Below are 72,089 nucleotides of genomic sequence, written 5' to 3'. Positions count from 1 at the left end.
CCAATCACAGGATAGTTTCCCATTGTTAGCAATCACAGGACGGGTCGCCAGTGTTACCAGTCACATTACTGTTCTCCAGCGTTACCAATGACAGGACTCATCTCCAGTGTTACCAATCACAGGTCGGTTCTCGATTGTTAACAATCACAGCAGTGTTCTCCAGTGTTACCAATCACATGTCGGTTTCCCAGTGTTACAAATCCCAGGACTGGTCGCCAGTGTTACCAGTCACAGGACTGTTCTCCAGCGTTACCAATCAAAGGACTGTTCTCCAGTGTTACCAATCACAGGACTGTTCTCCAGTGTTACCAATCATAGGACTTTTCTCCAGTGTTACCAATCATGGACGGTTTCCCAGTGTTACCAATCACAGGACGGGTCGCCAGTGTTACCAGTCACAGGACTGCTCTCCAGCGTTACCAATCACATGTCGGTTCTCCAGTGTTATCAATCACAGGACTGTTCTCCAGTGCTCGCAATCACAGGACGGATTCCCAGTGTTACCAATCACAGGACGGTTTCCCAGTGTTACCAATCACAGTCTGGTTTCCCAGTGTTACCAAGGACTGGATGGTTCTCCAGTGTTACCAATCTCAGAACGGTTCTCCATAGTTACCAATCACAGGACGGTTTCAAAGTGTTACCAATCACAGGTCTGTTCTCCAGCATTACCAATCACATGATGGTTTCCCAGTGTTACCAATCACGGGACAGTTCTCCAGTGTTACCAATCACAGGACTGTTCTCCAGTGTTTCCAATCACAGGTCGGTTCTCCAGTGTTACCAATCACAGGACTGTTCTCCAGTCTTACCAATCACAGGACTTTTCTCCAGTGTTACCAATCAGAGGACAGTTTCCCAGTGTTAGCAATCACAGGACGGGTCGCCAGTGTTACCAGTCACAGGACAGTTCTCCAGCGTTACCAATCACAGGAATCTTCTCCAGTGTTACCAATCACAGGTCGGTTCTCCAGTGTTACCAATCACAGCACTGTTCTCCAGTGTTACCAATCACATGTCGGTTCTCCAGTGTTACCAATCACAGGACAGTATCCCAGTGTTCCCAATGACTGGACGGTTCTGCAGTGTTACCAGTCAGAGGACTGGTCTCCAGTATTACCAATCACAGGACCGTTCTCCAGTGTTACCAATCACAGGTCGGTTATCCAGTTTTACCAATCACAGGGCTGTTCTACAGCATTACCAATCACAGGACGGTTTCCCAGTGTTACCAAGGACTGGACAGTTCTCCAGCGTTACCAATCACAGGACGGTTTCCAAGTGTTACCAATCGCAGGACTGTTCTCCAGCGTTACCAATCACAGGACGGTTTCGAAGTGTTACCAATCACAGGAATGTTCTCCAGCGTTACCAATCACAGGACTGTTCTGCAGTGTTACCAATCACAGTTCGGTTTTCCAGTGTTACCAATCACAGGACAGTTCTCCAGTGTTACCAATCACAGGACTGGTCCCCAGTGTTACCAATCACAGGACAGTTCTCCAGTGTTACCAATCACAGGACTGTTCTCCAATGTTACCAATCACAGGACTGTTCCCCAATGTTACCAATCACAGGACGGTTCTCCAAGGTTACCAATCACAGGACTGTTCTCCAGTGTTACCAATCACAGGACTGTTCTCCAGTCTTACCAATCCCTGGACTGTTCCCCAGTGTTACCAATCACAGGTTTGTTCTCCAATGTTACAAATCATAGGACGTTTCACCAGTGTTACCAATCATAGTACGGTTTCGCAATGCTAACAATCTCAGGACTGTTCCCCAGTGTTAACAATCACAGGACGGTCTCCCATTGTTACCAATCACCGGAGTACTCTCCAGTATTACCAATAACAGGATGGTTCTCCAGTGTTACGAATCACAGAAGTGTTCACCGTGTTACCAATAACAGCACAGTTCTCCAGTGTTACCAATCACAGGACTGTTCCCCAGTGCTACCAATCACAGGACGGTTCTCCAGTGTTACCATTCACAGGACGGTTTCGCAATGTTACCAATCACAGGACTGGTCCCCAGTATTGCCAATCACAGGACAGTTCTCCATTGTTACCAATCCCTGGAATGTTCCCCAGTGTTACCATTCACAAGTTTGTTCTCCAGTGTTACCAATCACAGGACGGTTCACCAGTGTTACCAATCACAGGAAGGTTTCGCAATGCTACCAATCACAGGACTGTTCCCCAGTGTTACCAATCACAGGACGGTTTCCCAGTGTTTCCAATAACCGGACAACTCTCCAGCATTTCCAATCACAGTACGGTTCTCCAGTGTTACCAATCACAGGTCGGTTCTTCAGTGTTACCAACCACAGGACTGTTCTCCATTGTTACCAATCACAGAAGTGTTCCCCAGTGTTGACAATCACAGGACGGTCTCCCATTGTTACCAATCACCAGACTACTCTCCAGTATTACCAAACACAGGACTGTTCCCCAGTGTTACCAATCACAGGACAGTTCTCCAGTGTTACCAATCACAGGACAGTTCTCCAGTATTACCAATCACAGGACAGATCAGCAGTGTTACCAATCACAGGTCGGTTCTCCATTGTTACCAATCACAGGACTGTTCTCCAGTCTTACCAATCACAGGACTTTTCTCTAGTGTTACCAATCACAGGACGGTTTCCAGTGTTTGCAATCACAGCACTGTTCTCCAGTGTTACCAATCACAGGACTGTTCTCCAGTCTTACCAATAACAGGACTTTTCTCCATTGTTACTAATCACAGAACGGTTTCCCAGTGTTACAAATCACAGGACGGGTCACCAGTGTTACCAGTCACAGGACTGTTCTCCAGCCTTACCAATCACAGGACTGTTCACCAGTGTAACCAATCTCAGGACTGTTATCCAGTGTTACCAATCACAGGACTTTTCTCCAGTGTTACCAATCACAGGATGGTTTCCCAGTGTTACCAATCACAGCACAGTTTCCCAGTGTTACCAATCACAGTCCGGTTTCCCAGTGTTACCAAGGACTGGATGGTTCTCCAGTGTTACCAATCTCAGAACGGTTCTCCATAGTTACCAATCACAGGACAGTTTCCCAGTGTTACCAATCACAGGACTGTCCTCCAGGGTTACCCATCACATGATGCTTTCCCAGTGTTACCAATCACAGGACTGTTCTCCAGTGTTACCAATCATAAGGAATGTTCTCCAGTTTTACCAGTCACAGGTCGGTATTCCAGTGTTACCAATCACCGGACAGTTCTTCAGTGTTACCAATCACTGGACTGTTCCCCAGCGTTACCAATCACGGGACAGTTCTCCAGTGTTACCAATCACAGGACTGTTCTCCAGTGTTACCAATCACAGTTCGGTTCTCCAGTGTTACCAATCACAGGACTGTTCTCCAGTCTTACCAATCACAGGACTTTTCTCCAGTGTTGCCAATCACAGGATAGTTTCCCATTGTTAGCAATCACAGGACGGGTCGCCAGTGTTACCAGTCACATTACTGTTCTCCAGCGTTACCAATGACAGGACTCATCTCCAGTGTTACCAATCACAGGTCGGTTCTCGATTGTTAACAATCACAGCAGTGTTCTCCAGTGTTACCAATCACATGTCGGTTTCCCAGTGTTACAAATCCCAGGACTGGTCGCCAGTGTTACCAGTCACAGGACTGTTCTCCAGCGTTACCAATCACAGGACTGTTCTCCAGTGTTACCAATCACAGGACTGTTCTCCAGTGTTACCAATCACAGGACTTTTCTCCAGTGTTACCAATCATGGACGGTTTCCCAGTGTTACCAATCACAGGACGGGTCGCCAGTGTTACCAGTCACAGGACTGCTCTCCAGCGTTACCAATCACATGTCGGTTCTCCAGTGTTATCAATCACAGGACTGTTCTCCAGTGTTCGCAATCACAGGACGGATTCCCAGTGTTACCAATCACAGGACGGTTTCCCAGTGTTACCAATCACAGTCTGGTTTCCCAGTGTTACCAAGGACTGGATGGTTCTCCAGTGTTACCAATCTCAGAACGGTTCTCCATAGTTACCAATCACAGGACGGTTTCAAAGTGTTACCAATCACAGGTCTGTTCTCCAGCATTACCAATCACATGATGGTTTCCCAGTGTTACCAATCACGGGACAGTTCTCCAGTGTTACCAATCACAGGACTGTTCTCCAGTGTTTCCAATCACAGGTCGGTTCTCCAGTGTTACCAATCACAGGACTGTTCTCCAGTCTTACCAATCACAGGACTTTTCTCCAGTGTTACCAATCAGAGGACACTTTCCCAGTGTTAGCAATCACAGGATGGGTCGCCAGTGTTACCAGTCACAGGACTGTTCTCCAGCGTTACCAATCACAGGAATCTTCTCCAGTGTTACCAATCACAGGTCGGTTCTCCAGTGTTACCAATCACAGCACTGTTCTCCAGTGTTACCAATCACATGTCGGTTCTCCAGTGTTACCAATCACAGGACAGTATCCCAGTGTTCCCAATGACTGGACGGTTCTGCAGTGTTACCAGTCAGAGGACTGGTCTCCAGTATTACCAATCACAGGACCGTTCTCCAGTGTTACCAATCACAGGTCGGTTATCCAGTTTTACCAATCACAGGGCTGTTCTACAGCATTACCAATCACAGGACGGTTTCCCAGTGTTACCAAGGACTGGACAGTTCTCCAGCGTTACCAATCACAGGACGGTTTCCAAGTGTTACCAATCGCAGGACTGTTCTCCAGCGTTACCAATCACAGGACGGTTTCGAAGTGTTACCAATCACAGGACTGTTCTCCAGCGTTACCAATCACAGGACTGTTCTGCAGTGTTACCAATCACAGGTCGGTTTTCCAGTGTTACAAATCACAGGACAGTTCTCCAGTGTTACCAATCACAGGACTGGTCCCCAGTGTTACCAATCACAGGACAGTCTCCAGTGTTACCAATCACAGGACTGTTCTCCAGTTTTACCAATCACAGGACTGTTCCCCAATGTTACCAATCACAGGACGGTTCTCCAAGGTTACCAATCACAGGACTGTTCTCCAGTGTTACCAATCACAGGACTGTTCTCCAGTGTTACCAATCCCTGGACTGTTCCCCAGTGTTACCAATCACAGGTTTGTTCTCCAATGTTCCAAATCACAGGACGTTTCACCAGTGTTACCAATCATAGTACGGTTTCGCAATGCTAACAATCTCAGGACTGTTCCCCAGTGTTAACAATCACAGGACGGTCTCCCATTGTTACCAATCACCGGAGTACTCTCCAGTATTACCAATAACAGGATGGTTCTCCAGTGTTACGAATCACAGGTCGGTTCTCCAGTGTTACCAATCACAGAAGTGTTCACCGTGTTACCAATAACAGCACAGTTCTCCAGTGTTACCAATCACAGGACTGTTCCCCAGTGCTACCAATCACAGGACGGTTCTCCAGTGTTACCATTCACAGGACGGTTTCGCAATGTTACCAATCACAGGACTGGTCCCCAGTATTGCCAATCACAGGACAGTTCTCCATTGTTACCAATCACAGGACTGTTCCCCAATGTTACCAATCACAGGACGGTTCTCCAAGGTTACCAATCACAGGACTGTTCTCCAAGGTTACCAATCACAGGACTGTTCTCCAGTGTTACCAATCCCTGGAGTGTTCCCCAGTGTTACCAATCACAGGTTTGTTCTCCAGTGTTACCAATCACAGGTCGGTTCTCCAGTGTTACCAATCACAGGACGGATCTCCAAGGTTACCAATCACAGGACTGTTCTCCAGCGTTACCAGTCACAGGACTGTTCTCCAGTGTTACCAATCCCTGGAATGTTCCCCAGTGTTACCATTCACAAGTTTGTTCTCCAGTGTTACCAATCACAGGACGGTTCACCAGTGTTACCAATCACAGGAAGGTTTCGCAATGCTACCAATCACAGGACTGTTCCCCAGTGTTACCAATCACAGGACGGTTTCCCAGTGTTTCCAATAACCGGACAACTCTCCAGCATTTCCAATCACAGTACGGTTCTCCAGTGTTACCAATCACAGGTCGGTTCTCCAGTGTTACCAACCACAGGACTGTTCTCCATTGTTACCAATCACAGAAGTGTTCCCCAGTGTTACCAATCACAGGACAGTTCTCCAGTGTTGCCAATCACAGGACTGTTCCCCAGTGTTACCAATCACAGGACGGTTCTCCATCGTTACCAATCACAGGACGGTTTCGCAATATTACCAATCACAGGACTGTTCCCCAGTGTTATCAATCACAGGACGGCTTATCATTGTTACCAATCACAGGACTGCTCTCCAGTATTACCAATCACAGGAGAGATCTCCAGTGTTACCAATCACAGGTCGGTACTCCATTGTTACCAATCACAGGACTGTTCTCCAGTCTTACCAATAACAGGACTTTTCTCCATTGTTACCAATCACAGAACGGTTTCCCAGTGTTACAAATCACAGGACGGGTCGCCAGTGATACCAGTCACAGGACTGTTCTCCAGCCTTACCAATCACAGGACTGTTCACCAGTGTAACCAATCTCAGTACTGTTATCCAGTGTTACCAATCACAGGACTTTTCTCCAGTGTTACCAATCACAGGATGGTTTCCCAGTGTTACCAATCACAGTCCGGTTTCCCAGTGTTACCAATCACAGTCCGGTTTTCCAGTGTTACCAAGGACTGGATGGTTCTCCAGTGTTACCAATCTCAGAACGGTTCTCCATAGTTACCAATCACAGGACAGTTTCCCAGTGTTACCAATCACAGGACTGTCCTCCAGGGTTACCCATCACATAATGGTTTCCCAGTGTTACCAATCACAGGACTGTTCTCCAGTGTTACCAATCATAAGGAATGTTCTCCAGTTTTACCAATCACAGGTCGGTATTCCAGTGTTACCAATCACCGGACAGTTCTTCAGTGTTACCAATCACTGGACTGTTCCCCAGCGTTACCAATCACGGGACAGTTCTCCAGTGTTACCAATCACAGGACTGTTCTCCAGTGTTACCAATCACAGGTCGGTTCTCCAGTGTTACCAATCACAGGACTGTTCTCCAGTCTTACCAATCACAGGACTTTTCTCCAGTGTTACCAATCACAGGATAGTTTCCCATTGTTAGCAATCACAGGACGGGTCGCCAGTGTTACCAGTCACATTACTGTTCTCCAGCGTTACCAATGACAGGACTCATCTCCAGTGTTACCAATCACAGGTCGGTTCTCGATTGTTAACAATCACAGCAGTGTTCTCCAGTGTTACCAATCACATGTCGGTTTCCCAGTGTTACAAATCCCAGGACTGGTCGCCAGTGTTACCAGTCACAGGACTGTTCTCCAGCGTTACCAATCACAGGACTGTTCTCCAGTGTTACCAATCACAGGACTTTTCTCCAGTGTTACCAATCATGGACGGTTTCCCAGTGTTACCAATCACAGGACGGGTCGCCAGTGTTACCAGTCACAGGACTGCTCTCCAGCGTTACCAATCACATGTCGGTTCTCCAGTGTTATCAATCACAGGACTGTTCTCCAGTGTTCGCAATCACAGGACGGATTCCCAGTGTTACCAATCACAGGACGGTTTCCCAGTGTTACCAATCACAGTCTGGTTTCCCAGTGTTACCAAGGACTGGATGGTTCTCCAGTGTTACCAATCTCAGAACGGTTCTCCATAGTTACCAATCACAGGACGGTTTCAAAGTGTTACCAATCACAGGTCTGTTCTCCAGCATTACCAATCACATGATGGTTTCCCAGTGTTACCAATCACGGGACAGTTCTCCAGTGTTACCAATCACAGGACTGTTCTCCAGTGTTTCCAATCACAGGTCGGTTCTCCAGTGTTACCAATCACAGGACTGTTCTCCAGTCTTACCAATCACAGGACTTTTCTCCAGTGTTACCAATCAGAGGACAGTTTCCCAGTGTTAGCAATCACAGGACGGGTCGCCAGTGTTACCAGTCACAGGACTGTTCTCCAGCGTTACCAATCACAGGAATCTTCTCCAGTGTTACCAATCACAGGTCGGTTCTCCAGTGTTACCAATCACAGCACTGTTCTCCAGTGTTACCAATCACATGTCGGTTCTCCAGTGTTACCAATCACAGGACAGTATCCCAGTGTTCCCAATGACTGGACGGTTCTGCAGTGTTACCAGTCAGAGGACTGGTCTCCAGTATTACCAATCACAGGACCGTTCTCCAGTGTTACCAATCACAGGTCGGTTATCCAGTTTTACCAATCACAGGGCTGTTCTACAGCATTACCAATCACAGGACGGTTTCCCAGTGTTACCAAGGACTGGACAGTTCTCCAGCGTTACCAATCACAGGACGGTTTCCAAGTGTTACCAATCGCAGGACTGTTCTCCAGCGTTACCAATCACAGGACGGTTTCGAAGTGTTACCAATCACAGGAATGTTCTCCAGCGTTACCAATCACAGGACTGTTCTGCAGTGTTACCAATCACAGGTCGGTTTTCCAGTGTTACCAATCACAGGACAGTTCTCCAGTGTTACCAATCACAGGACTGGTCCCCAGTGTTACCAATCACAGGACAGTTCTCCAGTGTTACCAATCACAGGACTGTTCTCCAATGTTACCAATCACAGGACTGTTCCCCAATGTTACCAATCACAGGACGGTTCTCCAAGGTTACCAATCACAGGACTGTTCTCCAGTGTTACCAATCACAGGACTGTTCTCCAGTGTTACCAATCCCTGGACTGTTCCCCAGTGTTACCAATCACAGGTTTGTTCTCCAATGTTACAAATCACAGGACGTTTCACCAGTGTTACCAATCATAGTACGGTTTCGCAATGCTAACAATCTCAGGACTGTTCCCCAGTGTTAACAATCACAGGACGGTCTCCCATTGTTACCAATCACCGGAGTACTCTCCAGTATTACCAATAACAGGATGGTTCTCCAGTGTTACGAATCACAGGTCGGTTCTCCAGTGTTACCAATCACAGAATTGTTCACCGTGTTACCAATAACAGCACAGTTCTCCAGTGTTACCAATCACAGGACTGTTCCCCAGTGCTACCAATCACAGGACGGTTCTCCAGTGTTACCATTCACAGGACGGTTTCGCAATGTTACCAATCACAGGACTGGTCCCCAGTATTGCCAATCACAGGACAGTTCTCCATTGTTACCAATCACAGGACTGTTCCCCAATGTTACCAATCACAGGACGGTTCTCCAAGGTTACCAATCACAGGACTGTTCTCCAAGGTTACCAATCACAGGACTGTTCTCCAGTGTTACCAATCCCTGGAGTGTTCCCCAGTGTTACCAATCACAGGTTTGTTCTCCAGTGTTACCAATCACAGGTCGGTTCTCCAGTGTTACCAATCACAGGACGGATCTCCAAGGTTACCAATCACAGGACTGTTCTCCAGCGTTACCAGTCACAGGACTGTTCTCCAGTGTTACCAATCCCTGGAATGTTCCCCAGTGTTACCATTCACTAGTTTGTTCTCCAGTGTTACCAATCACAGGACGGTTCACCAGTGTTACCAATCACAGGAAGGTTTCGCAATGCTACCAATCACAGGACTGTTCCCCAGTGTTACCAATCACAGGACGGTTTCCCAGTGTTTCCAATAAACGGACAACTCTCCAGCATTTCCAATCACAGTACGGTTCTCCAGTGTTACCAATCACAGGTCGGTTCTCCAGTGTTACCAACCACAGGACTGTTCTCCATTGTTACCAATCACAGAAGTGTTCCCCAGTGTTACCAATCACAGGACAGTTCTCCAGTGTTGCCAATCACAGGACTGTTCCCCAGTGTTACCAATCACAGGACGGTTCTCCATCGTTACCAATCACAGGACGGTTTCGCAATGTTACCAATCACAGGACTGTTCCCCAGTGTTATCAATCACAGGACGGCTTATCATTGTTACCAATCACAGGACTGCTCTCCAGTATTACCAATCACAGGAGAGATCTCCAGTGTTACCAATCACAGGTCGGTACTCCATTGTTACCAATCACAGGACTGTTCTCCAGTCTTACCAATAACAGGACTTTTCTCCATTGTTACCAATCACAGAACGGTTTCCCAGTGTTACAAATCACAGGACGGGTCGCCAGTGATACCAGTCACAGGACTGTTCTCCAGCCTTACCAATCACAGGACTGTTCACCAGTGTAACCAATCTCAGTACTGTTATCCAGTGTTACCAATCACAGGACTTTTCTCCAGTGTTACCAATCACAGGATGGTTTCCCAGTGTTACCAATCACAGCACGGTTTCCCAGTATTACCAATCACAGTCCGGTTTCCCAGTGTTACCAAGGACTGGATGGTTCTCCAGTGTTACCAATCTCAGAACGGTTCTCCATAGTTACCAATCACAGGACAGTTTCCCAGTGTTACCAATCACAGGACTGTCCTCCAGGGTTACCCATCACATGATGGTTTCCCAGTGTTACCAATCACAGGACTGTTCTCCAGTGTTACCAATCATAAGGAATGTTCTCCAGTTTTACCAATCACAGGTCGGTATTCCAGTGTTACCAATCACCGGACAGTTCTTCAGTGTTACCAATCACTGGACTGTTCCCCAGCGTTACCAATCACGGGACAGTTCTCCAGTGTTACCAATCACAGGACTGTTCTCCAGTGTTACCAATCACAGGTCGGTTCTCCAGTGTTACCAATCACAGGACTGTTCTCCAGTCTTACCAATCACAGGACTTTTCTCCAGTGTTACCAATCACAGGATAGTTTTCCATTGTTAGCAATCACAGGACGGTTCTCCAGTGTTACCAATCACAGGACAGTATCCCAGTGTTCCCAATGACTGGACGGTTCTGCAGTGTTACCAGTCAGAGGACTGGTCTCCAGTATTACCAATCACAGGACCGTTCTCCAGTGTTACCAATCACAGGTCGGTTATCCAGTTTTACCAATCACAGGGCTGTTCTACAGCATTACCAATCACAGGACGGTTTCCCAGTGTTACAAAGGACTGGACAGTTCTCCAGCGTTACCAATCACAGGACGGTTTCCAAGTGTTACCAATCGCAGGACTGTTCTCCAGCGTTACCAATCACAGGACGGTTTCGAAGTGTTACCAATCACAGGAATGTTCTCCAGCGTTACCAATCACAGGACTGTTCTGCAGTGTTACCAATCACAGGTCGGTTTTCCAGTGTTACCAATCACAGGACAGTTCTCCAGTGTTACCAATCACAGGACTGGTCCCCAGTGTTACCAATCACAGGACAGTTCTCCAGTGTTCCCAATCACAGGACTGTTCTCCAATGTTACCAATCACAGGACTGTTCCCCAATGTTACCAATCACAGAACGGTTCTCCAAGGTTACCAATCACAGGACTGTTCTCCAGTGTTACCAATCACAGGACTGTTCTCCAGTGTTACCAATCCCTGGACTGTTCCCCAGTGTTACCAATCACAGGTTTGTTCTCCAATGTTACAAATCACAGGACGTTTCACCAGTGTTACCAATCATAGTACGGTTTCGCAATGCTAACAATCTCAGGACTGTTCCCCAGTGTTAACAATCACAGGACGGTCTCCCATTGTTACCAATCACCGGAGTACTCTCCAGTATTACCAATAACAGGATGGTTCTCCAGTGTTACGAATCACAGGTCGGTTCTCCAGTGTTACCAATCACAGAAGTGTTCACCGTGTTACCAATAACAGCACAGTTCTCCAGTGTTACCAATCACAGGACTGTTCCCCAGTGCTACCAATCACAGGACGGTTCTCCAGTGTTACCATTCACAGGACGGTTTCGCAATGTTACCAATCACAGGACTGGTCCCCAGTATTGCCAATCACAGGACAGTTCTCCATTGTTACCAATCACAGGACTGTTCCCCAATGTTACCAATCACAGGACGGTTCTCCAAGGTTACCAATCACAGGACTGTTCTCCAAGGTTACCAATCACAGGACTGTTCTCCAGTGTTACCAATCCCTGGAGTGTTCCCCAGTGTTACCAATCACAGGTTTGTTCTCCAGTGTTACCAATCACAGGTCGGTTCTCCAGTGTTACCAATCACAGGACGGATCTCCAAGGTTACCAATCACAGGACTGTTCTCCAGCGTTACCAGTCACAGGACTGTTCTCCAGTGTTACCAATCCCCGGAATGTTCCCCAGTGTTACCATTCACAAGTTTGTTCTCCAGTGTTACCAATCACAGGACGGTTCACCAGTGTTACCAATCACAGGAAGGTTTCGCAATGCTACCAATCACAGGACTGTTCCCCAGTGTTACCAATCACAGGACGGTTTCCCAGTGTTTCCAATAACCGGACAACTCTCCAGCATTTCCAATCACAGTACGGTTCTCCAGTGTTACCAATCACAGGTCGGTTCTCCAGTGTTACCAACCACAGGACTGTTCTCCATTGTTACCAATCACAGAAGTGTTCCCCAGTGTTACCAATCACAGGACAGTTCTCCAGTGTTGCCAATCACAGGACTGTTCCCCAGTGTTACCAATCACAGGACGGTTCTCCATCGTTACCAATCACAGGACGGTTTCGCAATATTACCAATCACAGGACTGTTCCCCAGTGTTATCAATCACAGGACGGCTTATCATTGTTACCAATCACAGGACTGCTCTCCAGTATTACCAATCACAGGAGAGATCTCCAGTGTTACCAATCACAGGTCGGTACTCCATTGTTACCAATCACAGGACTGTTCTCCAGTCTTACCAATAACAGGACTTTTCTCCATTGTTACCAATCACAGAACGGTTTCCCAGTGTTACAAATCACAGGACGGGTCGCCAGTGATACCAGTCACAGGACTGTTCTCCAGCCTTACCAATCACAGGACTGTTCACCAGTGTAACCAATCTCAGTACTGTTATCCAGTGTTACCAATCACAGGACTTTTCTCCAGTGTTACCAATCACAGGATGGTTTCCCAGTGTTACCAATCACAGCACGGTTTCCCAGTATTACCAATCACAGTCCGGTTTCCCAGTGTTACCAAGGACTGGATGGTTCTCCAGTGTTACCAATCTCAGAACGGTTCTCCATAGTTACCAATCACAGGACAGTTTCCCAGTGTTACCAATCACAGGACTGTCCTCCAGGGTTACCCATCACATGATGGTTTCCCAGTGTTACCAATCACAGGACTGTTCTCCAGTGTTACCAATCATAAGGAATGTTCTCCAGTTTTACCAATCACAGGTCGGTATTCCAGTGTTACCAATCACCGGACAGTTCTTCAGTGTTACCAATCACTGGACTGTTCCCCAGCGTTACCAATCACGGGACAGTTCTCCAGTGTTACCAATCACAGGACTGTTCTCCAGTGTTACCAATCACAGGTCGGTTCTCCAGTGTTACCAATCACAGGACTGTTCTCCAGTCTTACCAATCACAGGACTTTTCTCCAGTGTTACCAATCACAGGATAGTTTTCCATTGTTAGCAATCACAGGACGGGTCGCCAGTGTTACCAGTCACATTACTGTTCTCCAGCGTTACCAATGACAGGACTCATCTCCAGTGTTACCAATCACAGGTCGGTTCTCGATTGTTAACAATCACAGCAGTGTTCTCCAGTGTTACCAATCACATGTCGGTTTCCCAGTGTTACAAATCCCAGGACTGGTCGCCAGTGTTACCAGTCACAGGACTGTTCTCCAGCGTTACCAATCACAGGACTGTTCTCCAGTGTTACCAATCACAGGACTGTTCTCCAGTGTTACCAATTACAGGACTTTTCTCCAGTGTTACCAATCATGGACGGTTTCCCAGTGTTACCAATCACAGGACGGGTCGCCAGTGTTACCAGTCACAGGACTGCTCTCCAGCGTTACCAATCACATGTCGGTTCTCCAGTGTTATCAATCACAGGACTGTTCTCCAGTGTTCGCAATCACAGGACGGATTCCCAGTGTTACCAATCACAGGACGGTTTCCCAGTGTTACCAATCACAGTCTGGTTTCCCAGTGTTACCAAGGACTGGATGGTTCTCCAGTGTTACCAATCTCAGAACGGTTCTCCATAGTTACCAATCACAGGACGGTTTCAAAGTGTTACCAATCACAGGTCTGTTCTCCAGCATTACCAATCACATGATGGTTTCCCAGTGTTACCAATCACGGGACAGTTCTCCAGTGTTACCAATCACAGGACTGTTCTCCAGTGTTTCCAATCACAGGTCGGTTCTCCAGTGTTACCAATCACAGGACTGTTCTCCAGTCTTACCAATCACAGGACTTTTCTCCAGTGTTACCAATCAGAGGACAGTTTCCCAGTGTTAGCAATCACAGGACGGGTCGTCAGTGTTACCAGTCACAGGACTGTTCTCCAGCGTTACCAATCACAGGAATCTTCTCCAGTGTTACCAATCACAGGTCGGTTCACCAGTGTTACCAATCACAGGACTGTTCTCCAGTGTTGCCAATCATAAGGAATGTTCTCCAGTTTTACCAATCACAGGTCGGTATTCCAGTGTTACCAATCACCGGACAGTTCTTCAGTGTTACCAATCACTGGACTATTCCCCAGCGTTACCAATCACGGGACAGTTCTCCATTGTTACCAATCACAGGACTGTTCTCCAGTGTTACCAATCACAGGACTGTTCTCCAGTCTTACCAATCACAGGACCTTTCTCCAGTGTTACCAATCAAAGGATAGTTTCCCATTGTTAGCAATCACAGGACGGGTCGCCAGTGTTACCAGTCACATTACTGTTCTCCAGCGTTACCAATGACAGGACTCATCTCCAGTGTTACCAATCACAGGTCGGTTCTCGATTGTTAACAATCACAGCAGTGTTCTCCAGTGTTACCAATCACATGTCGGTTCTCCAGTATTACCAATCACAGGACGGTTTCCCAGTGTTAGCAATCACAGTCCGTTTTCCCAATGTTACCAAGGAGGGATGGTTCTCCATTGTTACCAATCTCAGAACGGTTCTCCAGAGTTACCAATCACAGGACTATTCTCCAGCGTTACCAATCACAGTATGGTTTCCCAGTTTTACCAATCACAGGACTGGTCTCCACTGTTACCAATCCCAGGACTGTTCCCCAGCGTTACCAATCAAAGGACTGTTCTGAAGTGTTCCCAATCACTGTTCGTTTTTCCAGTGTTCCAATCAGATTACTGTTCTTCAGAGTTACCAATCACAGGATTGTTCTCCAGTGTTACCAATCACAGGACTCTTCTCCAGTGTTACCAATCTCAGGACTGTTCCCCAGTGTTATCAATCACAGGAATGTTCTCCAGTTTTACAAATGACAGGACAGTTTCCCAGTGTTACCAATCACAGGACAGTTTCCCAGTGTTCCCAATGACTGGACGGTTCTGCAGTGTTACCAGTCAGAGGACTGGTCTCCAGTATTAACAATCACAGGGCGGTTCTCCAGTGTTCCCAATCACATGTCGGTTATCCAGTGTTAACAATCACAGGGCTGTTCTACAGCATTACCAATCACAGGACGGTTTCCCAGTGTTACCAAGGACTGGACAGTTCTCCAGCGTTACCAATCACAGGATGGTTTCCAAGTGTTACCAATCGCAGGACTGTTCTCCAGCGTTACCAATCACAGGACGGTTTCGAAGTGTTACCAATCACAGGACTGTTCTCCAGCGTTACAAATCACAGGACTGTTCTGCAGTGTTACCAATCACAGGTCGGTTTTCCAGTGTTACCAATCACAGGACAGTTCTCCAGTGTTATCAATCACAGGACTGGTCCCCAGTGTTACCAATCACAGGACAGTTCTCCAGTGTTACCAATCACAGGACTGTTCTCCAGTGTTACCAATCACAGGACCGTTCCCCAATGTTACCAATCACAGGACGGTTCTCCAGTGTTACCAATCACAGGACTGTTCTCCAGTCTTACCAATCCCTGGACTGTTCCCCAGTGTTACCAATCACAGGTTTGTTCTCCAATGTTACAAATCACAGGACGTTTCACCAGTGTTACCAATCATAGTACGGTTTCGCAATGCTAACAATCACAGGACTGTTCCCCAGTGTTAACAATCCCAGGACGGTCTCCCATTGTTACCAATCACCGGACTACTCTCCAGGATGGTTCTCCAGTGTTACGAATCACAGGTCGGTTCTCCAGTGTTACCAATCACAGAAGTGTTCACCGTGTTACCAATAACAGCACAGTTCTCCAGTGTTACCAATCACAGGACTGTTCTCCAGTCTTACCAATCACAGGACTTTTCTCTATTGTTACCAATCACAGAACGGTTTCCCAGTGTTACAAATCACAGGACGGGTCGCCAGTGTTACCAGTCACAGGACTGTTCTCCAGCCTTACCAATCACAGGACTGTTCACCAGTGTAACCAATCACAGGACTGTTCTCCAGTGTTACCAATCACAGGACTTTTCTCCAGTGTTACCAATCACAGGATGGTTTCCCAGTATTACCAATCACAGGACGGGTCGCCAGTGTTACTTGTCACAGGAATGCTATCCAGCGTTACCAATCACATGTCGGTTGTCCAGTGTTATCAATCACAGGACTGTTCTCCAGTGTTCCCAATCACAGGACGGATTCCCAGTGTTACCAATCACAGCACGGTTTCCCAGTGTTACCAATCACAGTCCGGTTTCCCAGTGTTACCAAGGACTGGATGGTTCTCGAGTGTTACCAATCTCAGAACGGTTCTCCATAGTTACCAATCACAGGACAGTTTCCCAGTGTTACCAATCACAGGACTGTCCTCCAGGGTTACCCATCACATGATGGTTTCCCAGTGTTACCAATCACAGGACTGTTCTCCAGTGTTACCAATCATAAGGAATGTTCTCCAGTTTTACCAATCACAGGTCGGTATTCCAGTGTTACCAATCACCGGACAGTTCTTCAGTGTTACCAATCACTGGACTGTTCCCCAGCGTTACCAATCACGGGACAGTTCTCCAGTGTTACCAATCACAGGACTGTTCTCCAGTGTTACCAATCACAGGTCGGTTCTCCAGTGTTACCAATCACAGGACTGTTCTCCAGTCTTACCAATCACAGGACTTTTCTCCAGTGTTAACAATCACAGGATAGTTTCCCATTGTTAGCAATCACAGGATGGGTTGCCAGTGTTACCAGTCACGTTACTGTTCTCCAGCGTTACCAATGACAGGACTCATCTCCAGTGTTACCAATCACAGGTCGGTTCTCAAGTGTTACCAATCACAGCAGTGTTCTCCAGTGTTACCAATCACATGTCGGTTCTCCAGTATTACCAATCACAGGACTGTTCTCCAGTGTTACCAATCACAGGACGGTTTCCCTGTGTTACCAATCACAGGACGGTTTCCCAGTGTTACCAATCACAGGTCTGCTCTCCAGTATTACCAATCACAGGACAGATCACCAGTGTTACCAATCACAGGTCGGTTCTCCATTGTTACCAATCACAGGACTGTTCTCCAGTCTTACCAATCACAGGACTTTTCTCTAGTGTTACCAATCACAGGACGGTTTCCCAGTGTTACAAATCACAGGACTGGTCGCCAGTGTTACCAGTCACAGGACTGTTCTCCAGTGTTACCAATCACAGGACGGTTCTCCAGTGTTACCAATCACAGCACTGTTCTCCAGTGTTACCAATCACATGTCGGTTCTCCAGTGTTACCAATCACAGGACAGTATCCCAGTGTTCCCAATGACTGGACGGTTCTGCAGTGTTACCAATCAGAGGACTGGTCTCCAGTATTACCAATCACAGGACAGTTCTCCAGTGTTACCAATCACAGGTCGGTTATCCAGTGTTCCCAATCACAGGGCTGTTCTACAGCATTACCAATCACAGGACGGTTTCCCAGTGTTACCAAGGACTGGACAGTTCTCCAGCGTTACCAATCACAGGACGGTTTCCAAGTGTTACCAATCGCAGGACTGTTCTCCAGAGTTACCAATCACAGGACGGTTTTGAAGTGTTACCAATCACAGGACAGTTCTCCAGTGTTACCAATCACAGGACTGTTCTCCAGTGTTACCAATCACAGGACTGTTCCCCAATGTTACCAATCACAGGACGGTTCTCCAAGGTTACCAATCACAGGACTGTTCTCCAGTGTTACCAATCACAGGACTGTTCTCCAGTGTTACCAATCCCTGGACTGTTCCCCAGTGTTACCAATCACAGGTTTGTTCTCCAATGTTACAAATCACAGGACGTTTCACCAGTGTTACCAATCATAGTACGGTTTCGCAATGCTAACAATCTCAGGACTGTTCCCCAGTGTTAACAATCACAGGACGGTCTCCCATTGTTACCAATCACCGGAGTACTCTCCAGTATTACCAATAACAGGATGGTTCTCCAGTGTTAAGAATCACAGGTCGGTTCTCCAGTGTTACCAATCACAGAAGTGTTCACCGTGTTACCAATAACAGCACAGTTCTCCAGTGTTACCAATCACAGGACTGTTCCCCAGTGCTACCAATCACAGGACGGTTCTCCAGTGTTAACATTCACGGGACGATTTCGCAATGTTACCAATCACAGGACTGGTCCCCAGTATTGCCAATCACAGGACAGTTCTCCATTGTTACCAATCACAGGACTGTTCCCCAATGTTACCAATCACAGGACGGTTCTCCAAGGTTACCAATCACAGGACTGTTCTCCAAGGTTACCAATCACAGGACTGTTCTCCAGTGTTACCAATCCCTGGAGTGTTTCCCAGTGTTACCAATCACAGGTTTGTTCTCCAGTGTTACCAATCACAGGTCGGTTCTCCAGTGTTACCAATCACAGGACGGATCTCCAAGGTTACCAATCACAGGACTGTTCTCCAGCGTTACCAGTCACAGGACTGTTCTCCAGTGTTACCAATCCCTGGAATGTTCCCCAGTGTTACCATTCACAAGTTTGTTCTCCAGTGTTACCAATCACAGGACGGTTCACCAGTGTTACCAATCACAGAAGTGTTCACCGTGTTACCAATAAAAGCACAGTTCTCCAGTGTTACCAATCACAGGTCGGTTTTCCAGTGTTACCAATAACCGGACAGTTCTTCAGTGTTACCAATCACAGGACTGTTCCCCAGTGTTACCAATCACGGGACAGTTCTCCAGTGTTACCAATCACAGGACTGTTCTCCAGTCTTACCAATCACAGGACTTTTCTCCAGTGTTACCAATCACAGGTCTGTTTCCCAGTGTTAGAAATCACAGGATGGGTCGCCAGTGTTACCAGTCACAGGACTGTTCTCCAGCATTACCAATCACAGGACTCTTCTCCAGTGTTACCAATCACAGGTCGGTTCTCCAGTGTTACCAATCACAGCACTGTTCTCCAGTGTTACCAATCACATGTCGGTTCTCCAGTATTACCAATCACAGGACTGTTCTCCAGTGTTACCAATCACAGGACGCTTTCCCAGTGTTACCAATCACAGGATTGTTCACCAGCATTCCCATCACAGTATGGTTTCCCAGTTTAACCAATCACAGGACTCTTCTCCAGTGTTTTCCAGTCGGTTCTCCAGTCGGTTTTCCAGTGTTCCAATCACAATATTGTTCTTCAGTCTAACCAATCACAGGACTGTTCCCCAGTTTTACCAATCACCGGACTGTTCTCCAGTGTTCCCAATCACAGGACTGTTCTGCAGTGTTCCCAGTCTCAGGACTATTCCCCAGTGTTATCAATCACAGGATAGTTCTCCAGTGCTACCAATCACAGGACAGTTTCCCAGTGTTACCAATCACAGGACAGTATCCCAGTGTTCCCAAGGACTGGACGGTTCTCCTGTGTTACCAGTCAGAGGGCTGGTCTCCAGTGCTACCAATCACAGGACAGTTTCCCAGTGTTACCAATCACAGGACAGTATCCCAGTTTTCCCAAGGACTGGACGGTTCTCCTGTGTTACCTGTCAGAGGACTGGTCTCCAGTATTACCAATCACAGGACAGTTCTCCAGTGTTACCAATCACAGGTCGGTTCTCCAGTGTTACCAATCTCAGAACGGTTCTCCAGAGTTACCAATCACAGAACTATTTCCCAGTTTTACCAAGGACTGGATGGTTATCCAGCGTTACCAATCACAGGACGGTTTCCCAGTGTTACCAATCACAGGATTGTTCACCAGCATTCCCATCACAGTATGGTTTCCCAGTTTAACCAATCACAGGACTCTTCTCCAGTGTTTTCCAGTCGGTTCTCCAGTCGGTTTTCCAGTGTTCCAATCACAATATTGTTCTTCAGTCTAACCAATCACAGGACTGTTCCCCAGTTTTACCAATCACCGGACTGTTCTCCAGTGTTCCCAATCACAGGACTGTTCTGCAGTGTTCCCAGTCTCAGGACTATTCCCCAGTGTTATCAATCACAGGATAGTTCTCCAGTGCTACCAATCACAGGACAGTTTCCCAGTGTTACCAATCACAGGACAGTATCCCAGTGTTCCCAAGGACTGGACGGTTCTCCTGTGTTACCAGTCAGAGGGCTGGTCTCCAGTGCTACCAATCACAGGACAGTTTCCCAGTGTTACCAATCACAGGACAGTATCCCAGTTTTCCCAAGGACTGGACGGTTCTCCTGTGTTACCTGTCAGAGGACTGGTCTCCAGTATTACCAATCACAGGACAGTTCTCCAGTGTTACCAATCACAGGTCGGTTATCCAGTGTTAACAATCACAGGACTGTTCTACAGCGTTACCATTCACAGGACGGTTTCCCAGTGTTTACAAGGACTGGACGGTTCTCAAGCGTTACCAATCACAGGACGGTTTCCCAGTGTTACCATGGACTGGACGGTTCTCCAGCGTTACCAATCACATGACGGCTTCCCAGTGTTACCAATCGCTGGACTGTTCTCCAGCGTTACCAATCACAGGACAGTTTTGAAGTGTTACCAATCACAGGACTGTTCTCCAGCCTTACCAATCACAGGACTGTTCCCTAATGTTACCAATCACAGGACTGCTCTCCAGTGTTACCAATCACAGGACCTTTCTCCAGTGTTACCAATCTCAGGACAGTTCTCCAGTGTTACCAATCCCAGGACTGTTCCCCAGCATTACCAATCAAAGGACTGTTCTCCATTGTTCCCAATCACAGGTCAGTTTTCCAGTGTTCCAATCACAGGACTGTTCTTCAGTGTTACCAATCACAGGACTGTTCCCCAGTGTTATCAATCACAGGAATGTTCTCCAGTGTTACCAATCACAGGACAGTTTCCCAGTGTTACCAATCACAGGACAGAATCCCATGTTCCCAAGGACTGGACGGTTCTCCAGTGTTACCAGTCAGAGGACTGCTCTCCTGTATTACCATTCACAGGACGGTTCTCCAGTGTTACCAATCACAGGTCGGTTATCCAGTGTTGCCAATCACAGGACTGTTCTACAGCGTTACCAATCACAGGACGGTTTCCCAGTGTTACCAAGGATTAAATGGTTCTCAAGCGTTACCAATCACAGGACGGTTTCCCAGTGTAACCAAGGACTGGACGGTTCTCCAGCGCTATCAATCACAGGACGGTTTCGAAGTGTTACCAATCACAGGACTGTTCTCCAGCGTTACCAATCACAGGACAGTTCTCCAGTGTTACCAATCACAGGACGGTCTCCCATTGTTACCAATCACCGGAGTACTCTCCAGTATTACCAATAACAGGATGGTTCTCCAGTGTTACGAATCACAGGTCGGTTCTCCAGTGTTACCAATCACAGAAGTGTTCACCGTGTTACCAATAACAGCACAGTTCTCCAGTGTTACCAATCACAGTCCGGTTTCCCAGTGTTACCAAGGACTGGATGGTTCTCGAGTGTTACCAATCTCAGAACGGTTCTCCATAGTTACCAATCACAGGACAGTTTCCCAGTGTTACCAATCACAGGACTGTCCTCCAGGGTTACCCATCACATGATGGTTTCCCAGTGTTACCAATCACAGGACTGTTCTCCAGTGTTACCAATCATAAGGAATGTTCTCCAGTTTTACCAATCACAGGTCGGTATTCCAGTGTTACCAATCACCGGACAGTTCTTCAGTGTTACCAATCACTGGACTGTTCCCCAGCGTTACCAATCACGGGACAGTTCTCCAGTGTTACCAATCACAGGACTGTTCTCCAGTGTTACCAATCACAGGTCGGTTCTCCAGTGTTACCAATCACAGGACTGTTCTCCAGTCTTACCAATCACAGGACTTTTCTCCAGTGTTAACAATCACAGGATAGTTTCCCATTGTTAGCAATCACAGGATGGGTTGCCAGTGTTACCAGTCACGTTACTGTTCTCCAGCGTTACCAATGACAGGACTCATCTCCAGTGTTACCAATCACAGGTCGGTTCTCAAGTGTTACCAATCACAGCAGTGTTCTCCAGTGTTACCAATCACATGTCGGTTCTCCAGTATTACCAATCACAGGACTGTTCTCCAGTGTTACCAATCACAGGACGGTTTCCCTGTGTTACCAATCACAGGACGGTTTCCCAGTGTTACCAATCACAGGTCTGCTCTCCAGTATTACCAATCACAGGACAGATCACCAGTGTTACCAATCACAGGTCGGTTCTCCATTGTTACCAATCACAGGACTGTTCTCCAGTCTTACCAATCACAGGACTTTTCTCTAGTGTTACCAATCACAGGACGGTTTCCCAGTGTTACAAATCACAGGACTGGTCGCCAGTGTTACCAGTCACAGGACTGTTCTCCAGTGTTACCAATCACAGGACGGTTCTCCAGTGTTACCAATCACAGCACTGTTCTCCAGTGTTACCAATCACATGTCGGTTCTCCAGTGTTACCAATCACAGGACAGTATCCCAGTGTTCCCAATGACTGGACGGTTCTGCAGTGTTACCAATCAGAGGACTGGTCTCCAGTATTACCAATCACAGGACAGTTCTCCAGTGTTACCAATCACAGGTCGGTTATCCAGTGTTCCCAATCACAGGGCTGTTCTACAGCATTACCAATCACAGGACGGTTTCCCAGTGTTACCAAGGACTGGACAGTTCTCCAGCGTTACCAATCACAGGACGGTTTCCAAGTGTTACCAATCGCAGGACTGTTCTCCAGAGTTACCAATCACAGGACGGTTTTGAAGTGTTACCAATCACAGGACAGTTCTCCAGTGTTACCAATCACAGGACTGTTCTCCAGTGTTACCAATCACAGGACTGTTCCCCAATGTTACCAATCACAGGACGGTTCTCCAAGGTTACCAATCACAGGACTGTTCTCCAGTGTTACCAATCACAGGACTGTTCTCCAGTGTTACCAATCCCTGGACTGTTCCCCAGTGTTACCAATCACAGGTTTGTTCTCCAATGTTACAAATCACAGGACGTTTCACCAGTGTTACCAATCATAGTACGGTTTCGCAATGCTAACAATCTCAGGACTGTTCCCCAGTGTTAACAATCACAGGACGGTCTCCCATTGTTACCAATCACCGGAGTACTCTCCAGTATTACCAATAACAGGATGGTTCTCCAGTGTTACGAATCACAGGTCGGTTCTCCAGTGTTACCAATCACAGAAGTGTTCACCGTGTTACCAATAACAGCACAGTTCTCCAGTGTTACCAATCACAGGACTGTTCCCCAGTGCTACCAATCACAGGACGGTTCTCCAGTGTTAACATTCACGGGACGATTTCGCAATGTTACCAATCACAGGACTGGTCCCCAGTATTGCCAATCACAGGACAGTTCTCCATTGTTACCAATCACAGGACTGTTCCCCAATGTTACCAATCACAGGACGGTTCTCCAAGGTTACCAATCACAGGACTGTTCTCCAAGGTTACCAATCACAGGACTGTTCTCCAGTGTTACCAATCCCTGGAGTGTTTCCCAGTGTTACCAATCACAGGTTTGTTCTCCAGTGTTACCAATCACAGGTCGGTTCTCCAGTGTTACCAATCACAGGACGGATCTCCAAGGTTACCAATCACAGGACTGTTCTCCAGCGTTACCAGTCACAGGACTGTTCTCCAGTGTTACCAATCCCTGGAATGTTCCCCAGTGTTACCATTCACAAGTTTGTTCTCCAGTGTTACCAATCACAGGACGGTTCACCAGTGTTACCAATCACAGAAGTGTTCACCGTGTTACCAATAACAGCACAGTTCTCCAGTGTTACCAATCACAGGTCGGTTTTCCAGTGTTACCAATAACCGGACAGTTCTTCAGTGTTACCAATCACAGGACTGTTCCCCAGTGTTACCAATCACGGGACAGTTCTCCAGTGTTACCAATCTCAGGACTGTTCTCCAGTCTTACCAATCACAGGACTTTTCTCCAGTGTTACCAATCACAGGTCTGTTTCCCAGTGTTAGAAATCACAGGATGGGTCGCCAGTGTTACCAGTCACAGGACTGTTCTCCAGCATTACCAATCACAGGACTCTTCTCCAGTGTTACCAATCACAGGTCGGTTCTCCAGTGTTACCAATCACAGCACTGTTCTCCAGTGTTACCAATCACATGTCGGTTCTCCAGTATTACCAATCACAGGACTGTTCTCCAGTGTTACCAATCACAGGACGCTTTCCCAGTGTTACCAATCACAGGATTGTTCACCAGCATTCCCATCACAGTATGGTTTCCCAGTTTAACCAATCACAGGACTCTTCTCCAGTGTTTTCCAGTCGGTTCTCCAGTCGGTTTTCCAGTGTTCCAATCACAATATTGTTCTTCAGTCTAACCAATCACAGGACTGTTCCCCAGTTTTACCAATCACCGGACTGTTCTCCAGTGTTCCCAATCACAGGACTGTTCTGCAGTGTTCCCAGTCTCAGGACTATTCCCCAGTGTTATCAATCACAGGATAGTTCTCCAGTGCTACCAATCACAGGACAGTTTCCCAGTGTTACCAATCACAGGACAGTATCCCAGTGTTCCCAAGGACTGGACGGTTCTCCTGTGTTACCAGTCAGAGGGCTGGTCTCCAGTCTACCAATCACAGGACAGTTTCCCAGTGTTACCAATCACAGGACAGTATCCCAGTTTTCCCAAGGACTGGACGGTTCTCCTGTGTTACCTGTCAGAGGACTGGTCTCCAGTATTACCAATCACAGGACAGTTCTCCAGTGTTACCAATCACAGGTCGGTTATCCAGTGTTACCAATCACAGGACTGTTCTACAGCGTTACCATTCACAGGACGGTTTCCCAGTGTTACCAAGGACTGGACGGTTCTCAAGCGTTACCAATCACAGGACGGTTTCCCAGTGTTACCATGGACTGGACGGTTCTCCAGCGTTACCAATCACATGACGGCTTCCCAGTGTTACCAATCGCTGGACTGTTCTCCAGCGTTACCAATCACAGGACGGTTTTGAAGTGTTACCAATCACAGGACTGTTCTCCAGCCTTACCAATCACAGGACTGTTCCCTAATGTTACCAATCACAGGACTGCTCTCCAGTGTTACCAATCATAGGACCTTTCTCCAGTGTTACCAATCTCAGGACAGTTCTCCAGTGTTACCAATCCCAGGACTGTTCCCCAGCGTTACCAATCAAAGGACTGTTCTCCATTGTTCCCAATCACAGGTCAGTTTTCCAGTGTTCCAATCACAGGACTGTTCTTCAGTGTTACCAATCACAGGACTGTTCCCCAGTGTTATCAATCACAGGAATGTTCTCCAGTGTTACCAATCACAGGACAGTTTCCCAGTGTTACCAATCACAGGACAGTATCCCATGTTCCCAAGGACTGGACGGTTCTCCAGTGTTACCAGTCAGAGGACTGCTCTCCTGTATTACCATTCACAGGACGGTTCTCCAGTGTTACCAATCACAGGTCGGTTATCCAGTGTTGCCAATCACAGGACTGTTCTACAGCGTTACCAATCACAGGACGGTTTCCCAGTGTTACCAAGGATTAAATGGTTCTCAAGCGTTACCAATCACAGGACGGTTTCCCAGTGTAACCAAGGACTGGACGGTTCTCCAGCGCTATCAATCACAGGACGGTTTCGAAGTGTTACCAATCACAGGACTGTTCTCCAGCGTTACCAATCACAGGACAGTTCTCCAGTGTTACCAATCACAGGTCGGTTTTCCAGTGTTACCAATCACAGGACAGTTCTCCAGTGTTACCAATCAAAGGACTGCTCCCCAGTGTTACCAATCACAGGACAGTTCTCCAGTGTTACCAATCACAGGACTGTTCTCCAGTATAACCAATCACAGGACTGTTCCCCAATGTTACCAATCACAGGACTGCTCTCCAGTGTTACCAATCACAGGACTGTTCTCCATTGTTACCAATCACAGGACGGTTTCCCAGTGTTACCAATCACAGGACGGTTTCCCAGTGTTACCAATGACTGGACGGATCTCCTGTGTTATCAATCAAAGGACAGATCCCCAGTGTTACAAATCGCTGGACTGTTCTCCAGTGTTACCAATCACAGGACAGTTTCCCAGTATTACCAATAACAGGACAGTTTCCCAGTGTTACCAAGGACTGAACGGTTCTCCAGTGTTACCAGTCAGAGGACTGTTCTCCAGCGATACCAATCACAGGACAGTTCTCCAGTGTTACCAATCACAGGACTGTTCTCCAGTGTTACCAATCACAGGTCATTTCTCCAGTGTTATCAATCACAGGACTGTTCTCCAGTGTTACCAATCACAGGTCGGTTCTCCAGTGTTACCAATCACAGGACAGGTCTCCAGGGTTACCAATCACAGGTGTGCTCTCCAGTGTTACCAATCACAGGACTGTTCTCCAGTGTTACCAAGGACTCGACTGTTCTCCTGTGTAACCAATAACAGGACTGTTCTCCAGTGTTACCAAACACAAGACTGTTCTCCAGTGTTACCAATCACAGGACTGTTCTCCTTTTTTACCAATCACAGGACGGTTTCCCAGTGTAACCAATCACAGGATGGGTCACCAGTGTTACCACTCTCAGGACTGTTCTCCAGCGTTACCAATCACAGGACTGTTCTCCAGTGTTACCAATCACAGGACGTTTCCCCACTGTTACCAATCACAGGACTGTTCTCCAGTGTTACTAATCACAGGATTATTTCCCAGTGTTTTCAAGGACAGGACGGTTCTGCAGCGTTACCAATGACAGGATGGTTTCCCAGTGTTACCAATAAGATGACTGTTCACCAGCGTTAACAATCACAGGACGATTTCCCAGTGTTACCAATCACAGGATTGTTCTCCTGAGTTACCAATCACAGGACTTTTCTCCAGTGTTACCAATCACAGGTCGGTTTTCCCGTATAACAAATCACAGGACAGTTCTCCAGTGTTACCAATCACAGGACTGGTCCCCAGTGTTACCAATCACAGGACAGTTCTCCAGAGTTACTAAACACAGGACTGTTCTCCAGTGCAACCAATCACAGGACTGTTCCCCAGTGTTACCAATCACAGGACTGCTCTTCAGTGTTATCTTTCACAGGACTGTTCTCCAGTGTTACCAATCACAGGATGGTTTCCCAGTGTTGCCAATCACAGAACGGTTTCCCAGTGTTACCAATGACTGGAAGATTCTCCTGTGTTACCAATCAAAGGACTGTGCCCCAGTGTTACCAATCACAGGACTGTTCTGCAGTGTTCCCAATCACAGGACGGTTTCCCATTGTTACCAATCACAGGGCCGTATCCCAGTGTTACCATGGACTGGACGGTTCTCCAGTGCTACCAGTCGGAGGACTGTTCTCCAGCGTTACCAATCACAGGACTGTTCTCCAGTGTTACCAATCACAGGACTGTTCTCCAGTGTTATCAATCACAGGTCGGTTCTCCAGTGTTATCAATCACTGCACTGTTCTCCAGTGTTACCATTCACAGGTCGGTTCTCCAGTGTAACCAATCACAGGACAGGTCTCCAGGGTTACCAATCACTGGAATGTTCTCCAGTGTTACCAGTCAGTACGGTTTCACAATGCTATCAATCACAGGACTGTTCCCCAGTGTTACCAATCACAGGACAGTTTCCCAGTGTTACTAATCACAGGACTACTCTCCAGTATTACCAATCATAGGACTGTTCTCCAGTGTTACCAATCACAGGACTGTTCTCCAGTGATACCAATAACAGGACTCTTCCCCAAAGTTACCAATCAGAGGACTGCTCTCCAGTGTTACCCATCACAGGACTGTTCCCCAGTGTTACCAATCACAGGACAGTTCTCCAGTGTTACCAATCCCAGGATTGTTCCCCAGCGTTCCCTATCAAAGGACTGTTCTCCAGTGTTCCCAATCACAGGTCGGTTTTCCAGAGTTCCAATCACAGGACTGTTCTTCAGTGTTACAAATCACAGGACTGTTCCCCAGTTTTACCAATCACAGGACAGTTTTCCAGTGTGACCAATCACAGGAATGTTCTCCAGTGTTATCAATCTCAGGAATGTTCCCCAGTGTTATCAATCACAGTAATGTTCTCCAGTGTTACCAATCACAGGACAGTTTCCCAGTGTTACCAATCACAGGACAGTATCCCAGTGTTCCCAAGGACTGGACGGTTCTCCAGTGTTACCAGTCAGAGGACTGGTCTCCAGTATTACCAATCACAGGACGGTTCTCCAGTGTTACCAATCACAGGTCGGTTATCCAGAGTTAGCAATCACAGGACTGTTCTACAGCATTACCAATCACAGGACGGTTTCCCAGTGTTACCAAGGACTGGACGGTTCTCAAGCGTTACCAATCACAGGACGGTTTCCCAGTGTAACCAAGGACTGATGGTTCTCCAGCGTTACCAATCACAGGACGGTTTCGAAGTGTTACCAATCACAGGACTGTTCTCCAGCGTTACCAATCACAGGACTGTTCTCCAGTCTTACCAATCACAGGACTTTTCTCTAGTGTTACCAATCATGGACGGTTTCCCAGTGTTACCAATCACAAGACGGGTCGCCAGTGTTACCAGTCACAGGACTGCTCTCCAGCGTTACCAATCACATGTCGGTTCTCCAGTGTTATCAATCACAGGACTGTTCTCCAGTGTTCGCAATCACAGGACAGATTCCCAGTGTTACCAATCACAGCACGGTTTCCCAGTGTTACCAATCACAGTCCGGTTTCCCAGTGTTACCAAGGACTGGATGTTTCTCCAGTGTAACCAATCTCAGAACGGTTCTCCATAGTTACCAATCACAGGACGGTTTCAAAATGTTACCAATCAAAGGTCTGTTCTCCAGCGTTACCCATCACATGATGGTTTCCCAGTGTTACCAAACACAGGACTGTTCTCCAGTGTTACCAATCACAGGACTGTTCTCCAGTGTTACCAATCACAGGTCGGTTTTCCAGTGTTACCAATAACCGGACAGTTCTTCAGTGCTACCAATCACAGGACGGTTCTCCAGTGTTACCATTCACAGGACGGTTTCGCAATGTTACCAATCACAGGACTGGTCCCCAGTATTGCCAATCACAGGACAGTTCTCCATTGTTACCAATCACAGGACTGTTCTCCAGTGTTACCAATCACAGGACTGTTCCCCAATGTTACCAATCACAGGACGGTTCTCCAAGGTTACCAATCACAGGGCTGTTCTCCAGCGTTACCAATCACAGGACTGTTCTCCAGTGTTACCAATCCCTGGACTGTTCCCCAGTGTTACCAATCACAGGTTTGTTCTCCAGTGTTACCAATCACAGGACGGTTCACCAGTGTTACCAATCACAGTACCGTTTTGCAATGCTACCAATCACAGGACTGTTCCCCAGTGTTAACAATCACAGGACGGTCTCCCATTGTTACCAATCACCGGACTACTCTCCAGTATTACCAATCACAGGATGGTTCTCCAGTGTTACCAATCACAGGTCGGTTCTCCAGTGTTACCAATCAAAGGACTGTTCTCCAGTGTTACCAATCACAGAAGTGTTCCCCAGTGTTACCAATCACAGGACAGTTCTCCAGTGTTACCAATCACAGGACTGTTCCCCAGTGTTACCAATCACAGGACGGTTTACCATTGTTACCAATCACAGGTCTACTCTCCAGTATTACCAATCACAGGACAGATCACCAGTGTTACCAATCACAGGTCGGTTCTCCATTGTTACCAATCACAGGACTGTTCTCCAGTCTTACCAATCACAGGACTTTTCTCTAGTGTTACCAATCACAGGACGGTTTCCCAGTGTTACCAATCACAAGACGGGTCACCAGTGTTACCAGTCACAGGACTGCTCTCCAGCGTTACCAATCACATGTCGGTTCTCCAGTGTTATCAATCACAGGACTGTTCTCCAGTGTTCGCAATCACAGGACGGATTCCCAGTGTTACCAATCACAGATCGGTTCTCCGGTGTTACCAATCACAGGACTGTTCTCCAGTGTTACCAATCACAGGTCGGTTTTCCAGTGTTACCAATAACCGGACAGTTCTTCAGTGCTACCAATCACAGGACGGTTCTCCAGTGTTACCATTCACAGGACGGTTTCGCAATGTTACCAATCACAGGACTGGTCCCCAGTATTGCCAATCACAGGACAGTTCTCCATTGTTACCAATCACAGGACTGTTCTCCAGTGTTACCAATCACAGGACTGTTCCCCAATGTTACCAATCACAGGACGGTTCTCCAAGGTTACCAATCACAGGGCTGTTCTCCAGCGTTACCAATCACAGGACTGTTCTCCAGTGTTACCAATCCCTGGACTGTTCCCCAGTGTTACCAATCACAGGTTTGTTCTCCAGTGTTACCAATCACAGGACGGTTCACCAGTGTTACCAATCACAGTACCGTTTTGCAATGCTACCAATCACAGGACTGTTCCCCAGTGTTAACAATCACAGGACGGTCTCCCATTGTTACCAATCACCGGACTACTCTCCAGTATTACCAATCACAGGATGGTTCTCCAGTGTTACCAATCACAGGTCGGTTCTCCAGTGTTACCAATCAAAGGACTGTTCTCCAGTGTTACCAATCACAGAAGTGTTCCCCAGTGTTACCAATCACAGGACAGTTCTCCAGTGTTACCAATCACAGGACTGTTCCCCAGGGTTACCAATCACAGGACGGTTTACCATTGTTACCAATCACAGGTCTACTCTCCAGTATTACCAATCACAGGACAGATCACCAGTGTTACCAATCACAGGTCGGTTCTCCATTGTTACCAATCACAGGACTGTTCTCCAGTCTTACCAATCACAGGACTTTTCTCTAGTGTTACCAATCACAGGACGGTTTCCCAGTGTTACCAATCACAAGACGGGTCACCAGTGTTACCAGTCACAGGACTGCTCTCCAGCGTTACCAATCACATGTCGGTTCTCCAGTGTTATCAATCACAGGACTGTTCTCCAGTGTTCGTAATCACAGGACAGATTCCCAGTGTTACCAATCACAGCACGGTTTCCCAGTGTTACCAATCACAGTCCGGTTTCCCAGTGTTACCAAGGACTGGATGTTTCTCCAGTGTAACCAATCTCAGAACGGTTCTCCATAGTTACCAATCACAGGACGGTTTCAAAATGTTACCAATCACAGGTCTGTTCTCCAGCGTTACCCATCACATGATGGTTTCCCAGTGTTACCAAACACAGGACTGTTCTCCAGTGTTACCAATCACAGGACTGTTCTCCAGTGTTACCAATCACAGGTCGGTTTTCCAGTGTTACCAATAACCGGACAGTTCTTCAGTGTTACCAATCACAGGACTGTTCCCCAGTGTTACCAATCACGGGACAGTTCTCCAGTGTTACCAATCACAGGACTGTTCTCCAGTCTTACCAATCACAGGACTTTTCTCCAGTGTTACCAATCACAGGACTGTTTCCCAGTGTTAGAAATCACAGGATGGGTCGCCAGTGTTACCAGTCACAGGACTGTTCTCCAGCGTTACCAATCACAGGACTGTTCTCCAGTGTTACCAATCACAGGTCGGTTTTCCAGTGTTACCAATAACCGGACAGTTCTCCAGTGTTACCAATCACAGGACTGTTCTCCAGTCTTACCAATCACAGGACTTTTCTCCAGTGTTACCAATCACAGGACTGTTTCCCAGTGTTAGAAATCACAGGATGGGTCGCCAGTGTTACCAGTCACAGGACTGTTCTCCAGCGTTACCAATCACAGGAATCTTCTCCAGTGTTACCAATCACAGGTCGGTTCTACAGTTTTACCAATCACAGCACTGTTCTCCAGTGTTACCAATCACATGTCGGTTCTCCAGTATTACCAATCACAGGACTGTTCTCCAGTGTTACCAATCACAGGACGGTTTCCCCGTGTTACCAATCACTGTCCGGTTTCCCAATATTACCAAGGAATGGATGGTTCTCCAGTGTTACCAATCTCAGAACGGTTCTCCAGAATTACCAATCACAGGACTATTTCCCAGTTTTACCAAGGACTGGACGGTTATCCAGCGTTACCAATCACAGGACGGTTTCCCAGTGTTACCAATCACAGGATTGTTCACCAGCATTCCCATCACAGTATGGTTTCCCAGTTTAACCAATCACAGGACTCTTCTCCAGTGTTTTCCAGTCGGTTCTCCAGTCGGTTTTCCAGTGTTCCAATCACAATATTGTTCTTCAGTCTAACCAATCACAGGACTGTTCCCCAGTTTTACCAATCACCGGACTGTTCTCCAGTGTTCCCAATCACAGGACTGTTCTGCAGTGTTCCCAGTCTCAGGACTATTCCCCAGTGTTATCAATCACAGGATAGTTCTCCAGTGCTACCAATCACAGGACAGTTTCCCAGTGTTACCAATCACAGGACAGTATCCCAGTGTTCCCAAGGACTGGACGGTTCTCCTGTGTTACCAGTCAGAGGGCTGGTCTCCAGTGCTACCAATCACAGGACAGTTTCCCAGTGTTACCAATCACAGGACAGTATCCCAGTTTTCCCAAGGACTGGACGGTTCTCCTGTGTTACCTGTCAGAGGACTGGTCTCCAGTATTACCAATCACAGGACAGTTCTCCAGTGTTACCAATCACAGGTCGGTTATCCAGTGTTACCAATCACAGGACTGTTCTACAGCGTTACCATTCACAGGACGGTTTCCCAGTGTTACCATGGACTGGACGGTTCTCCAGCGTTACCAATCACATGACGGCTTCCCAGTGTTACCAATCGCTGGACTGTTCTCCAGCATTACCAATCACAGGACGGTTTTGAAGTGTTACCAATCACAGGACTGTTCTCCAGCCTTACCAATCACAGGACTGTTCCCTAATGTTACCAATCACAGGACTGCTCTCCAGAGTTACCAATCATAGGACCTTTCTCCAGTGTTACCGATCTCAGGACAGTTCTCCAGTGTTACCAATCCCAGGACTGTTCCCCAGCGTTACCAATCAAAGGACTGTTCTCCATTGTTCCCAATCACAGGTCAGTTTTCCAGTGTTCCAATCACAGGACTGTTCTTCAGTGTTACCAATCACAGGACTGTTCCCCAGTGTTATCAATCACAGGAATGTTCTCCAGTGTTACCAATCACAGGACAGTTTCCCAGTGTTACCAATCACAGGACAGTATCCCATGTTCCCAAGGACTGGACGGTTCTCCAGTGTTACTAGTCAGAGGACTGCTCTCCTGTATTACCATTCACAGGACGGTTCTCCAGTGTTACCAATCACATGTCGTTTATCCAGTGTTGCCAATCACAGGACTGTTCTACAGCGTTACCAATCACAGGACGGTTTCCCAGTGTTACCAAGGATTAAATGGTTCTCAAGCGTTACCAATCACAGGACGGTTTCCCAGTGTAACCAAGGACTGGACGGTTCTCCAGCGCTATCAATCACAGGACGGTTTCGAAGTGTTACCAATCACAGGACTGTTCTCCAGCGTTACCAATCACAGGAAAGTTCTCCAGTGTTACCAATCACAGGTCGGTTTTCCAGTGTTACCAATCACAGGACAGTTCTCCAGTGTTACCAATCAAAGGACTGTTCTCCATTGTTACCAATCACAGGACGGTTTCCCAGTGTTACCAATCACAGGACGGTTTCCCAGTGTTACCAATGACTGGACGGATCTCCTGTGTTATCAATCAAAGGACAGATCCCCAGTGTTACAAATCGCTGGACTGTTCTCCAGTGTTACCAATCACAGGACAGTTTCCCAGTATTACCAATAACAGGACAGTTTCCCAGTGTTACCAAGGACTGAACGGTTCTCCAGTGTTACCAGTCAGAGGACTGTTCTCCAGCGATACCAATCACAGGACAGTTCTCCAGTGTTACCAATCACAGGACTGTTCTCCAGTTTTACCAATCACAGGTCATTTCTCCAGTGTTATCAATCACAGGACTGTTCTCCAGTGTTACCAATCACAGGTCGGTTCTCCAGTGTTACCAATCACAGGACAGGTCTCCAGGGTTACCAATCACAGGTGTGCTCTCCAGTGTTACCAATCACAGGACTGTTCTCCAGTGTTACCAAGGACTCGACTGTTCTCCTGTGTAACCAATAACAGGACTGTTCTCCAGTGTTACCAAACACAAGACTGTTCTCCAGTGTTACCACTCACAGGACTGTTCTCCTTTTTTACCAATCACAGGACGGTTTCCCAGTGTAACCAATCACAGGATGGGTCACCAGTGTTACCACTCTCAGGACTGTTCTCCAGCGTTACCAATCACAGGACTGTTCTCCAGTGTTACCAATCACAGGATTATTTCCCAGTGTTTTCAAGGACAGGACGGTTCTGCAGCGTTACCAATGACAGGATGGTTTCCCAGTGTTACCAATAAGATGACTGTTCACCAGCGTTAACAATCACAGGACGATTTTCCAGTGTTACCAATCACAGGATTGTTCTCCTGAGTTACCAATCACAGGACTTTTCTCCAGTGTTACCAATCACAGGTCGGTTTTCCCGCATAACAAATCACAGGACAGTTCTCCAGTGTTACCAATCACAGGACTGGTCCCCAGTGTTACCAATCACAGGACAGTTCTCCAGAGTTACTAAACACAGGACTGTTCTCCAGTGCAACCAATCACAGGACTGTTCCCCAGTGTTACCAATCACAGGACTGCTCTTCAGTGTTATCTTTCACAGGACTGTTCTCCAGTGTTACCAATCACAGGATGGTTTCCCAGTGTTGCCAATCACAGAACGGTTTCCCAGTGTTACCAATGACTGGAAGATTCTCCTGTGTTACCAATCAAAGGACTGTGCCCCAGTGTTACCAATCACAGGACTGTTCTGCAGTGTTCCCAATCACAGGACGGTTTCCCATTGTTACCAATCACAGGGCCGTATCCCAGTGTTACCATGGACTGGACGGTTCTCCAGTGCTACCAGTCGGAGGACTGTTCTCCAGCGTTACCAATCACAGGACTGTTCTCCAGTGTTACCAATCACAGGACTGTTCTCCAGTGTTATCAATCACAGGTCGGTTCTCCAGTGTTATCAATCACTGCACTGTTCTCCAGTGTTACCATTCACAGGTCGGTTCTCCAGTGTAACCAATCACAGGACAGGTCTCCAGGGTTACCAATCACTGGACTGTTCTCCTGTGTTACCAGTCAGTACGGTTTCACAATGCTATCAATCACAGGACTGTTCCCCAGTGTTACCAATCACAGGACAGTTTCCCAGTGTTACTAATCACAGGACTACTCTCCAGTATTACCAATCATAGGACTGTTCTCCAGTGTTACCAATCACAGGACAGTTCTCCAGTGTTACCAATCACAGAACAGTTCTCCAGTGTTACCAATCACAGGACTGTTCTCCAGTGATACCAATAACAGGACTGTTCCCCAAAGTTACCAATCAGAGGACTGTTGTCGAGTGTTACCAAACACAAGACTGTTCTCCAGTGTTACCAATCACAGGACTGTTGTCCAGTGTTACCAAACACAAGACTGTTCTCCAGTGTTACCAATCACAGGACTGTTCTCCAGTTTTACGAATCACTGGTCGATTTCCCATTGTAACCAATCACAGGACGGTTCGCCAGTGTTACCACTCTCAGGACTGTTCTCCAGCGTTGCCAATCACAGGACTGTTCTCCAGTGTTACCAATCACAGGTCAGTTCCCCACTGTTACCAATCACGGGACTGTTCTCCAGTGTTACTAATCACAGGAATATTTCGCAGTGTTTTCAAGGACAGGACGGTTCTGCAGCGTTACCAATCACAGGATGGTTTCCCAGTGTTACCAATCACAGGACTGTTCTCCTGAGTTACCAATCACAGGACTTTTCTCCAGTGTTACCAATCACAGGTCGGTTTTCCAGTGTTACAAGTCACAGGACAGTTCTCCAGTGTTACCAATCACAGGACTGGTCCCCAGTGTTACCAATCACAGGACAGTACTCCAGGGTTACCAAACACAGGACTGTTCTCCAGTGCAACCAATCACAGGACAGTTCCCCAGTGTTACCAATCACAGGACTGCTCTCCAGTGTTATCAATCACAGGACTGTTCTCCAGTGTTACCAATCACAGGATGGTTTCCCTGTGTTACCAATCACAGAACGGTTTCCCAGTGTTACCACTGACTGGAATATTTTCCTGTGTTACCAATCAAAGGACTGTTCCCCAGTGTTACCAATCACAGGAGTGTTCTGCAGTGTTCCCAATCATAGGACGGTTTCCCATTGTTACCAATCACAGGGCGGTATCCCAGTGTTACCATGGACTGGACGGTTCTCCAGTGCTACCAGTCAGAGGACTGTTCTCCAGCGTTACCAATCACAGGACTGTTCTCCAGTGTTACCAATCACAGGACTGTTCTCCATTGTTATCAATCACAGGTCGGTTCTCCAGTGTTATCAATCACAGGACTGTTCTCCAGTGTTACCATTCACAGGTCGGATCTCCAGTAGAACCAATCACAGGACAGGTCTCCAGGGTTACCAATCACAGGACTGTTCTCCAGGGTTACCAATCACAGGACTGTTCTCCAGTGTTACCAATCACAGGACGGTTCTCCAGTGTTACCAGTCAGTACGGTTTCGCAATGCTACCAATCACAGGCCTGTTCCCCAGTGTTACCAATCACAGGACGGTTTCCCAGTGTTACCAATCACAGGACTACTCTCCAGTATTACCAATCATAGGACATTTCTCCAGTGTTACCAATCACAGGTCGGTTCTCAAGTGTTACCCATCACTGGACTGTTCTCCAGTGTTATTAATAACAGGACTGTTCGCCAGTGTTACCAATCACAGGACAGTTTCGCAGTCTTACCATTCACAAGACGGGTCGCCAGAGTTTCCAATCACAGGTCTGTTCTCCATCGTTACCAATCACAGGACTGTGCTCCAGTGTTACCAATCACAGGTCGGTTCTCCAGTGTTACCAATCACATGACTGTTCTCCAGTGTTACCAATCACAGGACAATTCTCCAGTGTTACCAACCCCACGACTGTTCCCCAGTGTTACCAATCACAGGACTGTTCTCCAGCGTTGCCAATCACAGGACTGTTCTCCAGTGTTACCAATCACAGGACTGTTCTCCAATGTTACCAATCACAGGACGGTTTCCCAGTGTTACAAATCACAGGATGGATTCCCAGTTTTACCAATGACTGGACGGATCTCCTGTGTTATCAATCAAAGGACAGTTCCCCAGTGTTACAAATCACAGGACTGTTCTCCAGTGTTACCAATCACAGGACAGTTTCCCAGTGTTACCAATAACAGGACGGTATCAAAGTGTTACCAAGGACTGAACGGTTCTCCAGTGTTACCTGTCAGAGGACTGTTCTCCAGCGTTACCAATCACAGGACAGTTCTCCAGTGTTACCAATCACAGGACTGTTCTCCATTGTTACCAATCACAGGTCGGTTCTCCAGTGTAATCAATCACAGGACTGTTCCCCAGTGTTACCAATCACAGGTCGGTTCTCCAGTGTTACTAATCACAGGACAGGTCTCCAGGGTTACCAATCACAGGTGTGCTCTCCAGTGTTACCAATCACAGGACTGTTCTCCAGTGTTACCAAACACAAGACTGTTCTCCAGTGTTACCAATCACAGGTCGATTTCCCATTGTAACCAATCACAGGACGGTTCGCCAGTGTTACCACTCACAGGACTGTTCTCCAGCGTTGCCAATCACAGGACTGTTCTCCAGTGTAACCAATCACAGGACGGTTCGCCAGTGTTACCACTCACAGGACTGTTCTCCAGCGTTGCCAATCACAGGACTGTTCTCCAGTTTTACCAATCACAGGTCGATTTCCCATTGTAACCAATCACAGGACGGTTCGCCAGTGTTACCACTCTCAGGACTGTTCTCCAGCGTTGCCAATCACAGGACTGTTCTCCAGTGTTACCAATCACAGGTCGGTTCCCCACTGTTACCAATCATGGGACTGTTCTCCAGTGTTGCTAATCACAGGATTATTTTGCAGTGTTTTCAAGGACAGGACGGTTCTGCAGCGTTACCAATCACAGGATGGTTTCCCAGTGTTACCAATGAGATGACTGTTCTCCAGCGTTACCAATCACAGGACGATTTCCCAGTGTTACCAATCACAGGACTGTTCTCCTGAGTTACCAATCACAGGACTTTTCTCCAGTGTTACCAATCACAGGTCGGTTTTCCAGTGTTACAAGTCACAGGACAGTTCTCCATTGTTACCAATCACAGGACTGGTCCCCAGTGTTACCAATCACAGGACAGTACTCCAGAGTTACCAAACACAGGACTGTTCTCCAGTGCAACCAATCACAGGACAGTTCCCCAGTGTTACCAATCACAGGACTGCTGTCCAGTGTTATCAATCACAGGACTGTTCTCCAGTGTTACCAATCACAGGATGGTTTCCCTGTGTTACCAATCACAGAACGGTTTCCCAGTGTTACCACTGACTGGAAGATTCTCCTGTGTTACCAATCAAAGGACTGTTCCCCAGTGTTACCAATCACAGGACTGTTCTGCAGTGTTCACAATCACTGGACGGTTTCCCATTGTTACCAATCACAGGGCGGTATCCCAGTGTTACCATGGACTGGACGGTTCTCCAGTGCTACCAGTCAGAGGACTGTTCTCCAGTGTTACCAATCACAGGACTGTTCTCCATTGTTAGCAATCACAGGTCGGTTCTCCAGTGTTATCAATCACAGGACTGTTCTCCAGTGTTACCATTCACAGGTCGGATCTCCAGTAGAACCAATCACAGGACAGGTCTCCAGGATTACCAATCACAGGACTGTTCTCCAGGGTTACCAATCACAGGACTGTTCTCCAGTGTTACCAATCACAGGACGGTTCTCCAGTGTTACCAGTCAGTACGGTTTCACAATGCTACCAATCACAGGCCTGTTCCCCAGTGTTACCAATCACAGGACGGTTTCCCAGTGTTACCAATCACAGGACTACTCTCCAGTATTACCAATCATAGGACATTTCTCCAGTGTTACCAATCACAGGTCGGTTGTCAAGTGTTACCCATCACTGGACTGTTCTCCAGTGTTATTAATAACAGGACTGTTCGCCAGTGTTACCAATCACAGGACTGTGCTCCAGTATTACCAATCACAGGACGGTTCGCCAGTGTTACCAGTCACAGGACTGTTCTCCAGTGTTACCAATCACAGGTTGTTCTCCAGTGTTACCTCTAACAGGACTGTTCTCAAGTGTTACCAATCACAGGTCGGTTCTCCAGTGTTACCAATCACATGACTGTTCCCCAGGGTTACCAATCACAGGACGGTTGCCCAGTTTTACCAATCACAGGAAGGTTTCGCAATGTTACCAATCACAGGACAGTTCTCCAGTGTTACCAATCACAGGACTTTTCTTCAGTGTTACCAATCACAGGTCGGTTCTCCAGTGTTATCAATCACAGGACTGTTCTCCAGTGTTACCAATCACAGGTCGGTTCTCCAGTGTTTCCAATCACAGGACAGGTCTCCAGGGTTACCAATCACAGGACTGTTCCCCAGTGTTAACAATCACAGGACAGTTTTCCAATGTTACCAATCCCAGGAATGTTACGCAGGGTTACCAATCACAGGACTGTTCTCCAGTGTTACCAATCACAGGATGGTTTCCCAGTGTTACCAATCACAGGTCGGTTCTCCAGTTTTATCCATCACAGGACTGTTCTCCAGTGTTACCAATCACAGGACAGTTTCCCAGTCTTAACATTCACAGGACGGGTCGCCAGTGTTACCAATCACAGGTCTGTTCTCCAGCGTTACCCATCACAGGACTGTTCTACAGCATTACCATTCACAGGACGGTTTCCCAGTGTTACCAAGGACTGGACGGTTCTCAAGCGTTACCAATCACAGGACGGTTTCCCAGTGTTACCAAGGACTGGACGGTTCTCCAGCGTTACCAATCACAGGACGGTTTCCCAGTGTTACCAATCGCAGGACTGTTCTCCAGCATTACCAATCACAGGACGGTTTTGAAGTGTTGCCAATCACAGGACTGTTCTCCAGCGTTACCAATCACAGGACTGTTCTCCAGTGTTACCAATCACAGGTCGGTTTTCCAGTGTTACCAATCACAGGACAGTTCTCCAGCGTTACCAATCTCAGGACGATTTCCCAGTGTTACCAATCACAGGACTGTTCTCCTGAGTTACCAATCACAGGTCGGTTTTCCAGTGTTACCAATCACAGGTCGGTTTTCCAGTGTTACAAGTCACAGGACAGTTCTCCAGTGTTACCAATCACAGGACTGGTCCCCAGTGTTACCAATCACAGGACAGTACTCCAGAGTTACCAAACACAGGACTGTTCTCCAGTGCAACCAATCACAGGACAGTTCCCCAGTGTTACCAATCACAGGACTGCTCTCCAGTGTTATCAATCACAGGAATGTTCTCCAGTGTTACCAATCACAGGATGGTTTCCCTGTGTTACCAATCACAGAACGGTTTCCCAGTGTTACCACTGACTGGAAGATTCTCCTGTGTTACCAATCAAAGGACTGTTCCCCAGTGTTACCAATCACAGGACTGTTCTGCAGTGTTCCCAATCACTGGACGGTTTCCCATTGTTACCAATCACAGGGCGGTATCCCAGTGTTACCATGGACTGGACGGTTCTCCAGTGCTACCAGTCAGAGGACTGTTCTCCAGCGTTACCAATCACAGGACTGTTCTCCAGTGTTACCAATCACAGGACTGTTCTCCATTGTTATCAATCACAGGTCGGTTCTCCAGTGTTATCAATCACAGGACTGTTCTCCAGTGTTACCATTCACAGGTCGGATCTCCAGTAGAACCAATCACAGGACAGGTCTCCAGGGTTACCAATCACAGGACTGTTCTCCAGGGTTACCAATCACAGGACTGTTCTCCAGTGTTACCAATCACAGGACGGTTCTCCAGTGTTACCAGTCAGTACGGTTTCGCAATGCTACCAATCACAGGACTGTTCCCCAGTGTTACCAATCACAGGACGGTTTCCCAGTGTTACCAATCACAGGACTACTCTCCAGTATTACCAATCATAGGACATTTCTCCTGTGTTACCAATCACAGGTCGGTTCTCAAGTGTTACCCATCACTGGACTGTTCGCCAGTGTTACCAATCACAGGACAGTTTCGCAGTCTTACCATTCACAAGACGGGTCGCCAGTGTTTCCAATCACAGGTCTGTTCTCCAGGGTTACCAATCACAGGACTGTGCTCCAGTGTTACCAATCACAGGTCGGTTCTCCAGTGTTACCAATCACATGACTGTTCTCCAGTGTTACCAATCACAGGACAATTCTCCAGTGTTACCAACCCCACGACTGTTCCCCAGTGTTACCAATCACAGGACTGTTCTCCAGCGTTGCCAATCACAGGACTGTTCTCCAGTGTTACCAATCAAAGGTCGGTTCTCCACTGTTACCAAACACAGGACTGTTCTCCAGTGTTAACAATCACAGGACTGTTCCCCAGAGTTACCAATCACACGACAGTTTCAAAGTGTTATCAATCACAGGACGGGCCGCCAGCTTTACCAGTCACAGGACTGTTATCCAGCGTGACCAATCACCGGACTGTTCTCAAGTGTTGCAATCACAGGTCGGTTCCCCAGTGTTACCAATCACAGGACTGTTCTACAGTGTTAACAATCACAGGACAGTTCTCCGGTGTTACCAATCCCAGGACTGTTCCCCAGTGTTACCAATCAGAGGACGGTTTCACTTTGTTACCAATCACAGGGCTACACTCCAGTATTACCAATCACAGGACGGTTCTCCAGTGTTACCAATCACAGGTCGGTTCTCCAGTGTTACCAATCACAGGACCCCTCTCCAGTGTTACCAATCACAGGACTGTTATCCAGTTTTACAAATCACAGGACGGTTTCCCAGTATTACCAATAACAGGACGGTTCGCCAGTGTTACCAGTCACAGGACTGTTCTCCAGTGTTACCAATCACAGGTTGTTCTCCAGTGTTACCTCTAACAGGACTGTTCTCAAGTGTTACCAATCACAGGTCAGTTCTCCAGTGTTACCAATCACAGGACTGTTATCCAGTTTTACAAATCACAGGACGGTTTCCCAGTATTACCAATCACAGGATGGTTCGCCAGTGTTACCAGTCACAGGACTGTTCTCCAGTGTTAGCAATCACAGGTTGTTCTCCAGTGTTACCTCTAAAAGGACTGTTCTCAAGTGTTACCAATCACAGGTCGGTTCTCCAGTGTTACCAATCACATGACTGTTCCCCAGGGTTACCAATCACAGGACGGTTGCCCAGTTTTACCAATCACAGGAAGGTTTCGCAATGTTACCAATCACAGGACAGTTCTCCAGTGTTACCAATCACAGGACTGTTCTTCAGTGTTACCAATCACAGGTCGGTTCTCCAGTGTTATCAATCACAGGAATGTTCTCCAGTGTTAACAATCACAGGTCGGTTCTCCAGTGTTTCCAATCACAGGACAGGTCTACAGGTTTACCAATCACAGGACTGTTCCCCAGTGTTAACAATCACAGGACAGTTCTCCAATGTTACCAATCCCAGGACTGTTACCCAGGGTTACCAATCAAAGTACTGTTCTCCAGTGTTACCAATCACAGGATGGTTTCCCAGTGTTACCAATCACAGGTCGGTTCTCCAGTTTTATCCATCACAGGACTGTTCTCCAGTGTTACCAATCACAGGACAGTTTCCCAGTCTTAACATTCACAGGACGGGTCGCCAGTGTTACCAATCACAGGTCTGTTCCCCAGCGTTACCCATCACAGGACTGTTCTACAGCGTTACCATTCACAGGACGGTTTCCCAGTGTTACCAAGGACTGGACGGTTCTCAAGCGTTACCAATCACAGGACTGTTTCCCAGTGTTACCAAGGACTGGACGGTTCTCCAGTGTTACCAATCACAGGACGGTTTCCCAGTGTTACCAATCGCACGACTGTTCTCCAGCATTACCAATCACAGGACGGTTTTGAAGTGTTACCAATCACAGGACTGTTCTCCAGCGTTACCAATCACAGGACTGTTCTCCAGTGTTACCAATCACAGGTCGGTTTTCCAGTGTTACCAATCACAGGACAGTTCTCCAGTGTTACCAATCACAGGACAGTTCTCCAGTGTTACCAATCACAGGACAGTTCTCCAGTGTTACCAATCACAGGACTGTTCCCCAATGTTACCAATCACAGGACTGCTCTCCAGTGTTACCAATCACAGGTCGGTTTTCCAGTGTTACCAATCACAGGACAGTTCTCCAGTGTTACCAATCACAGGACAGTTCTCCAGTGTTACCAATCACAGGACTGTTCCCCAGGGTTACCAATCACAGGACGGTTTACCATTGTTACCAATCACAGGTCTACTCTCCAGTATTACCAATCACAGGACAGATCACCAGTGTTACCAATCACAGGTCGGTTCTCCATTGTTACCAATCACAGGACTGTTCTCCAGTCTTACCAATCACAGGACTTTTCTCTAGTGTTACCAATCACAGGACGGTTTCCCAGTGTTACCAATCACAAGACGGGTCACCAGTGTTACCAGTCACAGGACTGCTCTCCAGCGTTACCAATCACATGTCGGTTCTCCAGTGTTATCAATCACAGGACTGTTCTCCAGTGTTCGTAATCACAGGACAGATTCCCAGTGTTACCAATCACAGCACGGTTTCCCAGTGTTACCAATCACAGTCCGGTTTCCCAGTGTTACCAAGGACTGGATGTTTCTCCAGTGTAACCAATCTCAGAACGGTTCTCCATAGTTACCAATCACAGGACGGTTTCAAAATGTTACCAATCACAGGTCTGTTCTCCAGCGTTACCCATCACATGATGGTTTCCCAGTGTTACCAAACACAGGACTGTTCTCCAGTGTTACCAATCACAGGACTGTTCTCCAGTGTTACCAATCACAGGTCGGTTTTCCAGTGTTACCAATAACCGGACAGTTCTTCAGTGTTACCAATCACAGGACTGTTCCCCAGTGTTACCAATCACGGGACAGTTCTCCAGTGTTACCAATCACAGGACTGTTCTCCAGTCTTACCAATCACAGGACTTTTCTCCAGTGTTACCAATCACAGGACTGTTTCCCAGTGTTAGAAATCACAGGATGGGTCGCCAGTGTTACCAGTCACAGGACTGTTCTCCAGCGTTACCAATCACAGGACTGTTCTCCAGTGTTACCAATCACAGGTCGGTTTTCCAGTGTTACCAATAACCGGACAGTTCTCCAGTGTTACCAATCACAGGACTGTTCTCCAGTCTTACCAATCACAGGACTTTTCTCCAGTGTTACCAATCACAGGACTGTTTCCCAGTGTTAGAAATCACAGGATGGGTCGCCAGTGTTACCAGTCACAGGACTGTTCTCCAGCGTTACCAATCACAGGAATCTTCTCCAGTGTTACCAATCACAGGTCGGTTCTACAGTTTTACCAATCACAGCACTGTTCTCCAGTGTTACCAATCACATGTCGGTTCTCCAGTATTACCAATCACAGGACTGTTCTCCAGTGTTACCAATCACAGGACGGTTTCCCCGTGTTACCAATCACTGTCCGGTTTCCCAATATTACCAAGGAATGGATGGTTCTCCAGTGTTACCAATCTCAGAACGGTTCTCCAGAATTACCAATCACAGGACTATTTCCCAGTTTTACCAAGGACTGGACGGTTATCCAGCGTTACCAATCACAGGACGGTTTCCCAGTGTTACCAATCACAGGATTGTTCACCAGCATTCCCATCACAGTATGGTTTCCCAGTTTAACCAATCACAGGACTCTTCTCCAGTGTTTTCCAGTCGGTTCTCCAGTCGGTTTTCCAGTGTTCCAATCACAATATTGTTCTTCAGTCTAACCAATCACAGGACTGTTCCCCAGTTTTACCAATCACCGGACTGTTCTCCAGTGTTCCCAATCACAGGACTGTTCTGCAGTGTTCCCAGTCTCAGGACTATTCCCCAGTGTTATCAATCACAGGATAGTTCTCCAGTGCTACCAATCACAGGACAGTTTCCCAGTGTTACCAATCACAGGACAGTATCCCAGTGTTCCCAAGGACTGGACGGTTCTCCTGTGTTACCAGTCAGAGGGCTGGTCTCCAGTGCTACCAATCACAGGACAGTTTCCCAGTGTTACCAATCACAGGACAGTATCCCAGTTTTCCCAAGGACTGGACGGTTCTCCTGTGTTACCTGTCAGAGGACTGGTCTCCAGTATTACCAATCACAGGACAGTTCTCCAGTGTTACCAATCACAGGTCGGTTATCCAGTGTTACCAATCACAGGACTGTTCTACAGCGTTACCATTCACAGGACGGTTTCCCAGTGTTACCATGGACTGGACGGTTCTCCAGCGTTACCAATCACATGACGGCTTCCCAGTGTTACCAATCGCTGGACTGTTCTCCAGCATTACCAATCACAGGACGGTTTTGAAGTGTTACCAATCACAGGACTGTTCTCCAGCCTTACCAATCACAGGACTGTTCCCTAATGTTACCAATCACAGGACTGCTCTCCAGAGTTACCAATCATAGGACCTTTCTCCAGTGTTACCGATCTCAGGACAGTTCTCCAGTGTTACCAATCCCAGGACTGTTCCCCAGCGTTACCAATCAAAGGACTGTTCTCCATTGTTCCCAATCACAGGTCAGTTTTCCAGTGTTCCAATCACAGGACTGTTCTTCAGTGTTACCAATCACAGGACTGTTCCCCAGTGTTATCAATCACAGGAATGTTCTCCAGTGTTACCAATCACAGGACAGTTTCCCAGTGTTACCAATCACAGGACAGTATCCCATGTTCCCAAGGACTGGACGGTTCTCCAGTGTTACTAGTCAGAGGACTGCTCTCCTGTATTACCATTCACAGGACGGTTCTCCAGTGTTACCAATCACATGTCGTTTATCCAGTGTTGCCAATCACAGGACTGTTCTACAGCGTTACCAATCACAGGACGGTTTCCCAGTGTTACCAAGGATTAAATGGTTCTCAAGCGTTACCAATCACAGGACGGTTTCCCAGTGTAACCAAGGACTGGACGGTTCTCCAGCGCTATCAATCACAGGACGGTTTCGAAGTGTTACCAATCACAGGACTGTTCTCCAGCGTTACCAATCACAGGAAAGTTCTCCAGTGTTACCAATCACAGGTCGGTTTTCCAGTGTTACCAATCACAGGACAGTTCTCCAGTGTTACCAATCAAAGGACTGTTCTCCATTGTTACCAATCACAGGACGGTTTCCCAGTGTTACCAATCACAGGACGGTTTCCCAGTGTTACCAATGACTGGACGGATCTCCTGTGTTATCAATCAAAGGACAGATCCCCAGTGTTACAAATCGCTGGACTGTTCTCCAGTGTTACCAATCACAGGACAGTTTCCCAGTATTACCAATAACAGGACAGTTTCCCAGTGTTACCAAGGACTGAACGGTTCTCCAGTGTTACCAGTCAGAGGACTGTTCTCCAGCGATACCAATCACAGGACAGTTCTCCAGTGTTACCAATCACAGGACTGTTCTCCAGTTTTACCAATCACAGGTCATTTCTCCAGTGTTATCAATCACAGGACTGTTCTCCAGTGTTACCAATCACAGGTCGGTTCTCCAGTGTTACCAATCACAGGACAGGTCTCCAGGGTTACCAATCACAGGTGTGCTCTCCAGTGTTACCAATCACAGGACTGTTCTCCAGTGTTACCAAGGACTCGACTGTTCTCCTGTGTAACCAATAACAGGACTGTTCTCCAGTGTTACCAAACACAAGACTGTTCTCCAGTGTTACCACTCACAGGACTGTTCTCCTTTTTTACCAATCACAGGACGGTTTCCCAGTGTAACCAATCACAGGATGGGTCACCAGTGTTACCACTCTCAGGACTGTTCTCCAGCGTTACCAATCACAGGACTGTTCTCCAGTGTTACCAATCACAGGATTATTTCCCAGTGTTTTCAAGGACAGGACGGTTCTGCAGCGTTACCAATGACAGGATGGTTTCCCAGTGTTACCAATAAGATGACTGTTCACCAGCGTTAACAATCACAGGACGATTTTCCAGTGTTACCAATCACAGGATTGTTCTCCTGAGTTACCAATCACAGGACTTTTCTCCAGTGTTACCAATCACAGGTCGGTTTTCCCGCATAACAAATCACAGGACAGTTCTCCAGTGTTACCAATCACAGGACTGGTCCCCAGTGTTACCAATCACAGGACAGTTCTCCAGAGTTACTAAACACAGGACTGTTCTCCAGTGCAACCAATCACAGGACTGTTCCCCAGTGTTACCAATCACAGGACTGCTCTTCAGTGTTATCTTTCACAGGACTGTTCTCCAGTGTTACCAATCACAGGATGGTTTCCCAGTGTTGCCAATCACAGAACGGTTTCCCAGTGTTACCAATGACTGGAAGATTCTCCTGTGTTACCAATCAAAGGACTGTGCCCCAGTGTTACCAATCACAGGACTGTTCTGCAGTGTTCCCAATCACAGGACGGTTTCCCATTGTTACCAATCACAGGGCCGTATCCCAGTGTTACCATGGACTGGACGGTTCTCCAGTGCTACCAGTCGGAGGACTGTTCTCCAGCGTTACCAATCACAGGACTGTTCTCCAGTGTTACCAATCACAGGACTGTTCTCCAGTGTTATCAATCACAGGTCGGTTCTCCAGTGTTATCAATCACTGCACTGTTCTCCAGTGTTACCATTCACAGGTCGGTTCTCCAGTGTAACCAATCACAGGACAGGTCTCCAGGGTTACCAATCACTGGACTGTTCTCCTGTGTTACCAGTCAGTACGGTTTCACAATGCTATCAATCACAGGACTGTTCCCCAGTGTTACCAATCACAGGACAGTTTCCCAGTGTTACTAATCACAGGACTACTCTCCAGTATTACCAATCATAGGACTGTTCTCCAGTGTTACCAATCACAGGACAGTTCTCCAGTGTTACCAATCACAGAACAGTTCTCCAGTGTTACCAATCACAGGACTGTTCTCCAGTGATACCAATAACAGGACTGTTCCCCAAAGTTACCAATCAGAGGACTGTTGTCGAGTGTTACCAAACACAAGACTGTTCTCCAGTGTTACCAATCACAGGACTGTTGTCCAGTGTTACCAAACACAAGACTGTTCTCCAGTGTTACCAATCACAGGACTGTTCTCCAGTTTTACGAATCACTGGTCGATTTCCCATTGTAACCAATCACAGGACGGTTCGCCAGTGTTACCACTCTCAGGACTGTTCTCCAGCGTTGCCAATCACAGGACTGTTCTCCAGTGTTACCAATCACAGGTCAGTTCCCCACTGTTACCAATCACGGGACTGTTCTCCAGTGTTACTAATCACAGGAATATTTCGCAGTGTTTTCAAGGACAGGACGGTTCTGCAGCGTTACCAATCACAGGATGGTTTCCCAGTGTTACCAATCACAGGACTGTTCTCCTGAGTTACCAATCACAGGACTTTTCTCCAGTGTTACCAATCACAGGTCGGTTTTCCAGTGTTACAAGTCACAGGACAGTTCTCCAGTGTTACCAATCACAGGACTGGTCCCCAGTGTTACCAATCACAGGACAGTACTCCAGGGTTACCAAACACAGGACTGTTCTCCAGTGCAACCAATCACAGGACAGTTCCCCAGTGTTACCAATCACAGGACTGCTCTCCAGTGTTATCAATCACAGGACTGTTCTCCAGTGTTACCAATCACAGGATGGTTTCCCTGTGTTACCAATCACAGAACGGTTTCCCAGTGTTACCACTGACTGGAATATTTTCCTGTGTTACCAATCAAAGGACTGTTCCCCAGTGTTACCAATCACAGGAGTGTTCTGCAGTGTTCCCAATCATAGGACGGTTTCCCATTGTTACCAATCACAGGGCGGTATCCCAGTGTTACCATGGACTGGACGGTTCTCCAGTGCTACCAGTCAGAGGACTGTTCTCCAGCGTTACCAATCACAGGACTGTTCTCCAGTGTTACCAATCACAGGACTGTTCTCCATTGTTATCAATCACAGGTCGGTTCTCCAGTGTTATCAATCACAGGACTGTTCTCCAGTGTTACCATTCACAGGTCGGATCTCCAGTAGAACCAATCACAGGACAGGTCTCCAGGGTTACCAATCACAGGACTGTTCTCCAGGGTTACCAATCACAGGACTGTTCTCCAGTGTTACCAATCACAGGACGGTTCTCCAGTGTTACCAGTCAGTACGGTTTCGCAATGCTACCAATCACAGGCCTGTTCCCCAGTGTTACCAATCACAGGACGGTTTCCCAGTGTTACCAATCACAGGACTACTCTCCAGTATTACCAATCATAGGACATTTCTCCAGTGTTACCAATCACAGGTCGGTTCTCAAGTGTTACCCATCACTGGACTGTTCTCCAGTGTTATTAATAACAGGACTGTTCGCCAGTGTTACCAATCACAGGACAGTTTCGCAGTCTTACCATTCACAAGACGGGTCGCCAGAGTTTCCAATCACAGGTCTGTTCTCCATCGTTACCAATCACAGGACTGTGCTCCAGTGTTACCAATCACAGGTCGGTTCTCCAGTGTTACCAATCACATGACTGTTCTCCAGTGTTACCAATCACAGGACAATTCTCCAGTGTTACCAACCCCACGACTGTTCCCCAGTGTTACCAATCACAGGACTGTTCTCCAGCGTTGCCAATCACAGGACTGTTCTCCAGTGTTACCAATCACAGGACTGTTCTCCAATGTTACCAATCACAGGACGGTTTCCCAGTGTTACAAATCACAGGATGGATTCCCAGTTTTACCAATGACTGGACGGATCTCCTGTGTTATCAATCAAAGGACAGTTCCCCAGTGTTACAAATCACAGGACTGTTCTCCAGTGTTACCAATCACAGGACAGTTTCCCAGTGTTACCAATAACAGGACGGTATCCCAGTGTTACCAAGGACTGAACGGTTCTCCAGTGTTACCTGTCAGAGGACTGTTCTCCAGCGTTACCAATCACAGGACAGTTCTCCAGTGTTACCAATCACAGGACTGTTCTCCATTGTTACCAATCACAGGTCGGTTCTCCAGTGTAATCAATCACAGGACTGTTCCCCAGTGTTACCAATCACAGGTCGGTTCTCCAGTGTTACTAATCACAGGACAGGTCTCCAGGGTTACCAATCACAGGTGTGCTCTCCAGTGTTACCAATCACAGGACTGTTCTCCAGTGTTACCAAACACAAGACTGTTCTCCAGTGTTACCAATCACAGGTCGATTTCCCATTGTAACCAATCACAGGACGGTTCGCCAGTGTTACCACTCACAGGACTGTTCTCCAGCGTTGCCAATCACAGGACTGTTCTCCAGTGTAACCAATCACAGGACGGTTCGCCAGTGTTACCACTCACAGGACTGTTCTCCAGCGTTGCCAATCACAGGACTGTTCTCCAGTTTTACCAATCACAGGTCGATTTCCCATTGTAACCAATCACAGGACGGTTCGCCAGTGTTACCACTCTCAGGACTGTTCTCCAGCGTTGCCAATCACAGGACTGTTCTCCAGTGTTACCAATCACAGGTCGGTTCCCCACTGTTACCAATCATGGGACTGTTCTCCAGTGTTGCTAATCACAGGATTATTTTGCAGTGTTTTCAAGGACAGGACGGTTCTGCAGCGTTACCAATCACAGGATGGTTTCCCAGTGTTACCAATGAGATGACTGTTCTCCAGCGTTACCAATCACAGGACGATTTCCCAGTGTTACCAATCACAGGACTGTTCTCCTGAGTTACCAATCACAGGACTTTTCTCCAGTGTTACCAATCACAGGTCGGTTTTCCAGTGTTACAAGTCACAGGACAGTTCTCCATTGTTACCAATCACAGGACTGGTCCCCAGTGTTACCAATCACAGGACAGTACTCCAGAGTTACCAAACACAGGACTGTTCTCCAGTGCAACCAATCACAGGACAGTTCCCCAGTGTTACCAATCACAGGACTGCTGTCCAGTGTTATCAATCACAGGACTGTTCTCCAGTGTTACCAATCACAGGATGGTTTCCCTGTGTTACCAATCACAGAACGGTTTCCCAGTGTTACCACTGACTGGAAGATTCTCCTGTGTTACCAATCAAAGGACTGTTCCCCAGTGTTACCAATCACAGGACTGTTCTGCAGTGTTCACAATCACTGGACGGTTTCCCATTGTTACCAATCACAGGGCGGTATCCCAGTGTTACCATGGACTGGACGGTTCTCCAGTGCTACCAGTCAGAGGACTGTTCTCCAGTGTTACCAATCACAGGACTGTTCTCCATTGTTAGCAATCACAGGTCGGTTCTCCAGTGTTATCAATCACAGGACTGTTCTCCAGTGTTACCATTCACAGGTCGGATCTCCAGTAGAACCAATCACAGGACAGGTCTCCAGGATTACCAATCACAGGACTGTTCTCCAGGGTTACCAATCACAGGACTGTTCTCCAGTGTTACCAATCACAGGACGGTTCTCCAGTGTTACCAGTCAGTACGGTTTCACAATGCTACCAATCACAGGCCTGTTCCCCAGTGTTACCAATCACAGGACGGTTTCCCAGTGTTACCAATCACAGGACTACTCTCCAGTATTACCAATCATAGGACATTTCTCCAGTGTTACCAATCACAGGTCGGTTGTCAAGTGTTACCCATCACTGGACTGTTCTCCAGTGTTATTAATAACAGGACTGTTCGCCAGTGTTACCAATCACAGGACTGTGCTCCAGTATTACCAATCACAGGACGGTTCGCCAGTGTTACCAGTCACAGGACTGTTCTCCAGTGTTACCAATCACAGGTTGTTCTCCAGTGTTACCTCTAACAGGACTGTTCTCAAGTGTTACCAATCACAGGTCGGTTCTCCAGTGTTACCAATCACATGACTGTTCCCCAGGGTTACCAATCACAGGACGGTTGCCCAGTTTTACCAATCACAGGAAGGTTTCGCAATGTTACCAATCACAGGACAGTTCTCCAGTGTTACCAATCACAGGACTTTTCTTCAGTGTTACCAATCACAGGTCGGTTCTCCAGTGTTATCAATCACAGGACTGTTCTCCAGTGTTACCAATCACAGGTCGGTTCTCCAGTGTTTCCAATCACAGGACAGGTCTCCAGGGTTACCAATCACAGGACTGTTCCCCAGTGTTAACAATCACAGGACAGTTTTCCAATGTTACCAATCCCAGGAATGTTACGCAGGGTTACCAATCACAGGACTGTTCTCCAGTGTTACCAATCACAGGATGGTTTCCCAGTGTTACCAATCACAGGTCGGTTCTCCAGTTTTATCCATCACAGGACTGTTCTCCAGTGTTACCAATCACAGGACAGTTTCCCAGTCTTAACATTCACAGGACGGGTCGCCAGTGTTACCAATCACAGGTCTGTTCTCCAGCGTTACCCATCACAGGACTGTTCTACAGCATTACCATTCACAGGACGGTTTCCCAGTGTTACCAAGGACTGGACGGTTCTCAAGCGTTACCAATCACAGGACGGTTTCCCAGTGTTACCAAGGACTGGACGGTTCTCCAGCGTTACCAATCACAGGACGGTTTCCCAGTGTTACCAATCGCAGGACTGTTCTCCAGCATTACCAATCACAGGACGGTTTTGAAGTGTTGCCAATCACAGGACTGTTCTCCAGCGTTACCAATCACAGGACTGTTCTCCAGTGTTACCAATCACAGGTCGGTTTTCCAGTGTTACCAATCACAGGACAGTTCTCCAGCGTTACCAATCTCAGGACGATTTCCCAGTGTTACCAATCACAGGACTGTTCTCCTGAGTTACCAATCACAGGTCGGTTTTCCAGTGTTACCAATCACAGGTCGGTTTTCCAGTGTTACAAGTCACAGGACAGTTCTCCAGTGTTACCAATCACAGGACTGGTCCCCAGTGTTACCAATCACAGGACAGTACTCCAGAGTTACCAAACACAGGACTGTTCTCCAGTGCAACCAATCACAGGACAGTTCCCCAGTGTTACCAATCACAGGACTGCTCTCCAGTGTTATCAATCACAGGAATGTTCTCCAGTGTTACCAATCACAGGATGGTTTCCCTGTGTTACCAATCACAGAACGGTTTCCCAGTGTTACCACTGACTGGAAGATTCTCCTGTGTTACCAATCAAAGGACTGTTCCCCAGTGTTACCAATCACAGGACTGTTCTGCAGTGTTCCCAATCACTGGACGGTTTCCCATTGTTACCAATCACAGGGCGGTATCCCAGTGTTACCATGGACTGGACGGTTCTCCAGTGCTACCAGTCAGAGGACTGTTCTCCAGCGTTACCAATCACAGGACTGTTCTCCAGTGTTACCAATCACAGGACTGTTCTCCATTGTTATCAATCACAGGTCGGTTCTCCAGTGTTATCAATCACAGGACTGTTCTCCAGTGTTACCATTCACAGGTCGGATCTCCAGTAGAACCAATCACAGGACAGGTCTCCAGGGTTACCAATCACAGGACTGTTCTCCAGGGTTACCAATCACAGGACTGTTCTCCAGTGTTACCAATCACAGGACGGTTCTCCAGTGTTACCAGTCAGTACGGTTTCGCAATGCTACCAATCACAGGACTGTTCCCCAGTGTTACCAATCACAGGACGGTTTCCCAGTGTTACCAATCACAGGACTACTCTCCAGTATTACCAATCATAGGACATTTCTCCTGTGTTACCAATCACAGGTCGGTTCTCAAGTGTTACCCATCACTGGACTGTTCGCCAGTGTTACCAATCACAGGACAGTTTCGCAGTCTTACCATTCACAAGACGGGTCGCCAGTGTTTCCAATCACAGGTCTGTTCTCCAGGGTTACCAATCACAGGACTGTGCTCCAGTGTTACCAATCACAGGTCGGTTCTCCAGTGTTACCAATCACATGACTGTTCTCCAGTGTTACCAATCACAGGACAATTCTCCAGTGTTACCAACCCCACGACTGTTCCCCAGTGTTACCAATCACAGGACTGTTCTCCAGCGTTGCCAATCACAGGACTGTTCTCCAGTGTTACCAATCAAAGGTCGGTTCTCCACTGTTACCAAACACAGGACTGTTCTCCAGTGTTAACAATCACAGGACTGTTCCCCAGAGTTACCAATCACACGACAGTTTCAAAGTGTTATCAATCACAGGACGGGCCGCCAGCTTTACCAGTCACAGGACTGTTATCCAGCGTGACCAATCACCGGACTGTTCTCAAGTGTTGCAATCACAGGTCGGTTCCCCAGTGTTACCAATCACAGGACTGTTCTACAGTGTTAACAATCACAGGACAGTTCTCCGGTGTTACCAATCCCAGGACTGTTCCCCAGTGTTACCAATCAGAGGACGGTTTCACTTTGTTACCAATCACAGGGCTACACTCCAGTATTACCAATCACAGGACGGTTCTCCAGTGTTACCAATCACAGGTCGGTTCTCCAGTGTTACCAATCACAGGACCCCTCTCCAGTGTTACCAATCACAGGACTGTTATCCAGTTTTACAAATCACAGGACGGTTTCCCAGTATTACCAATAACAGGACGGTTCGCCAGTGTTACCAGTCACAGGACTGTTCTCCAGTGTTACCAATCACAGGTTGTTCTCCAGTGTTACCTCTAACAGGACTGTTCTCAAGTGTTACCAATCACAGGTCAGTTCTCCAGTGTTACCAATCACAGGACTGTTATCCAGTTTTACAAATCACAGGACGGTTTCCCAGTATTACCAATCACAGGATGGTTCGCCAGTGTTACCAGTCACAGGACTGTTCTCCAGTGTTAGCAATCACAGGTTGTTCTCCAGTGTTACCTCTAAAAGGACTGTTCTCAAGTGTTACCAATCACAGGTCGGTTCTCCAGTGTTACCAATCACATGACTGTTCCCCAGGGTTACCAATCACAGGACGGTTGCCCAGTTTTACCAATCACAGGAAGGTTTCGCAATGTTACCAATCACAGGACAGTTCTCCAGTGTTACCAATCACAGGACTGTTCTTCAGTGTTACCAATCACAGGTCGGTTCTCCAGTGTTATCAATCACAGGAATGTTCTCCAGTGTTAACAATCACAGGTCGGTTCTCCAGTGTTTCCAATCACAGGACAGGTCTACAGGTTTACCAATCACAGGACTGTTCCCCAGTGTTAACAATCACAGGACAGTTCTCCAATGTTACCAATCCCAGGACTGTTACCCAGGGTTACCAATCAAAGTACTGTTCTCCAGTGTTACCAATCACAGGATGGTTTCCCAGTGTTACCAATCACAGGTCGGTTCTCCAGTTTTATCCATCACAGGACTGTTCTCCAGTGTTACCAATCACAGGACAGTTTCCCAGTCTTAACATTCACAGGACGGGTCGCCAGTGTTACCAATCACAGGTCTGTTCCCCAGCGTTACCCATCACAGGACTGTTCTACAGCGTTACCATTCACAGGACGGTTTCCCAGTGTTACCAAGGACTGGACGGTTCTCAAGCGTTACCAATCACAGGACTGTTTCCCAGTGTTACCAAGGACTGGACGGTTCTCCAGTGTTACCAATCACAGGACGGTTTCCCAGTGTTACCAATCGCACGACTGTTCTCCAGCATTACCAATCACAGGACGGTTTTGAAGTGTTACCAATCACAGGACTGTTCTCCAGCGTTACCAATCACAGGACTGTTCTCCAGTGTTACCAATCACAGGTCGGTTTTCCAGTGTTACCAATCACAGGACAGTTCTCCAGTGTTACCAATCACAGGACAGTTCTCCAGTGTTACCAATCACAGGACAGTTCTCCAGTGTTACCAATCACAGGACTGTTCCCCAATGTTACCAATCACAGGACTGCTCTCCAGTGTTACCAATCACAGGTCGGTTTTCCAGTGTTACCAATCACAGGACAGTTCTCCAGTGTTACCAATCACAGGACAGTTCTCCAGTGTTACCAATCAAAGGACTGTTCTCCAGTGTTCCCAATCACAGGTCGTTTTTCCAGTGTTCCAATCACAGGACTGTTCTTCAGTGTTACAAATCACAGGACTGTTCCCCAGTTTTACCAATCACAGGACAGTTCTCCAGTGTGACCAATCACAGGACTGTTCTCCAGTGTTACCAATCTCAGGACTGTTCCCCAGTGTTATCAATCACAGGAATGTTCTCCAGTGTTACCAATCACAGGCCAGTTTCCCAGTGTTACCAATCACAGGACAGTATCCTAGTGTTCCCAAGGACTGGACGGTTTTCCAGTGTTACCAGTCAGAGGACTAGTCTCCAGTATTACCAATCACAGGACCGTTCTCCAGTTTTACCAATCACAGGTCAGTTATCCAGTGTAACCAATCACAGGACTGTTCTACAGCATTACCGATCACAGGACGGTTTCCCAGTGTTACAAAGGACTGGACAGTTCTCCAGCGTTACCAATCACAGGACGGTTTCAAAGTGTTACCAATCACATGACAGTTCTCCAGTGTTACCAATCACAGTTCGGTTTTCCAGTGTTACCAATCACAGGACGGTTCTCCAGTGTTACCAATCAAAGGACTGGTCCCCAGTGTTACCAATCACAGGACAGTTCTCCAGTGTTACCAATCACAGGACTGTTCTCCAGTGTAACCAATCACAGGACTGTTCCCCAATGTTACCAATCACAGGACTGGTCTCCAGTGTTACCAATCACAAAACTGTTCTCCAGTGTTACCAATCACAGGACGGTTTCCCAGTGTTACCAATCACAGGACGGATTCCCAGTGTTGCCAATGACTCGTCGGATCTCCTGTGTTATCAATCAAAGGACAGTTCCCCAGTGTTACAAATCACAGGACTGTTCTCCAGTGTTACCAATCACAGGACAGTTTCCCAGTATTACCAATAACAGGACGGTATCCCAGTGTTACCAAGGACTGAACGGTTCTCCAGTGTTACCAGTCAGAGGACTGTTCTCCAGCGATACCAATCAAAGGACAGTTTTCCAGTGTAATCAATCGCAGGACTGTTCTCCAGTGTTACCAATCACAGGTCGGTTCTCCAGTGTTACCAATCACAGGACAGGTCTCCAGGGTTACCAATCAAGGGTGTGTTCTCCAGTGTTACCAATCACAGGACTGTTCTCCAGTTTTACCAATCACAGGACGGTTTCCCAGTGTAACCAATCACAGGACAGTTCGCCAGTATTACCACTCTCAGGACTCTTCTCCAGCGTTGCCAATCACAGGACTGTTCTCCAGTGTTACCAATCACAGGTCGCTTCCCCACTATTACCAATCACAGGACTGTTCTCCAGTGTTACTAATCACAGGATTATTTCCCAGTGTTTTCAAGGACAGGACGGTTCTGCAGCGTTACCAATCACAGGATGGTTTCCCAGTGTTAGCAATGAGATGACTGTTCTCCAGCGTCACCAATCACAGCAGGATTTCCCAGTTTTACCTATCACAGGTCTGTTCTCCTGAGTTACCAATCACAGGACTGTTATCCAGTGTTACCAATCACAGGTCGGTTTTCCAGTGTAACAAGTCACAGTACAGTTCTCCAGTGTTACCAATTACAGGACTGGTCCCCAGTGTTACCAATCACAGGACAGTACTCCAGAGTTACCAAACACAGGACTGTTCTCCAGTGCAACCAATCACAGGACTGTTCCCCTGTGTTACCAATCACAGGATGGTTTCCCAGTGTTACCAAGGACTGGACGGTTCTCAAGCGTTACCAATCACAGGACGGTTTCCCAGTGTGACCAAGGACTGGACGGTTCTCCAGCGTTACCAATCACAGGACGGTTTCCCAGTGTTACCAACCGCAGGACTGTTCTCCAGCATTACCAATCACAGGACGGTTTTGAAGTGTTACCAATCACAGGACTGTTCTCCAGCGTTACCAATCACAGGACTGTTCTCCAGTGTTACCAATCACAGGTCGGTTTTCCAGTGTTACCAATCACAGGACAGTTCTCCAGTGTTACCAATCACAGGACAGTTCTCCAGTGTTACCAATCACAGGACAGTTCTCCAGTGTTACCAATCACAGGACTTTTCTTCAGTGTTACCAATCACAGGTCGGTTCTCCAGTGTTATCAATCACAGGACTGTTCTCCAGTGTTACCAATCACTGGTCGGTTCTCCAGTGTTTCCAATCACAGGACAGGTCTCCAGGGTTACCAATCACAGGACTGTTACCCAGGGTTACCAATCACAGGACTGTTCTCCAGTGTTAACAATCACAGGACGGTTTCCCAGTGTTACCAATCACAGATCAACTCTCCAGGATTACCAATCACAGGACGGTTCACCAGTGTTACCAATCACAGGTCGGTTCTCCAGGGTTACCAATCACAGGACGGTTCTCCAGTGTTACCAATCACGGGACTGTTCGCCAGTGTTACCAATCACAGGACAGTTTCCCAGTGTTACCAATCACAGGACGGGTCGCCAGTGTTACCAGTCACAGGACTGTTCTCCAGCATTAGAAATCACAGGACAGTTCTGCAGTGTTACCAATCACAGGTCGATTCTCCAGTGTTACCAATCACAGGACTGTTCTAAACTGCTAACAATCAAAGGACAGTTCTCCAGTGTTACCATTCCCAGGACTGTTCCCCCGTGTTACCAATCACAGGACTGTTCTCCCGCATTGCCAATCACAGGAATGTTCCCCAGTGTTACCAATCACTGATCCGTTCTCCAGTGTTACCAATCAGAGGACTGTTCTCCAGTGTTAAGAATCACAGGACAGTTCTCCAGAGATATCAATCCCAGGATAACTCTCCAGAGTTACCAATCACAGAATGGTTTCCCAGTGTTACCAATCACAGCATGTGTCGCCAGTTTTACCAGTCACAGGACTGTTATCCAGTGTTAACTTTCACAGGGCAGTTCTCCAGTGTTACCAATCCCTGGACTGTTCCCCAGTGTTACCAATCACAGGACGGTTTCCCAGTGTTACCAATCACATTGCTACTCTCCAGTATTACCAATCACAGGACGGTTCTCCAGTGTTACCAATCACAGGTCGGTTCTCCAGTGTTACCAATCACGGGACACCTCTCCAGGGTTACCAATCACAGGACTGTTCTCCAGTGTTACAAATCACAGGACGGTTTCCCAGTGTTACCAATCACAGGTCGGTTCTCCAGTGTTACCAATCACTGGACTGTTCTCCAGTGTTACCAGTCACGGGACAGTATCCCAGTGTTCCCAAGGACTGGACGGTTCTCCAGTGTTACCAGTCAGAGGTTTGCTCTCCAGTATTACCAATCACAGGACGGTTCTCCAGTGTTACTAATCACAGGTCGGTTCTCCAGTGTTACCAATCACAGGACTGTTCTACAGCGTTATCAATCACAGGATGGTTTCCCAGTGTTAACAAGGACTGAACGGTTCTCAAGCGTTACCAATCACAGGACGGTTTCCCAGTTTTACCAAGGACTGGACGGTTCTCCAGCGTTACCAATCACAGGATGGTTTCCCAGTGTTACCAATCACAGGACTGTTCTCCAGCGTTACCAATCACAGGACTATTCTCCAGTGTTACCAATCACAGGTCGATTTTCCAGTGTTACCATTCACAGGACGGTTCTCCAGTGTTACCAATCACAGGTCGGTTTTCCAGTGTTACCAATCAAAGGACAGTTCTCCAGTGTTACCAATCACAGGACTGCTCTCCAGTGTTACCAATCACAGGACAGTTCTCCAGTGTTACCAATCACAGGACGGATTCCCTGTGTTACCAATCACAGGACCGTTTCCCAGTGTTACCAATGACTGGATGGTTCTCCTTTGTTACCAATCAAAGGACTGTTCCCCAGTGTTACAAATCATAGGACTGTTCTCCAGTGTTACCAATCACAGGACGGTTTGCCAGTGTTACCAATCACAGGACGTTATCCCTGTTTTAGCAAGGACTGGACTGTTCTCCATTGTTACCGGTCCGAGGACTGTTCTCCAGCTTTACCAATAACAGGACAGTTCTCCAGTGTTACCAATAACAGGACTGTTCTCCAGTGTTACCAATCACAGGTCGGTTCTCCAGTGTTATCAATCACAGGACTGTTCTCCAGTTTTACCAATCACAGGTCAGTTCTCCAGTGTTACCAATCACAGGACAGGTCTCCAGGGTTACCATTCACAGGTCTGCTCTCCAGTGTTTCAAATCACAGGACTGTTCCCCAGTGTTAAAAATCTCATGACGGTTCAACAGTGTGAGCAATCACATGTTGGTTCTCCAGTGTTACCAATCACAGGACTGTTCTCCATTGTTACCAAGGACTGGACTGTTCTCCAGTGTTACCCATCACAGGACTTTCTCCAGTGTTACCAAGGACTGGATTGTTCTCATGTGTAACCAATAACAGGACTGTTCTCCAGTGTTACCAATCACAGGACTGTTCTCCAGTGTTACCAATCACAGTACGGATTCCCAGTGTAGCCAATCACAGGACGGGTCGCCAGTGTTACCACTCTCAGGACTGTTCTCCAGCATTACAAATCACAGGCCTGTTCTCCAGTGTTACCAATCACTGGTCTTTGCCCCATTGTTACCAATCACGGGACTGTTCTCCAGTGTTACTAATCACAGTATGATTTCCCAGTGTTACCAAGGACTGGACAGTTCTACAGCATTACCAATCACAGGATGGTTTCCCAGTGTTACCAATCAGAAGACTGTTCTCCAGAGTTACCAATCACAGGACTGTTCTCCAGTGTTGCCAATCACAGGTCGGTTTTCCAGTGTTACCAATCACAGGACAGTTCTCCAGTGTTACCAATCACAGGATTGGTCCCCAGTGTTACCATTCACAGGACAGTTCTCCAGATTTACCAATCACAGGACTGTTCTCCAGTGTTACCAATCAAAGGTCGGTTCTCCAGTGTTACCAATCACAGGACTGTTCTGTCGAAGGGTCATGAGGACTCGAAACGTCAACTCTTTTCTTCTCCGCCGATGCTGCCAGACCTGCTGAGTTTTTCCAGGTAATTCTGTTTTTGTTTTGGATTTCCAGCATCCGCAGTTTTTCTGTTTTTATACAGGACTGTTCTCCAGTGTTAACAATCACAGGACAGTTCTCCAGTGTTACCAATCCCAGGACTGTTCCCCAGAGCTACCAATCGCACGACAGTTTCAAATTGTTATCAATCACAGGACGGGTCGCCAGCGTTACCAGTCACAGGACTGTTATCCAGCGTGACCAATCACCGGACTGTTCTCAAGTGTTGCAATCACAGGTCGGTTCTCCAGTGTTACCAATCACAGGACTGTTCTACAGTGTTAACAATCACAGGACAGTTCTCCGGTGTTACCAATCCCAGGACTGTTCCCCAGTGTTACCAATCAGAGGACGGTTTCACTTTGTTACCATTGACAGGGCCACGCTCCAGTATTACCAATCACAGGACGGTTCTCCAATGTTACCAATCACAGGTCGGTTCTCCAGTGTTACCAATCAGAGGTCCCCTCTCCAGTGTTACCAATCACAGGACTGTTATCCAGTTTTACAAATCACAGGACGGTTTCCCAGTATTACCAGTCACAGGATGGGTCGCCAGTGTTACCAGTCACAGGATTGTTCTCCAGTGTTACCAATCACAGGTTGTTCTCCAGTGTTACCTCTAACCGGACTGTTCTCAAGTGTTACCAATCACAGGTCGGTTCTCCAGTGTTACCAATCACAGGACTGTTCTCCAGTGTTACCAATCACAGGACGGTTTCCAGGTTTTTCCAATCACAGGAAGGTTTCGCAATGTTACCAATCACAGGACTGTTCTCCAGCATTACCAATCACAGGACAGTTCTCCAGTGTTACCAATCACAGGACTGTTCTCCAGTGTTACCAATCACGGTTTTGTTCTCCAGTGTTATCAATCACAGGACTGTTCTCCAGTGTTAACAATCACAGGTCGGTTCTCCAGTGTTACCAATCACAGGACAGGTCTCCACGGTTACCAATCACAGGACTGTTCCCCAGTGTTAACAATCACAGGACAGTTCTCCAATGTTACCAATCCCAGGACTGTTACACAGGGTTACCAATCACAGGACTGTTCTCCAGTGTTACCAATCACAGGACGGTTTCCCAGTGTTACCAATCACAGATCAACTCTCCAGTATTACCAATCACAGGACGGTTCACCAGTGTTACCAATCACAGGTCGGTTCTCCAGGGTTACCAATCACAGGACGGTTCTCCAGTGTTACCAATCACGGGACTGTTCGCCAGTGTTACCAATCACAGGACAGTCTCCCAGTGTTACCAATCACAGGACGGGTCACCAGTGTTACCAGTCACAGGCCTGTTCTCCAGCGTTAGCAATCACAGGACAGTTCTGCAGTGTTACCAATCACAGGTCGGTTCTCCAGTGTTACCAATCACAGGACTGTTCTAAACAGCTAACAATAAAAGGACAGTTCTCCAGTGTTACCATTTCCAGGACTGTTCCCCCGTGTTACCAATCACAGGACAGTTCTCCAGAGTTACCAATCCCAGGATAACTCTCCAGAGTTACCAATCACAGAATGGTTTCCCAGTGTTATCAATCACAGCATGTGTCACCAGTGTTACCAGTCACAGGACAGTCTCCCAGTGTTACCAATCACAGGACGGGTCACCAGTGTTACCAGTCACAGGCCTGTTCTCCAGCGTTAGCAATCACAGGACAGTTCTGCAGTGTTACCAATCACAGGTCGGTTCTCCAGTGTTACCAATCACAGGACTGTTCTAAACAGCTAACAATAAAAGGACAGTTCTCCAGTGTTACCATTTCCAGGACTGTTCCCCCGTGTTACCAATCACAGGACAGTTCTCCAGAGTTACCAATCCCAGGATAACTCTCCAGAGTTACCAATCACAGAATGGTTTCCCAGTGTTATCAATCACAGCATGTGTCACCAGTGTTACCAGTCACAGGACTGTTATCGAGTGTTACCGATCACAGGACTGTTCTCCAGTGTTAACTTTCACAGGGCAGTTCTCCAGTGTTACCAATCCCTGGACTGTTCCCCAGTGTTACCAATCACAGAACGGTTTCCCAGTATTACCAATCACAGGGCTACTCTCCAGTATTACCAATCAAAGGACGGTTCTCCAGTGTTACCAATCACTGGTCGGTTCTCCAGTGTTACCAATCACGGGACCCCTCTACAGGGTTACCAATCACAGGACTGTTCTCCAGTGTTACAAATCACAGGACGGTTTCCCAGTGTTACCAATCACAGGTCGGTTCTCCAGTGTTACCAAACACTGGACTGTTCTCCAGTGTTACCAGTCAGAGGATTGCTCTCCAGTATTACCAATCACAGGAAGGTTCTCCAGTGTTACTAATCACAGGTCGGTTCTCCAGTGTTACCAATCACAGGACTGTTCTACAGCGTTACCAATCACAGGATGGTTTCCCAGTTTTACCAAGGACTGGACGGTTCTCCAGCGTTACCAATCACAGGACGATTTCCCAGTGTTACCAATCACAGGACTGTTCTCCAGCTTTACCCATCACAGGACTGTTCTCCAGTGTTACCAATCACAGGTCAGTTTTCCAGTGTTACCAATCACAGGACTGTTCCCCAATGTTACCAATCACAGGACTGCTCTCCAGTGTTACCGATCACAGTACAGTTCGCCAGTGTTACCAATCACAGGACGGATTCCCAGTGTTACCAAGCACAGGACCGTTTCCCATTGTTACCAATGACTGGATGGTTCTCATTTGTTACCAATCAAAGGACTGTTCCACAGTGTTACAAATCACAGGACTGTTCTCCAGTGTTACGAATCACAGGACGGTTTGCCAGTGTTACCAATCACAGGACGGTATCCCTGTGTTAGCAAGGACTGGACGGTTCTCCATTGTTACCGGTCCGAGGACTGTTCTCCAGCTTTACCAATCACAGGACAGTTCTCCAGTGTTACCAATAACAGGACTGTTCTCCAGTGTTAGCAATCACAGGTCGGTTCTCCAGTGTTATCAATCACAGGACTGTTTTCCAGTTTTACCAATCACAGGTCAGTTCTCCAGTGTTACCAATCAAAGGACAGATCTCCAGGGTTACCATTCACAGGTCTGCTCTCCAGTGTTACCAATCACAGGACTGTTCCCCAGTGTTAAAAATCTCATGACGGTTCAACAGTGTGAGCAATCACATGTTGGTTCTCCAGTGTTACAAATCAAAGGACTGTTCTCCAGTGTTACCAAGGACTGGACTGTTCTCCAGTGTTACCCATCACAGGACTGTTCTCCAGTGTTACCAAGGACTGGATTGTTCTCATGTGTAACCAATAACAGGACTGTTCTCCAGTGTTACCAATCACAGGACTGTTCCCCAGTGTTACCAATCAGAGGACGGTTTCACTTTGTTACCAATCACAGGGCTACACTCCAGTATTACCAATCACAGGACGGTTCTCCAGTGTTACCAATCACAGGTCGGTTCTCCAGTGTTACCAATCACAGGACCCCTCTCCAGTGTTACCAATCACAGGACTGTTATCCAGTTTTACAAATCACAGGACGGTTTCCCAGTATTACCAATAACAGGACGGTTCGCCAGTGTTACCAGTCACAGGACTGTTCTCCAGTGTTACCAATCACAGGTTGTTCTCCAGTGTTACCTCTAACAGGACTGTTCTCAAGTGTTACCAATCACAGGTCAGTTCTCCAGTGTTACCAATCACAGGACTGTTATCCAGTTTTACAAATCACAGGACGGTTTCCCAGTATTACCAATCACAGGATGGTTCGCCAGTGTTACCAGTCACAGGACTGTTCTCCAGTGTTAGCAATCACAGGTTGTTCTCCAGTGTTACCTCTAAAAGGACTGTTCTCAAGTGTTACCAATCACAGGTCGGTTCTCCAGTGTTACCAATCACATGACTGTTCCCCAGGGTTACCAATCACAGGACGGTTGCCCAGTTTTACCAATCACAGGAAGGTTTCGCAATGTTACCAATCACAGGACAGTTCTCCAGTGTTACCAATCACAGGACTGTTCTTCAGTGTTACCAATCACAGGTCGGTTCTCCAGTGTTATCAATCACAGGAATGTTCTCCAGTGTTAACAATCACAGGTCGGTTCTCCAGTGTTTCCAATCACAGGACAGGTCTACAGGTTTACCAATCACAGGACTGTTCCCCAGTGTTAACAATCACAGGACAGTTCTCCAATGTTACCAATCCCAGGACTGTTACCCAGGGTTACCAATCAAAGTACTGTTCTCCAGTGTTACCAATCACAGGATGGTTTCCCAGTGTTACCAATCACAGGTCGGTTCTCCAGTTTTATCCATCACAGGACTGTTCTCCAGTGTTACCAATCACAGGACAGTTTCCCAGTCTTAACATTCACAGGACGGGTCGCCAGTGTTACCAATCACAGGTCTGTTCCCCAGCGTTACCCATCACAGGACTGTTCTACAGCGTTACCATTCACAGGACGGTTTCCCAGTGTTACCAAGGACTGGACGGTTCTCAAGCGTTACCAATCACAGGACTGTTTCCCAGTGTTACCAAGGACTGGACGGTTCTCCAGTGTTACCAATCACAGGACGGTTTCCCAGTGTTACCAATCGCACGACTGTTCTCCAGCATTACCAATCACAGGACGGTTTTGAAGTGTTACCAATCACAGGACTGTTCTCCAGTGTTACCAATCACAGGTCGGTTTTCCAGTGTTACCAATCACAGGACAGTTCTCCAGTGTTACCAATCACAGGACAGTTCTCCAGTGTTACCAATCACAGGACAGTTCTCCAGTGTTACCAATCACAGGACTGTTCCCCAATGTTACCAATCACAGGACTGCTCTCCAGTGTTACCAATCACAGGTCGGTTTTCCAGTGTTACCAATCACAGGACAGTTCTCCAGTGTTACCAATCACAGGACAGTTCTCCAGTGTTACCAATCAAAGGACTGTTCTCCAGTGTTCCCAATCACAGGTCGTTTTTCCAGTGTTCCAATCACAGGACTGTTCTTCAGTGTTACAAATCACAGGACTGTTCCCCAGTTTTACCAATCACAGGACAGTTCTCCAGTGTGACCAATCACAGGACTGTTCTCCAGTGTTACCAATCTCAGGACTGTTCCCCAGTGTTATCAATCACAGGAATGTTCTCCAGTGTTACCAATCACAGGCCAGTTTCCCAGTGTTACCAATCACAGGACAGTATCCTAGTGTTCCCAAGGACTGGACGGTTTTCCAGTGTTACCAGTCAGAGGACTAGTCTCCAGTATTACCAATCACAGGACCGTTCTCCAGTTTTACCAATCACAGGTCAGTTATCCAGTGTAACCAATCACAGGACTGTTCTACAGCATTACCGATCACAGGACGGTTTCCCAGTGTTACAAAGGACTGGACAGTTCTCCAGCGTTACCAATCACAGGACGGTTTCAAAGTGTTACCAATCACATGACAGTTCTCCAGTGTTACCAATCACAGTTCGGTTTTCCAGTGTTACCAATCACAGGACGGTTCTCCAGTGTTACCAATCAAAGGACTGGTCCCCAGTGTTACCAATCACAGGACAGTTCTCCAGTGTTACCAATCACAGGACTGTTCTCCAGTGTAACCAATCACAGGACTGTTCCCCAATGTTACCAATCACAGGACTGGTCTCCAGTGTTACCAATCACAAAACTGTTCTCCAGTGTTACCAATCACAGGACGGTTTCCCAGTGTTACCAATCACAGGACGGATTCCCAGTGTTGCCAATGACTCGTCGGATCTCCTGTGTTATCAATCAAAGGACAGTTCCCCAGTGTTACAAATCACAGGACTGTTCTCCAGTGTTACCAATCACAGGACAGTTTCCCAGTATTACCAATAACAGGACGGTATCCCAGTGTTACCAAGGACTGAACGGTTCTCCAGTGTTACCAGTCAGAGGACTGTTCTCCAGCGATACCAATCAAAGGACAGTTTTCCAGTGCAATCAATCGCAGGACTGTTCTCCAGTGTTACCAATCACAGGTCGGTTCTCCAGTGTTACCAATCACAGGACAGGTCTCCAGGGTTACCAATCAAGGGTGTGTTCTCCAGTGTTACCAATCACAGGACTGTTCTCCAGTTTTACCAATCACAGGACGGTTTCCCAGTGTAACCAATCACAGGACAGTTCGCCAGTATTACCACTCTCAGGACTCTTCTCCAGCGTTGCCAATCACAGGACTGTTCTCCAGTGTTACCAATCACAGGTCGCTTCCCCACTATTACCAATCACAGGACTGTTCTCCAGTGTTACTAATCACAGGATTATTTCCCAGTGTTTTCAAGGACAGGACGGTTCTGCAGCGTTACCAATCACAGGATGGTTTCCCAGTGTTAGCAATGAGATGACTGTTCTCCAGCGTCACCAATCACAGCAGGATTTCCCAGTTTTACCTATCACAGGTCTGTTCTCCTGAGTTACCAATCACAGGACTGTTATCCAGTGTTACCAATCACAGGTCGGTTTTCCAGTGTAACAAGTCACAGTACAGTTCTCCAGTGTTACCAATTACAGGACTGGTCCCCAGTGTTACCAATCACAGGACAGTACTCCAGAGTTACCAAACACAGGACTGTTCTCCAGTGCAACCAATCACAGGACTGTTCCCCTGTGTTACCAATCACAGGATGGTTTCCCAGTGTTACCAAGGACTGGACGGTTCTCAAGCGTTACCAATCACAGGACGGTTTCCCAGTGTGACCAAGGACTGGACGGTTCTCCAGCGTTACCAATCACAGGACGGTTTCCCAGTGTTACCAACCGCAGGACTGTTCTCCAGCATTACCAATCACAGGACGGTTTTGAAGTGTTACCAATCACAGGACTGTTCTCCAGCGTTACCAATCACAGGACTGTTCTCCAGTGTTACCAATCACAGGTCGGTTTTCCAGTGTTACCAATCACAGGACAGTTCTCCAGTGTTACCAATCACAGGACAGTTCTCCAGTGTTACCAATCACAGGACAGTTCTCCAGTGTTACCAATCACAGGACTTTTCTTCAGTGTTACCAATCACAGGTCGGTTCTCCAGTGTTATCAATCACAGGACTGTTCTCCAGTGTTACCAATCACTGGTCGGTTCTCCAGTGTTTCCAATCACAGGACAGGTCTCCAGGGTTACCAATCACAGGACTGTTACCCAGGGTTACCAATCACAGGACTGTTCTCCAGTGTTAACAATCACAGGACGGTTTCCCAGTGTTACCAATCACAGATCAACTCTCCAGGATTACCAATCACAGGACGGTTCACCAGTGTTACCAATCACAGGTCGGTTCTCCAGGGTTACCAATCACAGGACGGTTCTCCAGTGTTACCAATCACGGGACTGTTCGCCAGTGTTACCAATCACAGGACAGTTTCCCAGTGTTACCAATCACAGGACGGGTCGCCAGTGTTACCAGTCACAGGACTGTTCTCCAGCATTAGAAATCACAGGACAGTTCTGCAGTGTTACCAATCACAGGTCGATTCTCCAGTGTTACCAATCACAGGACTGTTCTAAACTGCTAACAATCAAAGGACAGTTCTCCAGTGTTACCATTCCCAGGACTGTTCCCCCGTGTTACCAATCACAGGACTGTTCTCCCGCATTGCCAATCACAGGAATGTTCCCCAGTGTTACCAATCACTGATCCGTTCTCCAGTGTTACCAATCAGAGGACTGTTCTCCAGTGTTAAGAATCACAGGACAGTTCTCCAGAGATATCAATCCCAGGATAACTCTCCAGAGTTACCAATCACAGAATGGTTTCCCAGTGTTACCAATCACAGCATGTGTCGCCAGTTTTACCAGTCACAGGACTGTTATCCAGTGTTAACTTTCACAGGGCAGTTCTCCAGTGTTACCAATCCCTGGACTGTTCCCCAGTGTTACCAATCACAGGACGGTTTCCCAGTGTTACCAATCACATTGCTACTCTCCAGTATTACCAATCACAGGACGGTTCTCCAGTGTTACCAATCACAGGTCGGTTCTCCAGTGTTACCAATCACGGGACACCTCTCCAGGGTTACCAATCACAGGACTGTTCTCCAGTGTTACAAATCACAGGACGGTTTCCCAGTGTTACCAATCACAGGTCGGTTCTCCAGTGTTACCAATCACTGGACTGCTCTCCAGTGTTACCAGTCACGGGACAGTATCCCAGTGTTCCCAAGGACTGGACGGTTCTCCAGTGTTACCAGTCAGAGGTTTGCTCTCCAGTATTACCAATCACAGGACGGTTCTCCAGTGTTACTAATCACAGGTCGGTTCTCCAGTGTTACCAATCACAGGACTGTTCTACAGCGTTATCAATCACAGGATGGTTTCCCAGTGTTAACAAGGACTGAACGGTTCTCAAGCGTTACCAATCACAGGACGGTTTCCCAGTTTTACCAAGGACTGGACGGTTCTCCAGCGTTACCAATCACAGGATGGTTTCCCAGTGTTACCAATCACAGGACTGTTCTCCAGCGTTACCAATCACAGGACTATTCTCCAGTGTTACCAATCACAGGTCGATTTTCCAGTGTTACCATTCACAGGACGGTTCTCCAGTGTTACCAATCACAGGTCGGTTTTCCAGTGTTACCAATCAAAGGACAGTTCTCCAGTGTTACCAATCACAGGACTGCTCTCCAGTGTTACCAATCACAGGACAGTTCTCCAGTGTTACCAATCACAGGACGGATTCCCTGTGTTACCAATCACAGGACCGTTTCCCAGTGTTACCAATGACTGGATGGTTCTCCTTTGTTACCAATCAAAGGACTGTTCCCCAGTGTTACAAATCATAGGACTGTTCTCCAGTGTTACCAATCACAGGACGGTTTGCCAGTGTTACCAATCACAGGACGTTATCCCTGTTTTAGCAAGGACTGGACTGTTCTCCATTGTTACCGGTCCGAGGACTGTTCTCCAGCTTTACCAATAACAGGACAGTTCTCCAGTGTTACCAATAACAGGACTGTTCTCCAGTGTTACCAATCACAGGTCGGTTCTCCAGTGTTATCAATCACAGGACTGTTCTCCAGTTTTACCAATCACAGGTCAGTTCTCCAGTGTTACCAATCACAGGACAGGTCTCCAGGGTTACCATTCACAGGTCTGCTCTCCAGTGTTTCAAATCACAGGACTGTTCCCCAGTGTTAAAAATCTCATGACGGTTCAACAGTGTGAGCAATCACATGTTGGTTCTCCAGTGTTACCAATCACAGGACTGTTCTCCATTGTTACCAAGGACTGGACTGTTCTCCAGTGTTACCCATCACAGGACTTTCTCCAGTGTTACCAAGGACTGGATTGTTCTCATGTGTAACCAATAACAGGACTGTTCTCCAGTGTTACCAATCACAGGACTGTTCTCCAGTGTTACCAATCACAGTACGGATTCCCAGTGTAGCCAATCACAGGACGGGTCGCCAGTGTTACCACTCTCAGGACTGTTCTCCAGCATTACAAATCACAGGCCTGTTCTCCAGTGTTACCAATCACTGGTCTTTGCCCCATTGTTACCAATCACGGGACTGTTCTCCAGTGTTACTAATCACAGTATGATTTCCCAGTGTTACCAAGGACTGGACAGTTCTACAGCATTACCAATCACAGGATGGTTTCCCAGTGTTACCAATCAGAAGACTGTTCTCCAGAGTTACCAATCACAGGACTGTTCTCCAGTGTTGCCAATCACAGGTCGGTTTTCCAGTGTTACCAATCACAGGACAGTTCTCCAGTGTTACCAATCACAGGATTGGTCCCCAGTGTTACCATTCACAGGACAGTTCTCCAGATTTACCAATCACAGGACTGTTCTCCAGTGTTACCAATCAAAGGTCGGTTCTCCAGTGTTACCAATCACAGGACTGTTCTGTCGAAGGGTCATGAGGACTCGAAACGTCAACTCTTTTCTTCTCCGCCGATGCTGCCAGACCTGCTGAGTTTTTCCAGGTAATTCTGTTTTTGTTTTGGATTTCCAGCATCCGCAGTTTTTCTGTTTTTATACAGGACTGTTCTCCAGTGTTAACAATCACAGGACAGTTCTCCAGTGTTACCAATCCCAGGACTGTTCCCCAGAGCTACCAATCGCACGACAGTTTCAAATTGTTATCAATCACAGGACGGGTCGCCAGCGTTACCAGTCACAGGACTGTTATCCAGCGTGACCAATCACCGGACTGTTCTCAAGTGTTGCAATCACAGGTCGGTTCTCCAGTGTTACCAATCACAGGACTGTTCTACAGTGTTAACAATCACAGGACAGTTCTCCGGTGTTACCAATCCCAGGACTGTTCCCCAGTGTTACCAATCAGAGGACGGTTTCACTTTGTTACCATTGACAGGGCCACGCTCCAGTATTACCAATCACAGGACGGTTCTCCAATGTTACCAATCACAGGTCGGTTCTCCAGTGTTACCAATCAGAGGTCCCCTCTCCAGTGTTACCAATCACAGGACTGTTATCCAGTTTTACAAATCACAGGACGGTTTCCCAGTATTACCAGTCACAGGATGGGTCGCCAGTGTTACCAGTCACAGGATTGTTCTCCAGTGTTACCAATCACAGGTTGTTCTCCAGTGTTACCTCTAACCGGACTGTTCTCAAGTGTTACCAATCACAGGTCGGTTCTCCAGTGTTACCAATCACAGGACTGTTCTCCAGTGTTACCAATCACAGGACGGTTTCCAGGTTTTTCCAATCACAGGAAGGTTTCGCAATGTTACCAATCACAGGACTGTTCTCCAGCATTACCAATCACAGGACAGTTCTCCAGTGTTACCAATCACAGGACTGTTCTCCAGTGTTACCAATCA

The sequence above is a fragment of the Carcharodon carcharias genome, chromosome 13 (genome assembly GCF_017639515.1).
Source record: "Carcharodon carcharias isolate sCarCar2 chromosome 13, sCarCar2.pri, whole genome shotgun sequence".
NCBI classification, from domain to species: domain Eukaryota; kingdom Metazoa; phylum Chordata; class Chondrichthyes; order Lamniformes; family Lamnidae; genus Carcharodon; species Carcharodon carcharias.
This window is presented reverse-complemented; position numbering follows the sequence as displayed.